General features: G+C 45.1%; 3 protein-coding genes across 3 annotated transcripts; all 3 read left to right on the top strand.

The window, feature by feature from the left end:
* The first annotated feature begins 16,285 nt into the window (after positions 1 to 16,285).
* On the top strand, positions 16,286 to 25,379 carry LOC136654336 (vomeronasal type-2 receptor 26-like). Its single transcript, XM_066631299.1, has 6 exons — positions 16,286 to 16,503; positions 18,048 to 18,225; positions 19,830 to 20,690; positions 21,683 to 21,910; positions 22,594 to 22,720; positions 24,478 to 25,379. The coding sequence occupies exons 1-6, from the start codon at positions 16,286 to 16,288 to the stop codon at positions 25,377 to 25,379; spliced, it is 2,514 nt and encodes an 837-aa protein (XP_066487396.1).
* A 7,226-nt stretch (positions 25,380 to 32,605) lies between these two features.
* On the top strand, positions 32,606 to 43,588 carry LOC136653786 (vomeronasal type-2 receptor 26-like). Its single transcript, XM_066630666.1, has 4 exons — positions 32,606 to 32,760; positions 34,004 to 34,295; positions 41,845 to 41,971; positions 42,687 to 43,588. The coding sequence occupies exons 1-4, from the start codon at positions 32,606 to 32,608 to the stop codon at positions 43,586 to 43,588; spliced, it is 1,476 nt and encodes a 491-aa protein (XP_066486763.1).
* Positions 43,589 to 48,025: 4,437 nt separating this feature from the next.
* LOC136653785 (vomeronasal type-2 receptor 26-like) lies at positions 48,026 to 55,351 on the top strand. Its single transcript, XM_066630665.1, has 6 exons — positions 48,026 to 48,243; positions 48,733 to 48,910; positions 49,810 to 50,661; positions 52,290 to 52,517; positions 53,589 to 53,715; positions 54,441 to 55,351. The coding sequence occupies exons 1-6, from the start codon at positions 48,026 to 48,028 to the stop codon at positions 55,349 to 55,351; spliced, it is 2,514 nt and encodes an 837-aa protein (XP_066486762.1).
* Positions 55,352 to 68,514: the final 13,163 nt, after the last annotated feature.

Here is a 68,514-nt window from a genome sequence, read left to right as displayed (position 1 = left end):
AGCTTTTTCTTATTTTTATTTATTTTTAATTAACACACACAAACATACAAACATATAACATACATTTGGGAGTGCTAAATACCATATGCCATTACGCATTAATCATACTATATCTCCTAATCTCCTACTCGTCTACTTCTGCCTCTTATTAGTTTATCCATTTATTTATATAATATATGCTAAATTTTCCCTAATGCCCTGTACTATATAAATTTTCACTTTCTATCAAACATAAACTTACTTCAATTACTCATTAATATTAAAACAAAATAATCTAATTACCAAAATATAACAACATATAAAACAATTCTTCCATCTACGTCTAACTCTTCTACTCATTTATATATTTCTTATATCAAATATAATAGATTTTTCCTAATTCCCTATAATATCTTTTCTAAATATTCACTTTTTATCATTTAACATAATAACCACCTATATAACAATTCATCCACATGCTAACATTTCCAGCTATTTTTTCTAATTCATTCTAATTCATATATATCAATTTCATATGTATTTGTATTTTAAGTAAATTTAAACCAGTTATTAACTAAATAAAATCCTCCAATTCTCTTTAACCCTCAGGTTTCTTTTTCATTCTTTCTTTCCATTTTTTCTCCTGTAATATCTTTAATAATTTATTTCCATAACAGAATCCAATAAGCCCACACTTTCTTATATAAGGTATGTTCATTCTTCCAATTAACTGCGATATGTTTTCTTTTTCTTGTTCCAACAAATTTTGTATTTTGTGCACCCATGTTACTCTGTCCATCTTCTCTATTTCAATCTCCATCAGCGTCCCCTCTAGACCCTGTTGATATTCCACTATTCTAATTTCTGTATCCACTCTTCTAATGATGATTTCATCCCTCACCATCATCTTTTCTGCTTCCTCTTTCTGTGTATCTTCTACTTGTTTCTTCATATCTTCCAGTTTCTCCTTGAACACATCTATCTGTTGAGAGAGAGTTTTTAAACTTGCCTGAATCTTCAATGACCAACTCAATTGCTATCTTCTCATTGTGAGCAATTTTTCCAAATTTTTAAGGATCATTTGAGTCCAAATATCTGGAACAGGTTCCATTTTGCAATTTCTCTCTAATCCACAAATTGTCCACAGTGTATTATTCTCCTTACTTCCATAACATGTTTCTTCAGTCAGGCATTCTTTGAATTTTTCTGACAGATAACAGTGTGGTTAATGGAGAAAAACAAAACAAAAAAAAAATCTCAAGAAGACAAAACTCTTTCAAGTCTAATGAAAATTATGTCCACAAGCAACTCTGGATTTTAGTCCACACATCAAATTATATTTATAGTTATAAACCACAACCGATTTATTCCACGACAAAGATAAAGAGCACTTTCAACATCCTTAAAAATTTTCTCATTAAGGCCTTCAGTGTATCCAGGGCATTTAGCCAAATCAGTCAATCAAAGCCGGGGACAATACTAACACATACTTATCTTAAATTTCCAACTTAAACTTTACGCTTCATGCTTTTTATTCCATATGGTATCTTAGTCACCAGCTTGATTGCAGACACTGCACCTCCCCCAGAACTATCCCTGACAATTAGGTTTCTGAGAAGAAAGCCCCCCCCCCAAGTCGGGCTTTCAAAATCTCAGATACCTGCACCTTGGAAAGATCTTATCTCTCCTGATAAAGATCTTCAGACTGTCTTTAGACCTGCAGTTTTTTGGGGGAAAACAGATGTCTCTCAGGAGCCCCTGGAGACATGTTTGTTCATCCACTGTTGGCTCCTCCTCCTCATTCAGTGCTGGACAGCTTTGAATAAAATCTAGATCATATGGGGAAAAGACCCCCAAAACAGGTTGCTACAGTCCTTGTTGTGTCCATATAGATCCATTTCTTGCTAGTGTGGCTAATGAGACATAATATTCAAAACTCTGAATTTTCTGAATTTTAAAACTTCTTCTGCTTTCTTTCCTGGACAGTCACAGCCCCTCTCAAGGTGTAACCCACCCTGCCATCCTGGGTATCAAAAGAATAACTTGGAAGGGGGCAGCCGTTTTGCTGCTATGAGTGCCTTCTGTGCCCACAAGGGAAGATTTCAGAACGGAATGGTGAGAGACATGCTGAACAGAATTATACCAGTTGTATTGGCTGTCATCCAGGATGCGAACTTCAGGTTGGACCAACACTGGTGGTACTGGTTGCTGAGAAGTTAATACTGTCTGATGTAACCATTGATGTGCATGTATGTGCTTTTTTGAAGCACTTCCTTCACAGGTACATACTGTTTGGTCATCCTTATTTGTGAGTCTGGGATCTGTGGATTTGGCTTACCACAGGTCCCGACTTGCCATTGGAGGGCCTCACTGAACCGTCCGGGCACAACCGGACGTAATTTCCAGTAACACTTAGAAGGTGTTCTGAGGCATGGGGAGACCACAAGCATCCTCCCTACTCCTCAGAAAGGCTCCCAGAAGTTTCTAAGGGGCACTTCTGTTTTGACAAAACTAGAAGTGCATCTCAGAAGCCTCCGGAAGGCCTTCTGAGGTAAGCATAAGTTGCTTGTACCCTTCCCACATCTCAGAAGGGTTCCCAGAGGCTTCTGAGAGGATCTTCCAGTTTGTTAAAAAACAGAGGTGCTTGTCAGAAACCTCTGGGAGGACCCTGAGGTGTGGAGAGGCTGCATGCGGCCTCCCCACATTTCAGAACGACTCTGGACGCAACCGGAAGTCACTTTCAGCCATGTCCAGAGGTTGTCTGAGGACTCCCTCGTAGATATTAATATTCTCAGGTTTGGTATTCGTTGGGTGTCGAGGAACAGATCCCCTGAGGATACTGAGGGCCAACCTCCAAAAAAGGAAATATGAGCATATCCACACTGGAAGAAATAAGAGATAACCCTTTAGGGCGCAATTCTAACCCCTTATATCATTGCTTTCCAGCACTGGCATAGCGGTGCCAATGGGACATATTCTGCATCCTGCAGTTGGGTGTCACTCATGGAGGCCTCCTCAAAGTAAGGGAATGTTTGTTCCCTTACCTCAGAGCTACATTGCCCTTATGTCAGTGCTGAAAAGCACTGACATAAGGGGTTAGGATTGCGCCCTTAGGTGTTTTCCGTTTATTACTACACCTAATACCTTAATACCCTCTTAAATACCCCTTAATACTGGTTAAGGACCCTTTAGTACTGCCTAAATACCACTTTGTAAACTCATTGTATCCCTTAATAGGTCCTAAGGGACTCTCAATAACTCCTTAAAGACCCATTTAGAGGCTATTAAATGGTTCTTACATAATATTTTTTATAGAAACTTTGGGGATTTTTAAGGTGCCTTTGGGGTGCACCTTAATATTAATACCCCTTTATTAATACCCCTAAATGTGGGAATATTAATACCCCAAAAGAACCTTTTAGAGGTGTCAGTGGTGCTAGGGATATTTTTATCCAAACTATTTTCCTTTATGTTTTTCTAGGCTAATAGTTTTTCACTTTACTGCACTGGTTCAGAAGAATAATTAGAATGAAAATAGTCAGAAACAATCTTTTCTTCCAAGATGACATGGGTGGACAGTCAAAACAACTCTGGCTCTGAAAAGGCCTGTCCTTATACCATTCACAGTGTAACTATCAGGTCTTTTGGTGGAGCCAATTTTAATAAACCCAATTTAAAAAACTGATGCCTGAACAAGTCATTCGTAGAAAGTGGGTTTTTAATGAAGTGCATTCTACACAACTAACTGCTTTCTCATTTTCAGATATGGCTAACTGTTTTCCATGCGCAGAAGATCATTATCCCAACCATAATAAGGATGTCTGCGTTCCAAAAGTTTACAGCTTCTTGTCTTATGACGAACCTTTAGGGCTCACTTTGACTACAATCACCCTTTCTTTTTCCAACATCACCACTTTGATCCTCAAAATATTCATTAAGCACCAGGACACTCCCATTGTCAAAGCCAACAACTGGAGCCTCACTTACGCTCTTCTCATCTCCCTCCTGCTCTGCTTCCTTTGTGCTCTGCTGTTCCTTGGACAACCCAATGCAATCTCATGTCTGCTTCAACAAACTGCTTTTGGCATCATCTTCTCAGTGGCTGTTTCCTGTGTATTGGCCAAAACCATCATTGTGGTCCTTGCTTTCATGGCCACCAAACCAGGGTCCAGGGTGAGGAAATGGGTGGGAAATAAATTGGCAACCGTGATCGTCCTTTCCTGCTCCTTCCTTCAAGTCATCATTTGTACTGAGTGGCTGGCAACCTCCCCTCCATTCCCAGATCTTGACATGCACTCAGTAACTGGATTAATTGTACTGGAATGTAATGAGGGCTCCACTCTCATGTTTTACTGTGTCTTGGGCTTTCTGGGTCTCCTTTCCATTATCCATTATGTGGCTTTCCTAGCCAGGAAGTTGCCAGACACCTTCAATGAAGCCAAGTTAGTAGTAGGAAGTACATACCTTATGTCAAACTAACTTTGACAGCTGGTCCCGCCCCTTTTTACTGTAAATCCCGCCCCCTAAGGGGGTTCAAGTGACCCCTCAAACAATACTCCCCGACACTTGGTTTGGCGGGAAAAGGAGCCCGCCAATGAAGTGTGGGAAAGGGGGTTCATGTGACCCCTCAAACAACTTGCCCCGTTCCCCTCGACTGCTAGGGAGGGGTTTTGTAGCACCCTGACATTTGGTTTGGCAGGAAAAGGAGCCCGCCAATAAAGTGTGGGAAAGGGCTTCATGTGACCCCTCAAACAACTGCCCCCATTGTCCTCGACCACTAGGGAAGGGTTTTGTAGCACCCCGACATTTGGTTTGGCGGGAAAAGGAGCCCGTCAATAAAGTGTGGGAACGGGGTTCATGTGACCACTCAAACAACTCGCCCCATCGCCGCCGACCAATAGGCGCAGGTTTCATAGCTCTCGGACCACCGTGTGGAGCCAATGGGAAAAAAGGGGGGAGTGGGAACAGGTCCAGACATGTCCTTGTATTTAAGGCCCAGGGCCTTCGGGGGGAGGGAGAAAGTCGTTAAGCCTTTGCGGTTGCTGTTGTTTCTGCCATGGCGTCCCCTCTGAAAAGCTCACCCACTTTGCCTTCTGAGACCGAGTCTCCCCAGTTGGAGTGCGAATCCCCTGCCGGGGAAGAGAGTGAAAATCACACTATGGTGGTGGTCAAGATGGAGAGCCCCGAAGAAGAGAAGGAGAACATGCCGCCTTCTGAGGGGTGGGAGACCCCGGTCAGACCCATGGATTCTCAAAACTACGTTCGCAAACTGCTCAAGATGGAGAGCTGCGATGAGCCGGAGACCCCAGACAGACCCACTGATTCTCAAAGCCCACCGCAGGCACCTATGAAGAAGAAGCAAAAATGTAGGCGCTATGAGGATGACGGGGAGGATGAGGAGGATGACGTGTTACCATTTCCATCTTTGAACCTGGTTTACCAATTTGCAATGGAAGAACCACCTGTACCTAGAGAAACTGAAGCAGAGGTAAATCATTGTGCTTGAGTGCATACGTGAGTGTGTTGCCTGAAATGTAAAATCAAAAAATACTTATTTGTGTTTTTTTTGTAGGCTATTCCAAAGAAGGATGTGAAGCAAGACGCTTTCAAAACGTTACGGAACATTTTAGGTGTTCTCCCGCTGGACAGACAGAACAAAAATCTGACATCACAGACAAGGCAGAGAATCACAAAGAGTGTGCTGAGAGCAAGTTTGTTCACCATTGTGAAGTATTGTGTATCAAAATTTCTCAAAGTGTCCTGTGAGGGATGTCGAACGAAGGCCCCAAACCAGGACGCCCACGTTTGCTTGGACTGGACTCAGGAGTTTATTCGAGACATGCTGCGCAGGGTTATGAAGAAATTGGATATTAGAAGTCTGCTGCACACGTGTATCTGTATTGCATTTTCATTAGGTTGTCTCGAGATGAAGCAGGAATTTCCTGAATATGTTATGTCATTACTGGATCATGTATATAAATTTGAATCTGAACCCCATAAAATAGCCGCTAAATTGCTTCAACCGCAAGATCGTGTTTTTCTTTTTTCTGTTGAAAGAGTGATCAAAGCCAAATCTTTTTGGTTTTATCTGAGATGAGCGGGTGGGGCTGATTTATTAATATCTGATTGTATGAAATAAAATACAGGTCTTGCATGCTAGGGAAAATGAACATAATGTAGAAGACGTGGATGAGGGAGGGGGTGCTTATTATTGTTCTATGTGTATGTATGTATGGAAATAAAAAATAATTACAGGGCTCAAATCTTTTTGGTTTTATCTGAGATGAGCGGGTGGGGCTGATTTATTAATATCTGATTGTATGAAATAAAATACAGGTCATGCATGCTAGGGAAAATGAACATAATGTAGAAGACATGTGGATGAGGGAGGGATTGCTTATTAAAATGTGCATGTTTAGGAATAAAAAATATATTCTTTATATGAACTTTTGACTGTTCTGTTGCTTACAGGGGGATTAATTCAAATGTATTTAGAAGACATGGGCCTGGGGGGCATGGGAGAATAGAACCTGCTCACATAGGGCCTACACCAAAAAAAAGGACTGAAAAATCAGAAGCTGATCAGACACATTTCTTTTGCTATATGGGAAAACAATTTCAGCTATTTTATATTCCATGAGACAGGGAATCAGATTCTGTGTCTGGATTTTTACACGTGCAAAAACCAGACACAGGTCAAAAACAGGGGTTAATCCAGGACTAATGCATTCCAATAACTTGGAAATTTTTCAAACTTTGACATGAGAACATAATCTGTATCTGGATTTTGCATGTGCAAAAACCAGACACAGGTCAAAAACAGGGGTTAATCCAGGACTAATGCATTCCAATAACTTGGAAATTTTTCAAACTTTGACATGGGAATCAGAATTTGGGGTCTGTTTTTCACGTGTATAACATCCGACACCCGTGACTTCTTTTAAGATTTATGGTGTGAAAATAAAAACATACTAACTTACCAACATTTTTGTTCATTGTATGGGCCTGGGAAGAAAAAACTAATTGGAATGTCCAGATGTGAGGCGTACAGAGATTTTTCCTATAAAAGGGGACACCTTATTGTGTGTGTCAGAACATCTTCCAAAAGAACTGCAACCTTCTTTCTTTTGGTAAGCATATTGCTCTCTCTCTCTCTCCTTTGCCTTGGAATTTGTATGTGTGGGGCGTGTATGTGAATCTGATAGAATTAAATATTGCTTCTCTCTATCTATCTGTATGTCAGAATCTGTATGTCAGACTGCTTTTATTCAAGGTTTGTATTTTTCACTCTGCAAGTGCTCGGGGGCATTCTTGGTCTGAGAAAATCTTACACCTATATCGACAATATTACACCAATTTTGTATGATTGTACTATGCCAGCCAGCATGTCTGTGTGAAACTTGTCCCTCTGTGTGTGTGTGTGTGTGTGTGTGTGTGTGTGTGTGTGTGTGTGTGTGTGTGGTGTGTGTGTGTATGATCCTATTAGGAAGCATGTCTTGAAATTTTGTCCATTAGGACAAAATGTCTGGATATTTGTGGGGTCTGATGTCTTTTTTTTTTCTGTGCATGCTCAGGGGTTATGTATTGACAGGAGTTTTTAAAAAATCCTAGCTCTCTCTCTCTCCTTTGCCTTGGAATTTGTATGTGTTGGGGCGTGTATGCTCCAGATACATCAGCCATTGTATAGCCGCAGAGGAAAATCGCTTTTTTATCAAGTCGTAGTTGTCCCATGGTAGAATAGCAATGGCATTGCTTTCTAAAAACATGTATCTAAAGATGGCCATTGCGACGCTAGCTATGGTTAAGTATTGAAACGGATCTAGCCCGTCCCTCCCTTCCGATTTAGTCATCCGTAGGATCTCATCCCTGGACAACATACGGGCCTTCCTCAATATTTTTACATCCTGTTGGCAGTAATGCGCTAGCTCTTTCTGGAGATTAAAAATGCTGTTCTTATTTTCCTCATACCACGTGAGAAAATCTTTTTTTCTCATCAGGCATCATGGTGTCATACCTGTAAAATTTCGGGTGGGGGAGAGGGCCTTGGTAATCCCAGTTTTCAGCAGTGTTAAAAAAGTGGGGAAAATATCCTTTACAGCCCTCAAACCCCAAAGCCTTGGGAAGTTTCCCAAGCTTCATGGGGAGGAAGTTTAAGCTGTTGATAAATTTTAATTTCAATTTTTTCACCGTCACGCACATAAGTTTACCTCCCTGTACAGTAAGTTTCACATCCATCCTTCCCTTCACCAGCTGGTTTGAGATAAAGTAGCTATAATACCCCTTTGCATTGTGTGCCAAAAAGGTGAATCCTTTGAACTTTGGGGAGATAAAAGTTGAAATGAAGTCTGAAAGACAGCCTTCGCCCTTAAACTCCCAAGTTTTCCCTTCCTTTGTCCCCATCGCATATATATAATTGGGAAAGTGAATTCCTGTCTCCTGAGTACACTCAAAGTCAAAAAAGATATACTTGTCTGAAAGTTCAGGTTCCCTAAGAGGGGGAATGTAACAGAGATGGTCAGGTAAAGGAATTCTGAGACACTCCAAGCACTTTCGTGGCTTGCATTTGTGTCTTTTAGCGACATAACCTCCACATTCTTCACACAGCCGTTTAGAGAAACAGTCAATCTCCTCTTTGGCCGCTAATTTTTTATGGATCTTTAAACAGGCCCGAGAAGGGCATATCAGTCTGCAGCTTTCACACCGCACCTCCACCTCCCTGGTACACTGTCTCCGTAAACAAAAATGACAGCGAAACCTACAAGTGTATGTATGAGCATAAGGAGTTCCACAGATGGAGCAATAATTTCTAGAACCAAAGAATCCTTTCATGTTTAGAATACCATAATAATGCTCATCATGTAGCAGCAGAAAGTAGGACTTATCATGTATAAGTAGGCCCGATCTGAAGATTTCCCAGCCTTTATCACCATGTAGGACAACCCCTATATTCACTTGTAAATACCTTTCAAATCTCCTCAGGTCTGATAGTAGTATTTTTTTATCAGGGGCAATCCCAACTGCTGCATACAGCTGTCTTGCCATCTGTAATAAATGAAAATCAGTATACCCTTGGCCATTTATGATTGCTAAGAGACTCCCCCCAAAGCAAAGGTTGCTGCCCTCATTATTCAGGTCAACAAGGTGTTGTCTTTTCTTTTCTATGATCTTGCTATAAAGGACAGTGCTTAGCAGTCTTCGGCCCCTCCCACCTCTGTTTCTGATAACAGAAACAATGAGACGCAACAGACCATGAAGATGAACTGCATTGCTCTGAATGAGATTCCCTATGTTAGCAAAAAATGATGCAGCGTCCAGAGCATTGATGTGTCTCCTCAAGGAGAAGAGGGGGTTATTTAACCCCCCTCCTTCAAGACGCAGTTGTACTAAATCCCCCAGATGTATTTCGCTACGTAATTCATCCATTAATTCCTGAATGTTATTTATTATGGTGTGTTCAACCAACAAAGGGTTACTTAAGTGCTCCAAGTTTACAAAACGGAAGGAAAAAGTGTATCGGGAGACAGGTAGTCTCTGAGCATGCCATTCCCAGCGCCCCTCCCTTTCCAGGTAGACTCTTGGTTCAGGCTCCTCCTCCCCCCCTGTAGTGTTCATGGTGGAATAACCGCTATCGGACAGAGGGTTTGGATTAGAGGAATAGCCACTATCAGAATGGTCTTCAACCATATCAGCACCTGCATCTGGTGTATGAACAGGTGGCCCCTGGGGGATGGGAGAAAGCCCTATATCATCATCCTCTGAATCAGAGGAGTCCTGTGGGGAGTGTGGGAAGCCTGCCCCAACCTGATTCACCCCTGCATCAGGTGGAGACTTGTGTGGTGTCTGGCTCAGGTCACCCTGCAGACTATCAGGATAGATGTGGAAGTTTTTAATATTTTCTTGAAAAGAAACAAGCATCTCTTTATCAAGCCCCTTCCCCTGAAACAACGAGCACCAGTGTTTTTTTAACTCTGAATTCCAGTAGATAAGCTGAGCTGAGAATTTTCTCTCCTTCTCAATAACAGAATTCATACACTGGTTCAATAATCCACCCAATTCAAAACATTCATCTGGGTCAAGGTTTCTGGTTTTCTTCTGTTTTTTCTTTGGAGCAAAATCTTCAGATTCACTTTCAGACAAGGCACCAGCATGACGCTTCCGGTCAGGGAGCGGTCTGCCCTTGGGAGTGACAGTTCCTAGAAGGAAAAGGCATAATTTTCTTTTACTGAATGGGGAGACTACATAACTGAAATAGGCAATTTATTATCATAAGAACAGACCATAGGCCCCCACCTAGTCCTGCGACCTGTATCTCACACTAGGTAAAAAAGAGACTCCCTTGCATAGTCCACTTCTAAAATCCTGGCTTGTAACCCACAATGGATTTTTTTTCCTTCAATCCCCTCTTAAAGGCATCCTGTCCCAAGAAGTAAAGAAATATTTTTTTGTCAAATTGAATGGAAAAATTTATACAAGTGGTTACCTTTCTGGTTGGGAGTAGTTGCTGAATTTGAAGTGGAAGGCCCCCCAACAGCTTTTCTTTGAAGAATATTTTGTACAGGCCCAGTATTTCCTGAATGTGGAAAAACCAAAATTTAAAATCGCAAGAAAATAGTGGCATAGGCTTTCCCATTAAAAAATATTCCTATTATGTAATTTATACAGGTAGTTACCTTTTTTGTGACTGTCCAGAGCAGGTGGTTTGGACGTGCTAGGCTTTGGACTCAATGGAGATTTTCCTCGGGATCCATTAACACCTGCGTGATTTTGCACAGGCCCAGTATTTCCTGAATGTGGAAAAACCAAAATTTTAAAATCAGTTTTCTTTTTTTTTCTTTTTTTTAAAAAAAACTGACCTCCATAAAAAAAAAAAAAGGCCTAGGATTACCTCCCCCTGTGCAGGATTTTGGTGACCCTCTAGCAACTAAAAGAAAAAAGGAAAATCTTTTTAATTTTTTATTGTTATTAATCAGGTTCATTACCTCTCTTTAAATGGTTTGTGCAACCATTGCAATTGGCTGAAACTAAATTTAGCTGCAACAGCATGGTTTCCTACAACTGAAATAACCAATTTTATTTTTTTATAATGTCTGATTATAGATGTGTAATATTAGGGACAAAACCATTTTTCCTTACCTCTCTTGAAGATGTCAGGTGAATCTCCTTCAAAAGAAATAAAACAGAAAAATTAATTATAATTTTTGTAGGGGAGTCAGAGTCAGTTTTGTTTTTTAAAAATAAAAGGTATAGTATAACATACCAGAACTTGGGGGAGTTAATCTGATACTTGAAGATACTCCACCAGTTACTTTAAAAAAGAAAAGGAAGGCCACATTACTGGATTTTTAAAGAAACTCTAGAAACTTATTTTTTTAAAAATATAGGCACATACCTTTACGAAAAGTGCATGCCCTTTCCTTACACCCTGTAAAAATGTGGAAAATCAAATTTTAAAAATAGGCTTGATTATTCAGTAACTTTCCAGTTAAAATGTTATAGGCCCCTCTTACCAATTTTGCCATCTGACGTAGCAGGGCCTGCTTGAGTAAGTGGATCTGCAAAAACATAAAAGAACCATAGTTTTTTTTGCTTGCTCAGTTTTTATCTTAGAAAGGAAAATAAAAATAAAAAAAACCACTAAGAATTACCTTGGTTAGGAGTAGATTCGTTTAGGGCACCCATAAAGAGAACTGGATTTGAAACAGAAGACAAAAAAAAAATTGTATTTTGTACTTTTAAAAATTAATAGGATACTATTATTTAAGATGATTCTCGCCATCAGATTCTTGTGAATTTCCATCGTCGTCCTCAGACATTTTCAATCTAGAAATTATAACACAACAGGAAAAAGCTCATTCATGATTTTCCCCATATCAACACACAGTCACACAGCACCTGCAGTGCTGAAAATGGTACAATCATACAAAATTGTGCAGCCAGTGATATAGGTGTAAGATTTTCTCAGACCAAGAATGCCCCCGAGCACTTGCAGAGTGAAAAATACAAACCTTGAATAAAAGCAGTCTGACATACAGATTCTGACATACAGATAGATAGAGAGAAGCAATATTTAATTCTATCAGATTCACATACACGCCCCACACATACAAATTCCAAGGCAAAGGAGAGAGAGAGAGAGCAATATGCTTACCAAAAGAAAGAAGGTTGCAGTTCTTTTGGAAGATGTTCTGACACACACAATAAGGTGTCCCCTTTTATAGGAAAAATCTCTGTACCCCTCACATCTGGACATTCCAATTAGTTTTTTCTTCCCAGGCCCATACAATAAACAAAAATGTTGGTAAGTTAGTATGTTTTTATTTTCACATCATAAATCTTAAAAGAAGTCATGGGTGTCGGATGTTATACACGTGAAAAACAGACCCCAAATTCTGATTCCCATGTCAAAGTTTGAAAAATTTCCAAGTTATTGGAATGCATTAGTCCTGGATTAACCCCTGTTTTTGACCTGTGTCTGGTTTTTGCACATGCAAAATCCAGATACAGATTATGTTCTCATGTCAAAGTTTGAAAAATTTCCAAGTTATTGGAATGCATTAGTCCTGGATTAACCCCTGTTTTTGACCTGTGTCTGGTTTTTGCACGTGTAAAAATCCAGACACAGAATCTGATTCCCTGTCTCATGGAATATAAAATAGCTGAAATTGTTTTCCCATATAGCAAAAGATGGGTGGATAGCAAACCACCGGGTAGATGGGACTCGTCAGCCTGGGAAGGCAGCTCATCTGAGAGAAGGAAAACTCTGATCCCAAACCTCCACTGCCTTGTGGCTACATCCAGTTATGGAAAAGGCTTCAGGAGTCAACCTCGAGGCAAAATCCGGAGCCGGAGTCCCTGAGGCAGTTCATGGCTGAACACAGTCACGTTCTGGCAACTCCTGCGACGCCGCTGGAACCAGTCGTATTGGCTTCTGCCTTTCCATTGGACCATTTCAGCGACGTGGAGAGGGGGGATTTGCTGCATGGGTAACAGCCTATCCTCCATACCTACTTTACCCAGGCTTCGCGCACTGGAGAGGACACTCTGTTCCAGAACCACCATTCAGAGCGTGACACCATAGTCTTCCGAGACTGAAGGATGCCAACATAGCAAAAGAAATGTGTCTGATCAGCTTCTGATTTTTCAGTCCTTTTTTTTGGTGTAACCCCTATGTGAGCAGGTTCTATTCTCCCATGCCCCCCAGGCCCATGTCTTCTAAATTCATTTGAATTAATCCCCCTGTAAGCAACAGAACAGTCAAAAGTTCATATAAAGAATATATTTTTTAATTCCTAAACATGCACATTTTAATAAGCAATCCCTCCCTCATCCACATGTCTTCTACATTATGTTCATTTTCCCTAGCATGCAAGACCTGTATTTTATTTCATACAATCAGATATTAATAAATCAGCCCCACCCGCTCATCTCAGATAAAACCAAAAAGATTTGGCTTTGATCACTCTTTCAACAGAAAAAAGAAAAACATGATCTTGCGGTTGAAGCAATTTAGCGGCTATTTTATGGGGTTCAGATTCAAATTTATATACATGATCCAGTAATGACATAACATATTCAGGAAATTCCTGCTTCATCTCGAGACAACCTAATGAAAATGCAATACAGATACACGTGTGCAGCAGACTTCTAATATCCAATTTCTTCATAACCCTGCGCAGCATGTCTCGAATAAACTCCTGAGTCCAGTCCAAGCAAACGTGGGTGTCCTGGTTTGGGGCCTTCGTTCGACATCCCTCACAGGACACTTTGAGAAATTTTGATACACAATACTTCACAATGGTGAACAAACTTGCTCTCAGCACACTCTTTGTGATTCTCTGCCTTGTCTGTGATGTCAAATTTTTGTTCTGTCTGTCCAGCGGGAGAACACCTAAAATGTTCCGTAACGTTTTGAAAGCGTCTTGCTTCACATCCTTCTTTGGAATAGCCTACAAAAAAAACACAAATAAGTATTTTTTTGATTTTACATTTCAGGCAACACACTCACGTATGCACTCAAGCACAATGATTTACCTCTGCTTCAGTTTCTCTAGGTACAGGTGGTTCTTCCATTGCAAATTGGTAAACCAGGTTCAAAGATGGAAGCGGTAACACGTCATCCTCCTCATCCTCCCCGTCATCCTCATAGCGCCTACATTTTTGCTTCTTCTTCATAGGTGCCTGCGGTAGGCTTTGAGAATCAGTGGGTCTGTCTGGGGTCTCCGGCTCATCGCAGCTCTCCATCTTGAGCAGTTTGCGAACGTAGTTTTGAGAATCCATGGGTCTGACCGGGGTCTCCCACCCCTCAGAAGGCGGCACGTTCTCCTTCTCTTCTTCGGGGCTCTCCATCTTGACCACCACCATAGTGTGATTTTCACTCTCCTCCCCGGCAGGGGATTCACACTCCAACTGGGGAGACTCCATCTCAGAAGGAGAAGCGGGTGAGCTTTTCAGAGGGGAGGCCATGGCAGAAACAACAGCAACTGCAAAGGCTGAACGGCTTTCTCCCTCCCCCCGAAGGCCCTGGGCCTTAAATACAAGGACATGTCCGGACCTGTTCCCACTCCCCCCTTTTTTCCCATTGGCTCCACACGGTGGTCCGAGAGCTATGAAACCTGCGCCTATTGGTCGGCGGCGATGGGGCGAGTTGTTTGAGTGGTCACATGAACCCCGTTCCCACACTTTATTGACGGGCTCCTTTTCCCGCCAAACCAAACGTCGGGGTGCTACAAAACCCTTCCCTGGCGTTCGAGGGGAATGGGGGCAGTTGTTTGAGGGGTCACATGAAGCCCTTTCCCACACTTTATTGGCGGGCTCCTTTTCCCGCCAAACCAAATGTCGGGGTGCTACAAAACCCTTCCCTAGCGGTCGAGGGGAATGGGGGCAGTTGTTTGAGTGGTCACATGAAGCCCTTTCCCACACTTTATTGGCGGGCTCCTTTTCCCGCCAAACCAAATGTCGGGGTGCTACAAAACCCCTCCCTAGCGGTCGAGGAGAACGGGGCCAGTTGTATGAGGGGTCACATGAACCCCCTTTCCCACACTTCATTGGCGGGCTCCTTTTCCCGCCAAACCAAATGTCGGGATGTCCCCAAAACCCTCCCTAGTGGTGGGGGGCAGTGGGGAAAGTTGTTTGAGGGGTCACTTGAACCCCCTTAGGGGGCGGGATTTACAGTAAGAAGGGGCGGGACCAGCTGTCAAAGTTAGTTTGACTTAAGGTATGTACTTCCTACTACTCAAGTTCATCAGCATGTTGGTCTTTTGCAGTTTGGTTGTCCTTTGTTTCCTCCTACTTGAGCACCAAGGGGAAGTACATGGTGGCTGTGGAGATCTTCTCCATCTTAGCTTCTGGGGCTGGTTTACTGTTTTGTATCTTTGCCCCCAAATGCTTCATGTGTTGAAATGCAAATGTGTTGAGGCCTGAATTGAATGAACGGGGGCAACTGATAAGAAGAAAGGAATATAATATCTAAAATTTGTGGACCCAATCTAGTTCCAGTTAACTGTTTCTTACCAAAAGTTAGTCCAATGTACTTAGAGGTGCAGTGTTGTAAACTTGATTGTACAAATAAATGCCCAACAGGGGATGTAGACCTCATTTCTGGAGTCCCTCCCATGCAGTGGGTTAGAACAGCATTTCACAAACTGTGGGTCCATGTGCGGTGGGTCACAACTCCATGTGTGCCAGACCCAACACAATGCTCCTGGTAGTGCTGCAATGCCTAATTGGGAAGTTGTGGAGTCCTCTTCACCAGGCCTGTGACCCACTTTATTGGTCACCGCAGGCCTCAGAATGTCCCACAGAACCAACTAGAAGCAACTTTTGGTTTGTGGACACAACTTCTCATTTTACCAGAAATTGCTTCCAATGTTTCTGCAGGGCATTCTGAGGCCTGCAGCTGCCAATATAGTGAGTCATGGGCCAGGCACGACCCAGCCTAGGCCTCTGGGGCCTGCCAAATGGTTCTGCAACACTGCCAAGAGGGTGGGGAGGATGAAATGTGTTGTGGCACTGAAATGTTTGGCAACCATTGGGTTAGAACATTGTCTCTGGCTTAGCTTTCATTACATCTTTCAGCTCCTGCCAAGATTACCCGGTTCAAATCAACATGTTTTCTTCTGAAATGTCTCAGGGTGTCCATAACATTCAGGAGATGATTTTCTCCCCTTGTCATTATCAAATTAAGTATAATGACTTGACCAATTTCTCCAAGTCTCATGGGAATCATTGCTCCCTTCAGAAACATCTAAATATATGGCATAATCTGGATACAGCGAATGGGTTTACAAAAGGTAGATAGTCCTAGAGGATGTTGCAATTCATGGTGTTACTATTAACATGCCTGCCTCAAGGAGTGTACAGTACCCCTATTACGAAGTGTGCCGGAGGCGAGCATGTTCCTCTCCATTACAGTTATTATGAGTCTGGAGACTTCATCATTGGTGGCATTATTTCTCAAAGCTACCTGATTTCTGACCCACAAACTTTCAGAAGACATCCATCTCAGGGACTGCTTGATGATCGCCTGTAAGGAGTTGACTTTCCTGAACATTTCATGCATGTTTTCAGATATTATGCTCAGAAATACTGATTGGGCAGGTTGAGATGGGATTGAGATAGTCATGATTGCAATGGGAATGAATGGCAAGGCTGGCATTTTAAGAAATTCCTTATCATCAAGTGAATCTTTTTGTATGACGTGTAATGCAGCATTAAATTGTTCCAAATGTGTTTTTTAATTGGCTGACTAGCTGAGTGGGTGACGGGAATGCCGAGGATGCTCTTTGTATTGATTTTGAGAACACGTTTCACAAGTGATGTAATTCTGAATTGACTTTCATATGAATGCCAGCAAACAGCTGAATCCTAACTAGAAATGCAGCTGGGTCAATGGATTGACCGCTATTCAACAGAAAGTTCACAAAGCGGTTTACTGAGAAAATCAAACAAACAACTAATGGCTCCCTGTTCTCACAATCTAAAAAGATGCAAAAGAACACCAGCAGACAGCCACTAGAAAAGACACTGCTGGAGTGAGGAGGGCCAGTTACTCTCCCCCTGCTAAATAAAAGAAGGGCACCCCCTTAAAAAGTGCCACTTACTGAGTTAGCAGGGGTTAAGGGAGCATTTGTTCCCTTACCCGTGGGGCAAGTCTCTGTTGCCCCAATGTACCTCCTTGGAGTGTTCCAACCATTTTGCTGCAGCAGGAGAGTAAGGGAGAGGGAAGAGGAGAAGTAATGGGGATGGAGTCCTTCCATATGCCGGTGTCACTGGGATCCATCCCCTCTCTCCTGCATTCCCCCTCCCGTCCTCCCTTCTCCCACGCGCCCCATTCCATCCCTTTCCTGACCCGCTCCCCCCACCACCCACCCTCACAGCCAACATACATGCATTGCTTCTGGGGACACTTGTGTAAACCACCCTGAATTGGCTTCCTCCTCTCTGGGTGGTCCCTGAGAGAGTCACTCTGCCCAACACAACTTGAAGGAAATGGGCACAGATGCAGTCGCATGGATAAGTAGTGAGCCTTTGGGCAGCTGCCTAAGTACCCCAACCTCTGGTGCAAGTCCTGGCAGCTGCAGTAATTAAAAAAAATGTCTAGCTGGCAAGCATCTATGGATTTTCCTTCTGTGCTTCCTTTCCATGATTGCTTCCATATGCGGGAGGCTCCACTGCGTCTAGCAAAGCTTCCTTAAATTTAAGTGTAGTTAATGTCATATTGTGGAGTAAATGTGTTGCAATGTCATATCACTTTCTTCGTAGTCACTCAGAATTGCCAGCTATGATTCAGAGAAGTATACATTCCAGGTCTAGGCGCCAATGGCTCTTCGCACTTCATCGATTGTGGCTATTCTTTTTTTGTAGTGTCATTACCAAATATATGTTGGATTTCAAAGTGGAAAAAGTGTTATCCTTAAACATACCCACTGTGATAGAACATGCAACTCTCATTGTAGGGTATATATTCAGACCTACCAGCATATCCTGGCCTTGGAATTTGCCGTGAAGGAGATAAATGAAAATCCCCAGATCTTACCCAATGTCACTTTGGGCTTCAACATCTATAATAGTTATTTCTCAGCTAGCTGGACGTACTTTGCCTCGCTAGGACTTCTCTCCACAAACGGCAAATTCAAACCCAACTACAAGTGTGACCTACAAGACAATGTAGTAGCTGTCACTGGGGGACCCAACTCTCCCATGTGGAACTACATAGCAAATATTCTGTGCAACTACAAGATACCACAGGTAAGCTGCCATCAGATTTCATTAAACTGCAGACAAGTGTAAGCTGAGGGTCAGTTGTTTGATCATCTGGAATGAGAGTTAGATCAATATGCACAAATATCTATGGCTCTTAAAGCAGCACATTTTATAAGGACAGTGAACTTCCCATTCATAAATATTACCCTGATAGCCAGTGACAGCCTGTGTTCCCCCAATTTTGCCACCCCCAGGCTCATTTGTACATGCACCTGCGTAGATGAAGGGACAGGGTAGCTGGGGGGTGAGTAAGCAAGCAGACTGGGGAGACAACATGTCCCTTCCCTCTACTTAGAAGTAGAGCTGACTTTAGAAGCTGTGGGGAAACATTTGTTGTGGGGCCCCAGGTTCACAGCCACAGTCTGTAGTATCATCATAGAGCTATAAATATCACTTATAGATGTTACCTATGAAAGGATGGAAAGCAATCAAAACATTTGCTTAAAAAATGCATGTGAGTTAATGCACCAAATGTATCCAAGCTCATTTTAATATAAATCATATACTAAGCTAGAGTCAAATTTCCTAGCACAGGGCCCAGTTTGCAACAATCAGTCCAATTAGCCTAAAGCTGGACCTACTTACAAGAGGTCTGCCTGCAGCCTCTCTCTCTCTCCTCAGTGTGGCTTCTATTTGAAGTGAGCATGAGTGGTGTGGGCTGGGAAGGAGAGGCTGAATGTAGAAGTCTGATATGTAAATGGGCAATTCCCAGTCTAGGAAGAGAGGAGGGGTGCCCCACCTCCCTTTCTCTTCACTTTTCCTTTGCCGCTCCTGTTCTTTTCAAACAGAGGAGGAGGAGAGGCTGTGTGTGGATCTCCAGTCAGTCAAGCTGAAAGGGTGGGGGAACCTCAGTCCTCCTCCCTAGCCAAGGGAGGGGAACCCTCTAAGCCATCTATGAACAGCGCTGCTCCTCATTGAAAGTCACACAGAGGAAGGAGGGAGGCCAAATGCCTTGTTCTGGAAAGAATCTGGACAAGTGTGCATCTGTAAGGGTCTGAGAAGAACATAAGTTGTTCTTCTCCCTCTAATTTATTGGCATGTTTTTACAACTTTAGTGCACCTCATTCCCCACATCGGGAAGCCTTGTGCATTCTCATGCCCTTTTCCCCCAGCTACCATCTCTCTTTAGGGCTGTAATGAGTCCTGCTTTCTCTGAAGTCACTACATTCCTCCTCCCTTCTTTTGATAGCATCCATCTTTTCACCATGCCTTTCATCTCTCCAGATCTGTGAAACCTTGTTTACTCACATGGTAAGAAAAGCCCTGCTGGATCAGGCCAAAGGCCCACCTAGTCCAGCTTCCTGTGTCTCACAGTGGCCCAAAAGATGCCTCAGGGAGCACAAAAGACAAGAGTATCTCAGAACACCTCCAGACTCTGGTGGTCATATCCAGAGATCATAGTGGTCGTAGTGAACTGGACTTGCATATTCACTTATTCATGGGTTTCAGTATCCATGGGAGGCCCAGGAATGGATCCCCTGTGGATACCAAGATCCCACCTGTACTCTCATAACTCTGTCACAGAAAGAGAGACACAAGCATTTGTTTCTGTGTAGACATGTATCATTCCATTTTTTAATGTTCTCCAGCTTGTATATGGCTCTGTCCCAGTTCTGAATCATGAAACCAAGGCTGTTTTCTTTCACCGGGTGTTTCCAAAAAGTGACCATCAATATAAGGGATTTCTCAAGTTGCTGCTGCATTTCAGGTGGATGTGGGTTGGGGTGATTTATATACCTAGTGACAGTGGAGAGTGGTTTGTTCAGAACGTGCTCCCCACATTCACCCAAGAAGGCATCTGCTCTGCTTTCGTAGAAGCCTTGCCCAAAGAATCTTTCTCCAATGAAATCTATGAAACGGTGGAGTTGTGGCACGGGGCATACAAAATGGTATTAGGAAGCACTGCCACTGTTATGCTCTTATATGGTGAAATTCAGATCACTGCAATTTTTAGAATGTTCCCCCTCATGAAAGAATATGAGGATGCACCAATGAAGACAAAAGGCAAAGTTTGGATTATGCCGGCCCAGTCGGATTTCACATCACTTCCCTTTGAAAGAACCTTCAGTGTGGAGTTCATGCATGGCGCCATCTCCTTTGCAGTGCCCTCAAAGGAGGTTTTGGGATTTCAGACATTCCTTCAGAGCAGAAATCCTGCCTCAGATAGAGAAGACGGCTTTATCAAGTTCTTCTGGGAACAGGCCTTTGATTGTTTTTTCCCCGACTCTAACAAAGACAATGACAATGGAAATCCCTGCAGTGGGGAGGAGAAGTTGGAGACTCTCCCCACATCTGTCTTTGAAGTGAGCATGACTTCCCACAGCTACAGTGTCTACAATGCAGTCTATGCTGTGGCACATGCTTTGCATGCCCTTCATTCATCCCAGTTGAACCACAGAACAAAAGTGAACAATGAGAGATTGAGGTTTCTGAATCAGCAGCCATGGCAGGTAATGTCCAGAGCACATCATCTCTATCTGTGCAACCACTGTTGGTTGTCCCATAAATCTGTAAAATATTCTCCATTGATGTCAGCACTAAACTTTTGGAATTTAAGAGTAAATTCACCTGCCATTTTCAATGAGTAGTTTGGCCCTGAAATTTTGATTTGTTGTTTGTTTAAAAATACAAAACAACAACAACAAAACCTTGATTTGTGGCTGTGGGAGCTCAAGCAGAGTTGTGAGAGAGATGCAATAGTGGCGTCATTTGCACCAATGACTCCGGAATGTTAACGGGGGGGGGGGGGAGGGATTTTATTTTATATTAAAATACAGTTTTGGTGGGATTACGCACACTTTAGTACATATATTAACATATATGTACACTTTCACATTGCTGTACATATATACTAACATTTATGAACACTTATACATCATGTAAGTATGTAGAGAGAAATTTATTTTTATTTAAAATATTTTTGAAATATTTTTGAAAGAATCTTGATTTACACTATCTTGAATTGTTTCACTTTAACCTTTCAAATGAAATACAGGTGTGCACCGCTTAACAACTCTTCGTTTAACGACAGACCCCATATATGACGGTGGTCAAAGCACAATAAAGATGCTCTTAATGAGGTAATCACATTTCCCATAGCCTGCAGCAAAGGGTCTGTTTACACAACAGAGAGGCTCTTAATGCAAAGAAGAAAGCGTCTGTCTCCAGTAGCCTGTGCAGCCAACTAGTGACTGGCAGGGAGTGTCTGCACAACAAGGCAATAGCTTGGACTGAATGTTCACTTAATGGTCTAATTGCGTATCTAAGTATGTATCTAAGAATGTTTCTAAGAGAATATATCTAAGTGGCGCATACCTGTAGTATTAAGATCCACATTCTCTTACATAAAGATGCTGCTCATACTTTCTGACCAATCATTAGCTCTGGGTATTTCCACATTCTTGAATATAATGATTAATTGCCTTCTTCTGCATCAATTTAGCTCCACCGCTACCTGAGAAGTTCCATGTTCAACAACAGTGTTGGAGACACACTTTCCTTTGATGAAAATGGGGAATTAATAGCTGGGTTTGATATTATCAACTGGATCACATTCGCAAACCAGAGCTTTCGTAGAGTTAAAGTCGGAAGGATAGACCCCATGGAACCTAAGGTCCAAATGTTCACCATTGCTGAAGATGCCATTGTGTGGCCCAGCGTCTATGACCAGGTAGAGACTTCACCTTTCAAGGTGAAAGAATCCCTTTCACCATTTTGCAAGCTGAGCTTCACCACATAGCCTGTACCCAATTGCACTGAAATCGTTCTATCTCTGTGTCTTGTCAATCAGATGAGGTTGACCCAGATACTGATTCTATACCCCAAATCTTCATTTTGCAAAATGTTGTCCCTGCCAGGTTTATATGATTCATGTGAATGAGAATGTTGTCAGGGCAATACTGCTGTTCGTATGATTCATGAAATCATGTGAAACAATGGAATTAACAGCTGAGCACTAATCAAGGGGTAACCTGCCACTCATATGTTCCAATGGAGAAGACTTTGGATAAAGTCTGGAGACAGTAAAAATAATTGTCCGATGAATGTTGTCATATCCCCCAACCTCTACCGCACTATGTCCAATGAGTTGGACATTGTAGGGCACTTAGTACTAACTAGAAGTAATGTGACCAAATGCTGGACATCTGTGAATAAAGCCTACATTATTTAGGCAGAAGTCAGGAATATCAGGTTGCAACTTTCTGTTTGTACCAGTTCCGTTTAGTCATGCCAGCATTACTCAGTTCTTAAAAGTAAAGTGATCAGTGAAATATAAAGTCCAAACTATGTCTTCTGAACATATAGTATGTTTAAATGCTTTCATAATGTTTTTCTGCTTTTGTTTACGGACAGGCAAAACCCCTTTCTCTATGTAATGGCCATTGCCATTCTGGCTATAGCAGGAGAAAGGTGGAAGGACAACCCTTTTGCTGCTATGATTGCCTCCAATGTCCAGAAGGGAAGATTTCAGATCAGAATGGTAGGACGTGCCCTGCTTAGAGTTCATCAAATACATTGATGATAATCCAGAAATTTTTCTATGGTGGGTAGCCCAGTCCTGAGCAGCCTGGCGCACTGGACTGCAGCAGTGACAAAAAGGGCTGCAGCCACATTCAGCGCACTCCAGGCAGAAGCCGGTGGCTCCTCGGAAGAAGGGAACATTCATCCCTTTCCCTGCGAGTAAAGCAAGTAGCCCTGCGGTGGAACTACAGGTTGAGACTAATTATTTGCATGGGTTCTGTTGCAAGCAGTCATGTGGATAAAAAAAAACATGCACTATAGCAAATCAATTTTAAAAAAAAGTTTCTTTGCTCCAGTGATTGAAAAACAGCCTTGCTGACCTTTTGACTCTAAGATAACAGTCATTAAGAAGACAATCCATCAGCACTTCACTCAGCCCCTCCCTTCACCAATATAAAATGATCATGTTTCTTTCAAATGCTGGAGAAGGGGAGGGGTCTGAAGGAGAGAGAAGGATTGATGGATTGTTAGCCTGCTGTCCTCTCTCTCTCTCTCTCTCTCTCTCTCTCTCTCTCTCTCTCTCTCTCTCTCTCTCATTAAGGAGGCTGTTGTTAAAGGACTGTTCAGTTTTTAAACTGATTTTAAAGGGGTGCATTTTTCCCCTTCTCCAGGGATCAGTACATTCTTTCTCATTTGCAGGGGCCATTCGTGTTGAGTCAAATCCATGTATAAAAAATCTGCGTATAATTAGGTTGGACCTGTTCTCAATTCTATGGCAACCCAAAGGTCAGCGTAGACTCAAGAGCCTCTGTGTTGGACACTGAGCCCAACACAGAGGCTCTCTGGATCTGGTGGAGTGAAGCCTCACTGGTCCTGCCTCCCTCCCACCCTACTCCCTCCCCTCGGAACGGCTTCTCCCCACTCTCTCCCCACCCTCCCTCCATCTCCCCCCTTCCCGGAATGCCACTTCTCCACCTCCCCCATGCCTCCATCTACCTCGCCGCTGCTTGACGGTTCACACCCCCCAAAAGCCTCATTTCCCTTGTATTTAAACAATTGTTCAGAATTCATCATGATGAATACTGATCAGAGAGCCTGGGCTGATGGAATCAGTGATATGTGCATTTCTGGGTACAGCAGCACCCATTTCACAGAAACAGAAAAGGGAACTTTTGACTTATGCAGACATGTTGAAAGTATTGAAAAGTTCTCCTTTGTGTTGCCTAAGGTGAGAATAATGCATCTTGGTAATGAACCACAGGAGCCAACAACCTGTATTGGTCGTGGTTAACTGGGATTGCCAAATATACTTGGTTGAGAAAGGTAGAAACATATTTGCATTGGAACCTTTCAGCACTCATTTAAGATAGCTGTCACCAAAGTCACATCTGCTGTTTGACGAAAATGCAGTCCCCATCCAGAACAGAACTTACCATTCAGCCTCTGTGTCTCAAGTATTTCCAGTAGATCTGGGCACCGGGATGCTCTGGGCAGTTGCCTCTGTTTCCCGGTGGCCCAGAAGGCTGTGCAACAGGACATCCAGGCAGATGTGACTGCCCAGAGTGTCCCAGAGCCCAGTTCTACTGGAAATGCTTGCAACGTGGAAACTGCTAAGCTCTACTCATGGAGAAAAGGACTTTCCCCAAACCCTGGATCTGGCCCTTGGTTCAGGGTTTGGAAAGCCCTGATTCAGGACTTTCTAGTAATGCTTAAGTACATCACTGAACTCTATCCTGAGGGCCCAGTTATAGAAAATCCCCCTGTTCTTTTTTTCAGACATGGACGACTGTTTTCACTGCCCAGAAGATCAATATCCCAGTAAGGACCAGGTTTTGTGCGTTCCAAAAGAAATGACCTTCTTGTCTTATGAAGAAACTTTGGGGATCATTTTAGCAGCTCTGGCTTTTTCCTTTTCTTTCATCACTGCTTTGGTGCTTGGGATCTTCATGAAGAACAAGGACACTCCCATAGTCAAAGCCAACAACCGGAACCTCACCTACGTTCTTCTCGCCTCCCTCTTGCTCGCCTTCCTTTCTGCTTTCCTGTTCATTGGTCGACCTGAGAAACTGACATGCCTCCTTCGACAAACTGCTTTTGGCCTCATCTTCTCAGTGGCTGTTTCTTGTGTGTTGGCCAAAACCATCATTGTGGTTCTGGCTTTCCTGGCCACCAAACCAGGGTCCAGCATGAGGAAATGGGTGGGGACAAGACTGGCTTTCTCCATAGTTCTTTCTTGCTTCCTAATGCAAGCCACGATTTGTACTGTATGGTTAGCAAAGTTTCCCCCATTCCCCGATTTTGATATGCACTCAATGGCAAGGGAAATTGTGCTGGAATGCAATGAAGGTTCAGCTGTCATGTTTTACTGCATTTTAAGCTTTATGGGTTTCCTGGCCATAATCAGCTTTGTTGTGGCTTTCCTAGCCAGGAAGTTGCCAGACAGCTTTAACGAAGCCAAGTTCATCACCTTCAGCATGCTGGTCTTTTGCAGTGTTTGGTTGTCTTTTGTGCCAACCTACCTGAGTACCAAAGGAAAACACTTGGTGGCTGTGGAGATCTTCTCCATCTTGACCTCCAGTTTGGGGCTCCTGTTTTGTATCTTCTCCCCCAAGTGCTACATCATCATCGTGAGGCCTGAACTGAATGAAAGGGGGCAGCTAATTAGAAGAAGGAATTAAGAAATCTTAAATGATGTGGACCCAAAATAGCAAAATTTAATTGTGGCTAAGGCTGCAATCTGATACACACTAACCTGGGAGTAGGTCTCATTGAACCCAGTGGGATTTACTTCTGAGTTGACCTTAACTGGGGTGGGCAGGCCAGTTCTATGGAAATGCCACTGCACTGAAGCATTGTGGCATATACTGCATCCTGCAGGGGAATCGAGGTCTCCTTAAGGTAAAGGGACATTTGTTCCCTTGCCCTGAGGAAATCCCTAGCCACTGTAACAGGTCTACTCAAACCTCTGTCTGCTAAATTGCTGGCACAAGTTTAAGGAGACCTATGTTGGAAGATCTTGCCTGAGAAGGGGAGCAGATATGGTTTGCTAGAGCTGCTGATCCTGCCCCCTTCCAGAACCAGTTTGCCTCCACACCCTTCCTATTAATCCTTTCCTGCCCCTCCCCTTACCTGCTTCTGCGTACCGTGTTCCTTATACTTGCAGGCCTTCCTGCAATAGCCCCAAATGTACACTGTCACGAAGTGCTTTATGGCACTTTTGTGACAGCCTGAGCCGGGAAGCATGCACCTTAGGCTGTTAATACTTTTATAAGCAATGCAGATTAAATCAAACACAACTGAATATGTCGATTGTGAAGGATCAGATTTGTTTGTTTGTTTGTTTTGTACATCTGCGAATACTGGAATGGAGAAGTTGTGAAAAGAGCAGAGTTAACCTAGCAGTGAATGAAAATTTAGGTTGTATGTATAGAATTATTTCTTGTTCCATCCCTTGGGCCGCAGTCCTAACCCACTTTCCATAAGAACATAAGAACATAAGAACATAAGAACATAAGAACAGCCCCACTGGATCAGGCCATAGGCCCATCTAGTCCAGCTTCCTGTATCTCACAGCGGCCCACCAAATGCCCCAGGGAGCACACCAGATAACAAGAGACCTCGTCCTGGTGCTCTCCCCTACATCTGGCATTCTGACTTAACCCATTCCTAAAATCAGGAGGTTGCGCATACACATCATGGCTTGTACCCCATAATGGATTTTTCCTCCAGAAACTCGTCCAATCCCCTTTTAAAGGCGTCTAGGCTAGACACCAGCACCACATCCTGTGGCAAGGAGTTCCACAGACCGACCACGCGCTGAGTAAAGAAATATTTTCTTTTGTCTGTCCTAACCCGCCCAACACTCAATTTTAGTGGATGTCCCCTGGTTCTGGTATTATGTGAGAGTGTAAAGAGCATCTCCCTATCCACTCTGTCCATCCCCTGCATAATTTTGTATGTCTCAATCATGTCCCCCCTCAAGCGTCTCTTTTCTAGGCTGAAGAGGCCCAAACGCCGTAGCCTTTCCTCATAAGGAAGGTGCCCCAGCCCCGTAATCATCTTAGTCGCTCTCTTTTGCACCTTTTCCATTTCCACTATGTCTTTTTTGAGATGCGGCGACCAGAACTGGACACAATACTCCAGGTGTGGCCTTACCATAGATTTGTACAACGGCATTATAATACTAACCGTTTTGTTCTCAATACCCTTCCTAATGATCCCAAGCATAGAATTGGCCTTCTTCACTGCCGCCGCACATTGGGTCGACACTTTCATCGACCTGTCCACCACCACCCCAAGATCTCTCTCCTGATCTGTCACAGACAGCTCAGAACCCATCAGCCTATATCTAAAGTTTTGATTTCCCCCCCCCCCAATGTGCATGATCTTACACTTACTGACATTGAAGCACATCTGCCATTTTGCTGCCCATTCTGCCAGTCTGGAGAGATCCTTCTGAAGCTCCTCATAATCACTTCTGGTCTTCACCACTCGGAAAAGTTTGGTGTCGTCCGCAAACTTTGCAACCTCATTGCTCAACCCTGTCTCCAGGTCATTTATGAAGAGGTTGGAAAGCACCGGTCCCAGGACAGATCCTTGGGGCACACCGCTTTTCACCTCTCTCCATTGTGAAAATTGCCCATTGACACCCACTCTCTGCTTCCTGGCCTCCAACCAGTTCTCAATCCAGGAGAGGACCCGTCCTCTAATTCCCTGACTGTGGAGTTTTTTCAGTAGCCTTTGGTGAGGGACCGTGTCAAACGCCTTCTGAAAGTCCAGATATATAATGTCCACGGGTTCTCCCGCATCCACATGCCTGTTGACCTTTTCAAAGAATTCTATAAGGTTTGTGAGGCAAGACTTACCCTTACAGAAGCCATGCTGACTCTCCCTCAGCAAGGCCTGTTCGTCTATGTGTTTTGAGATCCTATCTTTGATGAGGCATTCCACCATCTTACCCGGTATAGATGTTAGGCTGACCGGCCTATAGTTTCCCGGGTCCCCCCTCTTTCCCTTTTTAAAAATAGGCGTGACATTTGCTATCCGCCAATCTTCTGGTACCGTGGCCGTTTTGAGGGACAAGTTGCATATCTTAGTCAAGAGATCTGCAACTTCATTCTTCAATTCCTTAATAACCCTTGGGTGGATGCCATCAGGGCCCGGTGACTTATTGATCTTTAATTTATCAATGAGGTCTGAAACATCTTCTCTTTTAACCTCTATCTGACTTAACTCCTTGGTTAGGAGGGGCCGTTCGGGCAGCGGTATCTGCCCGAGGTCTTCTGCCGTGAAGACAGATGCAAAGAACTCATTTAATTTCTCTGCCATCTCTAAGTCTCCTTTTATCTCCCCTTTCCCTCCCTCACCATCCAGAGGGCCAACCGCTTCTCTGGCGGGTTTCCTGCTTCTAACATATTTGAAGAAGCTTTTATTATTCCCCTTAATGTTGCTGGCCATGCGTTCCTCATAGTCTCGCTTGGCCTCCCCTATCACCTTCTTACATTTCTTTTGCCACAGTTTATGTTCCTTTTTATTCTCTTCATTAGGGCAAGACTTCCATTTACGGAAGGAAGCTTCCTTGCCCTTCACAGCCTCTCTAACTTGGCTGGTTAGCCATGTGGGCACTCTCCTGGATTTAGTGGAACCCTTCTTTCTTTGCGGTATACACCTCTGCTGGGCCTCTATTACTGTTGTTTTAAGCAGCCTCCATGCACTTTGGAGAGACTGGACTCTTTTTACCCTCCCTTTCAACCTCCTCCTAACCAGCCTCCTCATTTGAGGGAAGTCCGCCCGTCGGAAGTCAAGGGTTTTTGTTAGAGATTTGCCTGGTATTCTTCCCCCAACGTGCACGTCAAAACGGATCGCAGCATGATCACTGTTCCCCAATGGCTCAGTAACGTTTACATCTCTAACCAGGTCCTGCGTACCGCACAAAATTAAATCCAGAGTCACCTGTCCTCTGGTGGGAGGACTTAAGCGTTGTCTTAAGGGCAATGCAACTCCGAGGTAATGGAACCAACATTGCCTTACCTTGAGGGGGCCTCTATGACTGCCCCCCAACTGCAGGATGCAGCACATGCCCCACTGCACAGCTATGCCAGCGCTGGAAAGTGGGTTAGGACTGCGCCCTTAGTCAAATAAAAGTTGCTTCACTGGCGTAGCTAGAGGGGGTGCAAAACACTAAGTTTTGCAGGTACCTGAACATGCCTGCAAGTGGCACCTCCCCCTCGCTTTGGAGCCATTCCGGGTGGGGGGAGCAGAGCGGAGGCGTTTGCCTCCATTTTACTCCCCCTGCCCGGAATGACTCCGAATGGAAGGGGAGGGGCCGCTTGCACAGCACATTCAGGTACCTGCAAAACTTAGTGCTTTGCACCCCCTCTAACTATGCCACTGGGTTAGCTTATGATACTTCATGGTGTGATCCTTCCAGTTGCAGAACTGTCTTCATAACTGAGCAATATCAGGGCTTCACACAATAAAAAGAGGGATTTCAAGATGAAACTGGTTGTGCTTTTTTTTCTATTCCTCTCCATTCCTTGTCATTGCTGTACTAATCAAATATAGAAAATGACAAAACAAAATGAAAATAAAATTACTTTCCAGCATCACTTTAAACATTGTATAATCTGTGTCATGGTATTCTGCCATGCACCTTAAAGCAGTGCTTCTCAAACTATGGGTTGGGACCCACTAGGTGGGTCGCGAGCCAATTTCAGGCGTGTCCCCATTATTTCAATATTTTATATTTACTATATTAGACTTGATGCTCCCATGGTATGTGACTGCATTTAAGGAAATGTGACAGACCTATACTTTTAACAAGCTACTATGTATATTCTTTTAACAGATGGTCAATGGGACTTACTTCTGGGTAAGTGTGGGTAGGACTGCAGCCTAGGATAGTTAAAAAATTTCCTGCTTGATGATGTCACTTCTGGTCATGACATCACTTCCCGTGGATCCTGACAGATTCTCCTTATAAAAAGTGGGTCCCGGTGCAACATGTGTGAGAACTACGGCCTTAAAGGATTTGTCAAATATTCTCCCCTGATAAAGGTTTCCAAAATATTGTTTTGTTTTATATGCAAAAACTATTATGCATATATTTCACCAGAAGAGGCAGGCTGCCTGAGGGCTGTATAATCTAATTGTTAGAGCTCACCTACACCTTCCTGTTCTGCACTTTCCCTTTTTATTGAGTCAGTAGCTAAAGGGGGTGCAGAGAACCTGGTAGCTGCACCTGCTGCAAATATCCCAGGCAAAGGGGGACCATCTGAGGAAACCCCCATCCCAGAGACATGAGGTTTTGAATGTACAGAAACTAACATGACTAACATGACTGTCCAATATCTGTGAGTTTTGAGTCCTCAGAGGTGGCGAGAGGGTGCCCTCCATTGTCTCCTGGGGGAGTCCTTCATCAAAGCTGGGCCTCCCCTTGCTTTCTGATTTAAGGGCAGCAAAATCCCCCCCCCCCACTTGTATTAAGTAGGAGAGAAAGACAGAAAAAGTGGCTTTAGCTTGTTCTTATGCTCTGGTTAGAATCTTGGGGGAGGGGAGGAAAAGTGAGGGAGGGGAAGCCCCCATTCCTTCTCTGAAGGACAGCTAAGGGTGAGCGAGAGGAGGATCAAGGCAGTGGCAGCCCCCTTCATGCTGATCAGAACCCTGGAGGGGACCCACTGCTGATGGAGAGTTTGTTGTCAGTACCTTGAAGCGACCTTCAATGGCAAAACCCCAGGCATTTCATACTCCTAAGTATGGTAGGTCCCACTCACTGTGTTCAGTGGGGCTAACTCCCCAAATAGTGTGTATAAGACACATGTTTTCTGAGTGTGGGTGTGAAGGAGTGTGGGGAGCTGCTTCATTGACAGTCCTCATGTCTTTGGGTCATGATTGTATACGTGCTTGCTCAGAAGCAAGCCCCAAGGAACAGCCAAGCGCCTGCCCCTGGCATATGTTCTGTGCAGCTTGAGGGGTGGGGGAAGACACCAGAAATCATGCTGCAGTCCTTAGCACACTTCTGGAAATGGAAGTGTAGGGATTCTCAAAGGATTGGCATGGCTGCGAGCATCACTGGCCTCACCCACCACATCATTTGCATGACCAGTAAATGTACTGCCCTCAAACAGGCAAAGCATTGGAGGAAAATCCCACCACTTCTGGCAGGCAAGTGCTGCTGGGATACATGCAGACGTCAGACTGTTGGCACCAGTTGTGCTGCTTATCCCCTCTTTCTGCAGACTGGTGTATGCCCCAGCTGTGGGTCTGAAGGTTTGTTGGAGTGCCAAGTAAAAGGCATGACAGACTCACGGTTTACATACAAGAAGTTTTTATTTTTTAAGGACACCAAACAAGAGAATGAACAGCTGCAAAGTCACACATGCTGTCGCAGAGCCCAGTTCAAAGGGCTAACCCATTGGCTCCCCATCAGTTGCAATGCCCAGGGACATTGTGAGGCACTCCCCAGGGGCATCAAGGGAGCCCACTGCTTGGCAGTAAGACCATAGCACAAGTCTAAAAAAAGCGGTGGGTCGTCATGCTCCTGATGGTGCTGGAGGCCTCTCCTGGCCCAGTAACCCACTCTACAGATGTCGGAAGGCCTCACAATGGTCTTGAGAAGTCTCCATGAGCCACTTCTGGTTTTTGGAATTGGTTTTGAAAACAAGAAGTGGCTTACGGAGTCTTTTGAACGCCATTCTAAGATTCTCAGAGGCCTCTAGAGTGGGTTGCCAGGCCAGGAGAGGCTTCCGGAGGTTCCAGTAATGTACAGTTTGTTTCTGATGAGTAAGATGGTATTATAGCCTAAGGGCACAATCCCAACCAACTTTCCAGCCCTGACATAGCTGTGCCAACGTGGCATGTACTGCATCCTGCAGTGGGGAGGCAGTCAAGGGGGCCTCCTCAAGGTAAGGGCATGCTTGTTACCTGACCTTGGGGGCTGCACTGTGGCTAAGTCAGTGCGGGAAAGTTGGTTAGGATTGCGCCGTACGTCTTATTGAACAAATGGGCTTAATTCTGAATAAAACAAATTACACAACTTTCATATACCTCGACTACCTCAAATCCATTATGGGCTACAAGACATGATGTGTATGTGCAACCTCCTGGTTTTAGAAATGGGCTATGTCAGATGCAAGGGAGGGCACCAGGATGCAGGTCTCTTGTTATCAGGTGTGCTGCCTTTTGGTGGGCCACTGTGGTGGGCCACTGTGAGATACAGGAAGCTGGACTAGATGGGCCTATGGCCTGATCCAGCGGGGTGTTCTTATGGGTCTTCTGGAATGGCTCCTGTTTTGAGCCAAACCTGCACAAGGGTGCGAGGGAGGGTCCACATCATGACTCACTGTGCTTGGGCTTGTGACCCACCAGTGGGTCACAACCCAGCTTTTGGGAAACTCTGCCCAGTCCCCAAGATGTATAGACACAAAGTGTCTTTCTTTTTTGTGCTCTTCTTTGCCATCTCTTCTGTGTCTTGCTATCCCAAAGGAGTCTTCTGATGATTTCTATGGAAGAGCAATAAACATGTTTTCTTTGGAATCTACAGCTCTGAGGAGGCAATTGTCTTCCTCGTAATTATCAAATTAAGTCTGATCACATCTTTTTCTTCCCCAAGTCCATGAAGAGATGCAGGTGCCATGAGTTAAAAGGGAACCTGAGGCTTTATTAATTAAGATATTAATATCTAATAAGATGCTGAGGTACGAGACAGTCAGGGTGATGAGACAGGCCGTGTGAATCACGAGAGCTCTATGCTGTGAGCACAACTGGGACTGTTCAATTGAGGGACACGCACATGCCAATGTGGAAGCAGGTCAATTGATGCCTCGGAAGAAGATCTTTATGCAAGACTCTGCTATTCATGATCTCTGTTTCAGCACTGCTTCCTTGGGTGGCCTGCAATGCTCCCATGAAATGTGCCACCAGCGACCCTCCCCACAACGAGCACCTGTATTATCAGTCTGGAGACCTCATCCTTGCTGGCATTTTCCCCCAGATCTTCATGTTTTCCACTCTGATAACCTTCAGAAGACACCCATCCCAGGCACCTGCTGATGACCTTGTGTAAGAAGATGGTCCTGCATTTTTTTTTTTTTTTGCAATATTATACAACTGTCCAAATAATATTGGTCACACTTGTTGTATAGAATGGTGCACTTCCTTTTTAGAAAGGCAGTATTCCCATCTCTTTGTCTATTATTATTATTATTATTATTATTATTATTATTATTATTAGTAGTAGTAGTAGTAGTAGTAGTAGTAGTAGTAGTAGTAGTAGTAGTAAATCACAGTCCACCTGATGGTGGCTAGTATTTCCTAAATATCAAGTCCTTCCCAAGGACTCGGATATTCAGAGGCATAATTAATTAGGGGTATACTACTACTAATAGTAGTACTAGTAGTGGTAGTGGTAATGGTAGTGGTGGTGGAAATAATTATAATAACATCCTTCTCATTAGTTCCAATGCCTCTTCAGGATCGGGGTCTAAGGAGCTCAAGGGGTGGGCTTAATCCTGCAAGTGTCGACAATAACGTAGAAATAATGGACCAAAACAAGTTAAAGGCGACACCAGTCCACTGAGTATGGCTCCGAAACAAGAGAGGTTTCATGTAGATCACATCATACTGCAGTAGTAAGGTCAGAATAACGCACCCTCAATCATACTGTGGTAACAGCAGTCTGAATCTGCTACAGTTTCTGCTCCAAAATGAGCCCAGTATACACTGTACTGCAATCGTAGTTGGGTTAATATACCCAGAGAGTGAAACATGCGGGTGTGATCCAATATTTCTTCAAACAGCTCTTGCCAGGGACATACTGTTTCTGGGAGTGCTCTTAAAACATGCGCACACAGGGAAAATCTAGTGGATGCATGTGGACTGAGTATGGTGGACAATGGATTAGCTGCCCAATCCTAAGCATGTCTACTCAGACGAAAGTCTCATTAGAGTCAATGGGGCTTACTCCCAGGAAAGTGTGGATAGGATTGGGCTGTCAATCAGTTGACTGGCATTCAAGAAGGAAGGGGCCAAAGTTGAATGTTCCAGCTGCAGCAGAAGTCCATGTTGGAGTTGCAGGAAAGGAAGAAAGCAGTCTGATGGTGTAACTGGTGCAGTGGTTCTAGGGTGGTGGAGAGAATACTTAACACAGCACCAGCTTAAATGCAAATAAAAAGTGTGGCAGGCAACAGTAACTTGTGTGTTATATGCTGTGCATTATACAGACTAAACAAATACTGAACATGAATGAATTTAATTTCATAGGATGGAGCAGATTCAGTCGTGCACTATGTCACTGTTCTTGCAGGGGACTGTCTCATATCTACCAGCACATCCTGGCCTTGGCCTTTGCTGTCAAGGAGATCAACAAAAGTCCTCAGATCTTACCAAACGTCACTCTGGGCTTCCACATCTATAACAGCTATTATACAGCAAAGTGGACCTATCATGCCTCCACGGATCTCCTCTCCACTAGGGGCAGATTCATCCCAAACTTCAAGTGTGACATCCAGGACGATGTAGTAGCAGTCATTGGGGGACCAAATTCAGAAGTTTGTATCTTTATGGCAAGCATTCTATCCATTTACAAGATGCCTCAGGTGAGATATGCAAATGGAGGATCAAAACTGCCTGTGCTATTGGTGTTTCCTGAGACTTCACCTGCACCCTTAATTATTGTGGTTAAAGATGATAAGAAGCAAGTGATGGGCTATGGCAGTCATTCCTGAAATGTGGGCTGTGGTGCCTTCGGGTACCACAGCACACTCACAGGGGAACTGTGGAATGTCCTCAGGTGCTCCTCCTACCGGCTCTCCCAAGTACTGCCATCTTGGATCTCATGAAATCTCACAAGATCCAAGACAAGGGCTCCCAAATCCCTTGAGATTTGGACGCAGCCATCTTTGAGATTTGGGCACTGCCATCTCGGGCCTCACAAGATCACACAAGATTTTGTTGCCACCATCTTGGATCTTCTGAGATTCAAGATGGCAGTGCCTAGCTGAGCCAGGAAGAAGAGGCTGCAGGGGCACTGTGACTGTAAAGTTTAGAAACCACTGAGCTATAGAATTCTAGTAAACTGCTCGTAATTTTTTTTTTTTAATGTACCCTTACTCAAGTTTAGAATAAATGTCTGCCATTGCAGGATTCAAGGCAGCATATAGTCATCCTGCAATGATTTGATGTTGGTATCCACTGTAGTTTGCTGGGCCCTTGGAGAAGGAAGCAAGATAGTGCTGGAGAACAGAGAAGAGCAAAAAGTCTGAACCCCACACTGGATGCAATCCATGTTCTTAAAAAATAGGGATAGATGCTGATGCTGAGGGCTTGTGAGGTGGGAATGGGCTTCTTCACATTTATCACATCATTGTTGGCATTTGGAGTTTGTGAGCCCCAAAAAGGTTTTTCCAAAACCAAGCCTAAAGTACTTCTACTGCATCTACTGGGAAATGTGTCCTGTCTATGCACAAGCAAGACTGTTGGTCCAGTTTTATGTCATAGATAGGCTGGATAGTATGAAAATATGTGCTTCAGACTCCTGATGAATCCTCTGGGATCACAAATCTACACTGAGCTCCTAACAAAGATACAAATTGAAATCTGGGTAGGAACTCTTAAGATTTTGGGGGATACTCTGCTATGAATCTACTCCATCAAAGAAAGAGAAAGTGAAATGTACTTTATTTTCAAAATATCTTACTTCCTTAATGTTTTCTTTATTTTCCAAAGATCACATACGGAACTTCTCCTGAAATGAATCAAAGAACCGAAGGAGCTTTCTTTCACCAAATGTTTCCACATCAGGACCTCCAGTATACTGGGATTCTTGAGCTGTTGCTATATTTCAGGTGGACATGGATTGGGGTGGGTTTAATAGATGACGAGAAAGGAGAGCGATTGTTACGGAACGTGCTTCCCAAGTTTTCTCAGAGAGGTATTTGTTTTGATTTCATAGTAAAACTGGGAAGAATGACATTTTCTGATCACATCATTGACATGGAGAAGGAGACCTTTGAAACATTAATGGCCTTCACAAACAGTACTGCCACTGTTGTGGTCTTAGATGGTGAAATTATGACCATTATGTTTTTGAGAATGCTTCCTGTGATTGCCAGGGTGGAGGATGTTCCACTGAGTATAGAAAGCAAAGTTTGGATTATGACAGCCAAGATGGATTTTGTGTCAATTTCTTTTCAAAGAAATTTGGACATCCACATACTCAATGGTGCCATATCCTTGGCACTGCCCTCTAATGAAGTATTCGGTTTCCAAGACTTCCTTCGGAGCAGAAACCCTGTCCTGGAGGAAGAAGACGGCTTTGTCAGGCAGTTCTGGGAAGAGGCATTTGCCTGTTCATTCCCAAACACTGACTTAGAAAATACAGACGGGAAGATCTGCACTGGGGAGGAGAAGCTGGAGACTCTTCCTGGGTCTGTTTTTGAAATGCGCATGACTGGCCACAGTTACAGTGTCTACAATGCCGTCTACGCTGTGGCACGTGCTTTGCGGTCCATGCATTCATCTAAATGCAAACTCAGAAGAGGAGTGCGTGGAGGAAGCCATAAGCTTCTGAAACTACAGCCATGGCAGGTAACATCTCAAGCCAACAAAGGCAGATCAGTTCATCATACCTGCAGCTGAACATTGAATGGGGTCTCTCTGTCCAGACTGGCATTTCGGTCTTTAAGTGCTCAGTCTGCCATTTTCAGCTAGTTTGGATGATACCAGTGGACAAGACTGTTAGTTCTAGGTGTATGCACAAGGCTTTTTAAAAAAAAATAATTTCTGTTTAACTTCTTTTTTGCAGATTGCAACTAAATGAATAGATAATGGGTGTATATGGTTTGGTGGGAACAGAGGCGTGGCTAGGTCATTTGACACCCAGGGCCCATAAAATTTTGTCACCCCATATGATGTAATTAATTAAATAATATGTCGTATACATATTGGCAACCTTCAGTCTCGAAAGACTATGGTATCGCGCTCTGAAAGGAGGTTCTGGCACAGCATCTAGTGTGGCTGAAAAGGCCAATCCGGGAGTGACAATCCCTTCCACACCGGGAGCAAGTGCAGTCTGTCGTATGCGGTGACAAAATTAATTATATTATATTATTAATGAATTAATTCACATTTTTATACCACCCTTCCTCTAAGCAGTTCAGGGTGGTCTGCATGGTTCCTCCCCTTATTTTGTCCTCACAACAACCCTGTGAGGTAGGTGAGACAGAGATAATAATAGTCTTGACATGAAATGAATAATAATAATGGCCAGAAAATAAATGCAGTGAATATTTCTCCATACGCAATGGATGAAATTCTGCATCAAATGGGATATAACATGATGGTATTATTTCTAAAAGCCACAATTTCCAGAATTTTGGTCACTAGGAAGATTGTGGGGGATCCAGGCTTGGAGGGGGGAAAGATTGGGGGGATCCAGGATTGGAGAGCGGGAAAAAGGGAGATTTTGGGGGATCCAGGCTTGGAGGGGGGGTAAAAGGGAGATGGGGGGATCCAGGCTTGGAGGGGGGGAGAAAGGGAGATTGCGGGGCATCCAGGCTTGGAGGCAGGGGGAGAAAGGGAGATTGTGGGGGATCCAGGCTTGGAGGGGGGTAAAAGGGAGATGGGGGGATCCAGGCTTGGAGGGGGGGAAGAAAGGGAGATTGGGGGGATCTAGGACTGGAGGGGTGTAAAAGGGAGATTGGGTGATCCAGGCTTGGAGGGGGGGGAGAAAGGGAGATTGGGGGGAATCTAGGACTGGAGGGGTGTAAAAGGGAGATTGGGTGATCCAAGCTTGGAGGGGGGGAAGAAAGGGAGATTGGGGGGGATCTAGGACTGGAGGGGTGTAAAAGGGAGATTGGGTGATCCAGGCTTGGAGGGGGGGGAGAAAGGGAGATTGGGGGGAATCTAGGACTGGAGGGGTGTAAAAGGGAGATTGGGTGATCCAAGCTTGGAGGGGGGGAAGAAAGGGAGATTGGGGGGGATCTAGGACTGGAGGGGTGTAAAAGGGAGATTGGGTGATCCAGGCTTGGAGGGGGGGAAGAAAGGGAGATTGGGGGGAACCAGGCTTGGAGGCAGGGGGAGAAAGGGAGATTGTGGGGGATCCAGGCTTGGAGGGGGGTAAAAGGGAGATGGGGGGATCCAGGCTTGGAGGGGGGGAAGAAAGGGAGATTGGGGGGAACCAGGCTTGGAGGCAGGGGGAGAAAGGGAGATTGTGGGGGATCCAGGCTTGGAGGGGGGTAAAAGGGAGATGGGGGGATCCAGGCTTGGAGGGGGGGAAGAAAGGGAGATTGGGGGGCATCCAGGCTTGGAGGCAGGGGGAGAAAGGGAGATTGTGGGGGATCTAGGACTGGAGGGGTGTAAAAGGGAGATTGGGGGGAACCAGGCTTGGAGGAGGAGATAGTAAGCATATCACTATCAGGACTCACCCAGCTTTGTAAGACTAAAAACAAGTAAAAATTCCCCTTACAGGTGAAGCCTCTGTTTTTTTCTTGGAGGGGGGGTGCTGCCTTCGGGAGCATTTGTTGAGCTCCAGTTTCATCAGATCGGGACCATGCAGCTAGCCTTGCACTCCCCTGTGCCCCACTTGACCAGGAACCAAGGCACACTTGCCTACTCGCAAGTAAACGTGACCATGTGGCTTCCTTTCGCTTTCCATAGGGCTCAATACATTCCTCAGCTTGGAGGGAGGGACTTCTTTCTTGGGTGTTTTTTGGTGGCTGCTCTCATTGGACAGGAACCATTCTGGTGTCCTTGGATTCCTCTCAGCCTGCCCTTTTCGACGGACTAAGGCAAGTCCGCCTACTCGCGAGTAAACATGTGATATGGCTCGGTTTCACATTCAATAGGGCTGCATGCATTTTTTGGGTTTCCGGTTTTTTGGCCATAACTTTTGATAGAAAGGAGATATTTCAATCCGGTTTTTTGCATTGCATTCCACTGGAAATTCCACATCTAATGGTATATGGTGGATGTGGTGAGGCTCCCTGCAAAATTTAGTGCTTTGTGCCCCCTCTAGCTACGCCACTAGTGGTGGGGAAGATCAAGTACTTAACAAATATATTTTCTTATTACTAATATTGCTATTTCAAAAAGTCTCTTTCCTGCAATTTTACCATTTCTCTTTGCTTTTAAAAGAAAGGGGTGAGCAAAAACTGAAAGATGCTTCACTCTGTTCCTTTCATTTCTCCATCCATGTGCTGCTTAGATGGTGCAAAATGCAATTGCAGTTCTGCTTTGTATTCCCCCATTGATGTTGGTGCCCATTCAATGAAAACAGCAAGCATTTCCAAAGACACTGAAACCTATTTAGATGGGGGTGGGGGGGAGAGGATGGGCAATGATGGCCTGTACACTACTAATACTAGCATACGCCAAGCTCTCAAGAGGTGGCTAAACATCTAATTTGAATGATGAAAGTCCTCTCAAATATTCACAGGTTCTTGAATATTCCTGTTGATTGCCTTATTCTGCTTTCCTCCAGCTCCACCACTATCTGAGAAGGGTCTCGTTTAACAACAGTGCTGGGGAGGTAATTTCCTTTGACAACAATGGACAATTAATAGTTCCACTCAATTTTATGAACTGGATCACATTTCCAAATAAATCTTTTCTGAGAGCTAAAGTTGGAAAGATAGATCCCTTGAGTCCTCAGGATGAAATGTTCTCTCTGTCTCCGGATGCCATCGTGTGGCCCACCATATTTAACCAGGTATGCTCAGTCTATATTCCTGGCAGTGCAATCCTAACTATCACTAGCACCAGCACAGCAGTACTCCATGGGGGATTTTGGCTGCTGGAGGTCTCCTGGGGGTCCCCTTGCCCCGGGTGAGCTCCAGCAGCAGCTGTGGGTCAACGTGTACCTGTGACAGCTCCATTGCTGGTGCAAGCCTGCCTTGGCCTGGGAAAGCAGATCAGGCCTGGGAAGGAGGTTAAGATTTAGTCAATCCCAACCCCCTGAGTCTGACCTACCCTCCTCCCCGTCCCATCATTGCCCCATTCTGTCTACCCTGCTTCATGCAACTCTCTTCCTGCCCCCATAACCCTCTGCATGGTAAACCTGCTCTGCCTCTGTTTTACTGTAGTGGCCTGGAATAGCTCTGAACCCGTGGACATTATATATCTGGACTTTCAGAAGGCATTTGACATGGTCCCTCACCAAAGGCTACTGAAAAAACTCCACAGTCAGGGAATTAGAGGACAGGTCCTCTCATGGATTGAGAACTGGTTGGAGGCCAGGAAGCAGAGAGTGGGTGTCAATGGGCAATTTTCACAATGGAGAGAGGTGAAAAGCGGTGTGCCCCAAGGATCTGTCCTGGGACCGGTGCTTTCCAACCTCTTCATAAATGACCTGGAGACAGGGTTGAGCAATGAGGTTGCAAAGTTTGCGGACGACACCAAACTTTTCCGAGTGGTGAAGACCAGAAGTGATTATGAGGAGCTTCAGAAGGATCTCTCCAGACTGGCAGAATGGGCAGCAAAATGGCAGATGTGCTTCAATGTCAGTAAGTGTAAGATCATGCACATTGGGGGGGGGGGGAAATCAAAACTTTAGATATAGGCTGATGGGTTCTGAGCTGTCTGTGACAGATCAGGAGAGAGATCTTGGGGTGGTGGTGGACAGGTCGATGAAAGTGTTGACCCAATGTGCGGCGGCAGTGAAGAAGGCCAATTCTATGCTTGGGATCTTTAGGAAAGGTATTGAGAACAAAACGGCTAATATTATAATGCCATTGTAGAAATCGATGGTAAGGCCACACCTGGAGTATTGTGTCCAGTTCTGGTCGCCACATCTCAAAAAAGACATAATGGAAATGGAAAAGGTGCAAAAGAGAGCAATTAAGATGATTACGGGGCTGGGGCACCTTCCTTATGAGGAAAGGCTACGGCGTTTGGGCCTCTTCAGCCTAGAAAAGAGACACCTGAGGGGGAACATGATTGAGACATGCAAAATTATGCAGGGGATGGACAGAGTGGATAGGGAGATGCTCTTTACACTCTCACATAACACCAAAACCAGGGGACATCCACTAAAATTGAGTGTTGGGAGAGTTAGGACAGACAAAAGAAAATATTTCTTTACTCAGCGTGTGGTCGGTCTGTGGAACTCCTTGCCACAGGATGTGGTGATGGCGTGTAGCCTGGATGCCTTTAAAAGGGGATTGGACAAGTTTCTGGATGAAAAATCCATTACGGGGTACAAGCCATGATGTGTATGCGCAACCTCCTGATTTTAGAAATGGGTTATGTCAGAATGCCAGTTACAAGGGAGGGCACCAGGATGAGGTCTCTTGTTATCTGGTGTGCTCCCTGGGGCATTTGGTGGGCCGCTGTGAGATACAGGAAGCTGGACTAGATGGGCCTGTGGCCTGATCCAGTGGGGCTGTTCTTATGTTCTAAGAGGAGAGGGAGGGGCCACTTGCACGGCACGATGGGGCTTCCTGCAAAACTTAGTGCTTTGCACCTCCTCTAGCTACACTACTTCTGTCAGCAACAACAGAGGAGGAAGATTGCAGAGTTACCAGGTGCACTACATGGGCATTTGGGGAGATGAGAGTTTGGGGTGTGAGGAACACACGTGGGGGATCCACTGAGTTCTGCCACACTTGCTGACATCTTTTGGATCAGACATTGGAGGGAAAGGAAGGGCAAAAGGCTGTGCTTTATTATAAAGGGGGAAGGGAGAAATAAAGAAAGAGAAGGAACAGGGGTCCGGTAACCCAAGCAGAGCACAGCTATGAATTGGGGGTGGTTATGAATGGGCAATTCCCTGAAAGACACATCAGGAGACATTGTCCATTTCTGGTGGGGTGAGTCTCTTGAGACTAACTGCATAGATACTTATGCACATTATTAAGAACATATTCCTGACCACTTTCTATTTAATGACATCACTTCCTGATTAATGACATCACTTTCGGCCCTCAGTAAAGTAATGGGGAGCAGCGGCCAAAAGCCATATGGGTCAAGGGAGCCGCGTGCTGGAGAAGTCTGAGAACCGCTGCTTTAGCCCATTTCATTCAAGTGTTCAGGCAGATCGTTGCTGTTTTAGCTGACCAGCACCGAGCTATTTATTAAAGGAAGAATGACTAGCAATCTACAGTATATGGTCTGAATATCATAACATTCTTTGTGTTCGTGTGTGGGCAGTCACTGCCTCTTTCTGTGTGCAATGACAACTGCCCTGCAGGTTACAGCAGGACCAAGAAGGAAGGGAAGCCCTTTTGTTGCTATGACTGCCTTCCATGTCCAGAAGGAAAGATTTCAAACTGGACAGGTAAGAAGTTATCTGAATAGAGTTGTGTTCATCATCATCATCAGCATCATCATCATGTTGACTATGAGGAAATAGGTCCACGTCACAGAGTCATTTATTTGATTGTGAAAAAAAAGTTTGCATGTATACAGTCCTGGGGGAAGAGAGCTGCCGATAAGGGCATCTCCACTGATACAGCTACTGAAACATTTCAGTTATGGTAACTAACTTCCCAAGGGAAAAAAGAAATTGGATTTTAGAAAAACACAGATATGATGGACAAGAATGATCCTGGCTGCTGCTTTCGGAAGTCTAGGGAGAAAATATTCGTCCACTTGAGTCAATGGGGAGACTTATGAGACAGATTCCTTCTGGACGATAGCAGGGCATGGCTTCTTTCAAAGCTTGGCAAGGATATAACTGCAGATTTCAGAAATTGATCCTGCAGACCTTAGGCACATGTTGGTTACAGAAGCACAGCTCGAGGGGATGCAAAGCACTAAGTTTTGGAGGGAGCCTCACCGTGCCGTGCAAGTAACCTCTCCCCCCTCCCCTTCGGAGCCATTCTGGGCCACTAGAGCAAAATGGAGATGTACGCCTGGCTCCAAAGTGGAGGGGCCACTTGTATGGCGCAGTGAGGCTCCCTGCAAAACTTAGCGCTTTGCACCCCCTGCACGTTTACTGCAGCGCACCAGAATGTCCATGTGCCAAAAACTATTCTTATTTTCTTTCCCAGATGTGGATGAATGTTTTCAGTGTGCTGAAGATCATTATGCAAACGAGGAGCAGAATTCTTGCAATCAAAAATCTATAAGCTTTTTGTCTTACGAAGAACCTTTGGGGATTGTCCTGGCTGCTCTTGCACTTGCCTTTCTTTCCATCACCAAGTTGGTGCTTGGGGTCTTCATCAAGTACCAGGATACTCCTATAGTCAAAGCCAACAATCGAAACCTCACCTATGCCCTGCTCGTGTCCCTCCACCTCTGCTTCCTTTGTACTTTGCTATTCATTGGCCAACCTGACAAGCTCTCATGTTTGCTCCGACAAATAACTTTTGGCATCATCTTCTCAGTGGCCGTTTCTTGTGTGTTGGCCAAAACCATCACTGTGGTCCTCGCTTTCCTGGCCACCAAGCCAGGGTCCAGCATGAGGAAATGGCTGGGAAATAAATTGGCAGTCTTCCTGGTCCTTTCCTGTTCCTCTGTTCAAGTCATCATTTGTACGGTGTGGCTGGCAACCTCCCCTCCATATCCAGACGCTGACATGCACTCAGTGGCTAAAGAAATTGTCCTGCAATGCAATGATGGCTCAGCCATCATGTTCTACTGTGTCCTGGGCTATATGGCTCTCCTGGCTCTGGTCAGTTTCACGGTAGCCTTCCTAGCCAGGAAGTTACCTGACACTTTTAATGAAGCCACATTTATCACCTTCAGCATACTGGTGTTTTACAGTGTCTGGATGTCCTTTGTGCCAACCTACCTGAGCACCAGGGGGAAATACACAGTGGTGGTGGAGATCTTTTCTCTCTTAGCCACCAGTGTTGGCTTACTGGGCTGCCTCTTTTTCCCCAAATGCTTCATTATTATCGTGAGACCTCAGTTGAACAACAGGGTACAGCTAACGCTAAGAAAGTGTTAAGGCATCAAATTTATACAAGAATTTGTCATTATGCTACAATATATGTATCATTTATAACTGTACAATTTTAATTAGTCCACATTGTATAGATGTTACTTGGCATTCAACCAATAGATGGGGTGAATAATGAAACCTAATGGAATGAGATTATTATTATTTAACAGCACAAAGGTGGAAAACTGGATTTTGGTGCTTTTTTCTCTTGTTACAAGGCATTTAAAGGTGGACCTGAGTATTGGTGGTGAGTCAAATCAGTGGATAACAATTCAGCAGATATTTCATTTGCACCGGTATGTGCTAGATGTAAATTGCTTTTCAATGCTCTTCTTTTTTGAATTTTACATTGTATTTTATTTATCCATTTGGTTCTTTAAGCCGCCATGGGCTTTCAGAAAGGCAGAAAACAAACAAACAAACAAACAAACAAACAAACAAACAAACAAACAAATGCAATTTTGCCTTTACACACTGACAGAATGTAACCTTCACATAAGATGTGGGCTGACTGTATGTTAGGTAAAGAATCCATTAATGTGAAATTTTGAGTACATTGCATTCTAAGCTGGGTGTGGGCAAATCCTGGCCCGCATGCCATTTGCGGCCCTTGGGGACCCCCAATTCAACCTGCAGGGAGCCCCCAGTCTCCAGTGGGCCTCTGGTCCATTGGAGACTGTGTGAGCCTGTGCTGGCCAGTGACTGTGCATTCTCTTGGAGGCGTATGCTCAGGTGTCGTGTGCTCAGGCTGGAGGTGTGGGCTCAGGAGTTATTTATACCCCGGTATTATAGTTCTCATGTGTATTATAAATAAACTCAGTAAAATTCACTCATTCATATCAGTTCTGTCTATAATGTATTCATTTATGCAAATTTATTTAGATTTGAAAGGTAAATTAAGTCTTTTTTTCCTTGCCCCTGACCCAGTGTCCGAGAGATAATGTGGCCCTCCTACCAAAATGCTTGCCCATCCCTGTTCTAAGCAATGGGATTTACAGACCAATCTTCTGGGACCTCAGCTGTAGCCCCAGGGCACATTTGTGCCACCTGGAAGTAAACTGCACCATTGGGGTGGCCTGCAGCATCCCGTTGACGCTGCAGTCAGGGTGACAAGATCCAGTGGAGGACAGAGAGCCCATACCTTTAACCATTGTATAGCAAATTTGGCAGGAGCAGCTTTTTAAGCTCTTTCATGTTGAGCTGCACCTGTCAAACTTCTCTCTCCCATACAATGGTTAAAGGTATAGGCACTCTGTCCTCCATTGGATCTGGTTACCCTGACTGCAGTGGGAGCCTGCATGTGGAGGCTGGGGGAGGCAAAGGCATTTCTGGGTGGAGGAGGGTGGGGGCAGAACAGGGTGCGACCAGTAGAGGCCTCCTCTACCGAATTCTAACCCCTGTGTCAGCTTGGAAGGTCAACACAGGGCTTTTCAAGTCTGCACCAGCAAAATAGCAATGCTTACTTCTCAGTCTGGGGTGTCAAACAGAAGGCCTGTGGGTCAAATGTGGCCCTTTGAAGCAATTTATCTGGCTCCCGTTATAATTGGGCTCTCCCAGTGTGACAACAGACAACAGTGCCCTTCATGTCCTTGTGGAAGGATCTGATGATGCTGAGGAGCCTGGGTGGACATCCAATCTTGGGGAGAAACTTGAAGAGGCCGTCCCTGCTGACCAGGTCAAAAGCCTTCGTGAGATCTATGAAGGCTATAAAGAGTGGCTGTCGTTGTTCCCTGCATTTCTCCTGCAGTTGTATAAGGGAGAATACCATATCAGTGGTGGACCTGTTGTCTTCGATGGCTCCACATCAGACCCCTTTGACATCCGAAGCAGCGTGAAGCAGGACTGTGTTCTTGCACCAACCTTGTTTGGGATTTTCTTCGCTGTCCTGCTGAAGCAGGCCTTTGGAACTGCAACAGAAGGCATCTATCTCTGGGCCAGATCAGATGGAAAGCTCTTCAACCTCTCCGGACTGAGAGCAAAGTCCAAAGTCCAGCTGAAATGTCTTCGTGACTTCCTCTTTGCCGACGATGCAGCTGTCACTACCCACTCTGCCAAAGATCTCCAGCAGATCATGGATCATTTTAGCAAGGCCTGCCAAGATTTTGGACTGACGATCAGCCTAAAGAAAACACAGGTTATGGTTCAGGATGTGGACTCACCTCCCTGCATTACAATCTCTGCGCATGAACTGGAGGTTGTCCATGACTTTGTGTACCTTGGCTCAACGATCTCCGACACTCTTTCTCTCGATACTGAGCTGAACAAACACATCGGTAAAGCAGCTACCACGTTTCCCAGACTCACAAAGAGAGTCTGGTCCAACAAGAAGCTGACAGAACATACCAAGATCCAGGTCTACAGAGCTTGCGTCCTGAGTACACTTCTGTACTGCAGCGAGTCATGGACTCTCCGCTCACAGCAGGAGAGGAAACTGAACGCTTTCCACATGCGCTGCCTCCGGCGCATTCTCGGAATCACCTGGCAGGACAAAGTTCCTAACAACACAGTCCTGGAACGTGCTGGAATCCCTAGCATGTATGCACTGCTGAAACAGAGATGCCTGCGTTGGCTCGGTCATGTTGTGAGAATGGATGATGGCTGGATCCCAAAGGATCTCCTCTATGGAGAACTCGTGCAAGGAAAGCTCCCTACAGGTAGACCACAGCTGCGATACAAGGACATCTGCTAGAGGGATCTGAAGGCCTTAGGGATGGACCTCAACAAGTGGGAAACCCTGGCCTCTGAGCGATCTGCTTGGAGGCAGGCTGTGCAGCTTGGCCTTTCCCAGTTTGAAGAGACACTTTGCCAGCAGTCTGAGGCAAAGAGGCAAAGAAGGAAGGCCCATAGCCAGGGAGACAGACCAGGGACAGACTGCACTTGCTCCCGGTGTGGAAGGGATTGTCACTCCCGGATTGGCCTTTTCAGCCACACTAGATGCTGTGCCAGAACCTCCTTTCAGAGCGCAATACCATAGTCTTTCGAGACTGAAGGTTGCCAATACAAAAGTGTGACAATTGGGCTCTCTCTTATCTTGAAAATAGGAACATGATTTGCAAATTTTCCCTTTGATCATTTGCAGCTAATGAGTTTCTGTGTGAGAACACAGTGCTTATTTTTGGCCATCATCTGCTTAATGATGTCACTTCCTGCTTAATGATGACATTTCGGCCCTCAGCAGGCACCATGTATGCCAACTTCAGCCCTCTGTATGAAACAAGTTTGACACCCTCTTCGAATTGGACATTCTTGGTCTCTTAACCGTATGCTATATTCACTTGAGTGACAGGACCATTGTGTCCTCGACCAGATAACTGTGTCCCGGTTCAATGTGTTCCAGTATTGGACGTTTGTGTCCTAACATACGTGTATTTATATTAGACATACTTTTTAAATTAAAAATGCAAAGGTAGGAGTTAGGGTTAGGGCTGGAATAAGAGACTTAGGATATATGGGGTTTGTTATCCAGTTATCATTTATTTGTTGCCCATTTATGCAAATGTAAAAAATCAGGACACAAAAAATAGACTTGAATGTCCAGGAATCAGTGGCGTCGCTAGGGGGCACATGGGGTGCAGGTCACACCTGGTGACAACACACAGGGTGGTGACACCACACAGGGGGGTGACACCACTACTAGCCAAAATTTTTTAAAATCTTGGTATTTTTGAATAATACCATCATCTTATATATCGTTTGATGCATAATTTCATTCGGGATGCAATGAAATAACCGGTGAAGAAATATTTCTATTCTATCAAAAGTTTTAGCCTAAAAAACAGAGGGGTGGGGCAATGGTACATCACCACGCCCACTGCCTAAGGCATTGCCCCTCCCTTTGCATGGGAGAGGTCCATCGTAGGTGTGATGTGCTGCTCTCTCGCACCAGGTGATACAAACCCTTGTGACGCCACTGCCAGGGATGCCAAGAGCTGGGATGCATTTGGCCAGGACATCATCATCCAGGACGCAGCTGTCCTACTACCACCCACTTTTCTTCACAAGTAGAAAAACATGCTTTTCAAAGTCTTGCAGAAATGTCTTGCTACGGTCTCATAAACGTATTTTCTTCCACAATATCAAGAGAACCTATAATTCTGAGGAGGCGATAATGTCCCTTGTGGTTATCAAATTACCTGTGATTAAGTCTTGTGTTTTTGCACCCTCCTCAAATTTCCAAGGGGCATCTAGTGGTGACTTATAAAACTACAGTCTTCAACTACAGGATGCTATTAATATCCACGATGCAGTTCAGATGATAGACACACTGGATTCTGTTGGTCTGTTCCCTAATTGTTTACATTGTGCCATCTGCACTTCTATTCTGGGGAGCGAGTGGCTATTTATGTCCGCTGTGCTATTCAAGGATACACAAATGAAAAGGGGGGGAGCAGAGGAATTATTCACATGTCTTAGATGCTGCAGGGCTGATTTTTCCCCTGCAAGATGATTGTATTCTTGGTGTCAGTGTTTGTGATGCTGCCACAGATTGTGTGTGAGGTTCCTATTGCGAAGTGTGCCATCGGTAACCCTCTTGCTATTCTCCACAAGTATTTCCAGGCAGGAGATCTCGTCTTTGCTGGCATTCTTTCCCAGATCTACATATTTTCAGATGAGATCACTTTCGTGAAACATCCATCACAGGAACTCTCTGATCAACATATGTAAGGGGTGTGTGTATGCATTAATTGTATCCTACAAATGTGATGGTAATATCTTCAGGCAAACTGGTTGTAGTTTGGATCTAGTTTCAGAAGGTAGAGGATATTTGGAGATGAACCTTTATCACTTGACTTCCATTGATTGTCACTCTGTCACTGTTGCTGCAGCATGACAGAATGTATATGTATCTTTTTCTTTTCTGAAAGACTGCCTGTCCCTAGTTTTGGAGTAACAATAATGATGATTATCCTCCCTTTTTTCTTAGACAGCTGGCATCATAGCTGTGAAAGGCTTTAACTCTGAATCAAGAAACCCCTGTATGCTGAAAAAACAAATGCTGTGATCTTATTTACGTATGCTTGTCATGCTCATTGCAGGTTCCTGACTCAGAATTATCAGCACATTCTGGCCCTGGAATTTGCAGTCAAGGAGATCAACGCAAATCCCTTGATTTTACCCAATGCCACTCTGGGCTTCCACCTCTATAACAGCCACTTCACTGAAAGCTGGATTTATCGTGCCTCAGTAGAACTTCTCTTTGGGTGGGGCAGAATTGTGCCTAACTACAAGTGTGGCAGAAAAAGCATTCCAGCGGCTGTCATTGGGGGACCTACCTCTGTGGTTCCCCTACATATGGCCACCATCCTGTGCATCTACAAGATTCCACAGGTAAGATGCGAAAGTCAGTAAAGGATAAGAAAGCGAATTGAATAAAATGTTTTTTATAACTATGTTACTGGGAAACCTTTGGGTCAGGTGCACTATAAGTAAAGTTCCAAGAGAGACGGCCTGTCTAATGCACCCTTCAGCAAATATGCTGCCCTCCATTCCTTGGTGTGAATTTGATTCTTGTCTGTTTAGATACAAAGGAACAGCAGAACTGGAAGCGCAGCCTAAGAAAGGAATTGGAGAGTGTAGATATGCACCATGTCCTTCCAACAACCATCTAGGTGTCCAACAAACTTTGGCAGACTATCAGTCTTCTAGTAATCTATTGCATGTTGCTAATCCACAGTGTACAGTCTTTGCATCAAAATACCTTCTGAAATTCTGCCTTTATATTTCCATCATATTGATCCAAATAAGTATTATTTTGAATCCTTCTATATTGGCAATTGTCAATCTTTTTCATCTCCTGGCACACTGGCAAGGTGTTAAAATGGTTTAGCATCGGTTTTTTGACCATTGACAAGGCACAGCATTCTGTTGGTGATGGGCTCATATTTCCCAATGACCCTACTAATAAATGACCATCTCCCAAAGTCCCGTGGCACGCCTGTGGACCACTTAGGGTGCACCAATGTGCTATGGCACAGTGGTTGAAAATCACTGTTTTATATATATATATATATATATATATATATATATATATATATATATATATATATATATATATATATATATATATAAAAGACTGTCTGAATTGCAAATTGTAACTTGATTGGATCTCAGTGGCCAAAAGTTTGCCCTGAAACCATTTGGCAAGTGTATCAATATAAACCAAAACCTATGCGCAGAGTTTATATTGATACTATATCTTCCCATCCCCTGTTTAAAATTATCTTCAGTTTCTGTATGGCTGTCCTCCGGTGATGAACGACAACACTCAAGTTTTCTTCCATCAGATGGTCCCTGCTGAAGCCCATCAACATAGAGGGATTCTCCAGTTACTGTTACATTTTGCGTGGACGTGGATTGGAGTGGTTTCTCATAATGAAGATAATATGGAGGTATTTATAGACAATGTGCTTGCCGTGTTTACCCGGAGAGGCATCTGTTTTGACTTCATAACACGATTTCCAGCCACATCATCATCCATTCCCAAAATGGTGAGCGAGGGTTTCCAAACAATCAACACCATTCAGAGAAGCACTGCCAATGTTGCACTTGTGTATGGAGAAATTCAGACGATAATGATCTTGAGGATGCTGAACCACGTTGCAGAGTTTGAGGGTATAGCAGCAAAGACCAAGGGTAAAGTCTGGATTATGACAGCCCAGATGGAGTTCACATCATTTTCCCTCCAAAGACATTGGGACATTGATTTCCTCCACGGCGCTCTGTCTTTTGCCATTCACTCTGAAGAGCTGCTTGGATTCCAGAAATTTATTCAGCTCAGAAATCCTGCCTCCCAAAAAGAAGATGGCTTTTTCAGGGAATTCTGGGAAAAGGCATTTGATTGTTCATTCCCCAGCTCTGTCACAAATCAGGTGGACAGAGAGATCTGCACTGGAGAGGAGAAGCTGGAGACTCTTCCTGGGTCTGTGTTTGAAACCAGCTTGACTAGCCACAGCTACAGTGTCTACAATGCTATCTATGCTGTGGCACATGCTTTGCATTCCATGTATTCATCAAAATTCAAAAACAGAGCAATGGCATATGGATGGAGAGAGAAGATCCGAGATAATCCACCATGGCAGGTAATGGTGAACAAAAGATTAGTGGACGGGGATATCTTCCATAAGAAGAAAGTCCACTGTGTCTGGGGCTATTCAGTCTAGAAAGAAGGTGCCTGCGGGATGGGGCATAATTGAGACAAGTGATATTATGCATGGGTTGCAGAGAGTGAATAGAGGGAAGTTCTTGACCATCTCACGCAACTCCAAAACTGGATGGCTGATTGCGAGAGTGGGTTAAAACCTAGAGTCCCCTCCTTTTCAACAGCCACATAGCCATAATGACAACTAATTCACCACGTTTTCTCTCCTACTCATGTCTGCATCTTGTTATCCCCCCTCACCTTCCGCCAGCTCAGGAGCAGGAGGCAGGGGAGATGGAAGAAAAAGGACTAATGCAGTAGTTCTCAAACTGTGGGTCCTGGACCCACCAGTGGGTCATGACCTACTTTTTGGTGGTTCATGAAACCCACAGGGCAGATTACGTTCTGTTTATCAAGGGTTGGACAAGCTGCTGCTGGTGGGGGAGCTCTGCTGTCCCATCAGCATCAGGCAGCAGCCTCTAGGCCTCTAAAAAGTTTGAGAACCACTGGACTAAGGGATGGAATCAGATGGGAGGGATGAATGAATCCATCATTCCTCAGTTCAGCATGTGTTTTACAGAGACAGAAACCGATTCCAAGTGGATACCCAGAATTTCTTGGAAAAGGAGATAGTTCTGGCAAAATCTGCACACTCCTTCATTTATTAACCCATGCTCAAGTCAGCATTTGCTTTGCTTTTAGTTTCATGTTAGTTCTCTTGTAAACCTGCTAGTAGAGTGTTGTCCTGATTGTCTCTGCTATGTCTCTTTCTGGAATTGGATTTTGTTCCTCTGAAAAGTGTCATGTACATTGAAGCACCATCAACAGCAACAACACTACTAGCTTGCATTCATTGGTATTTTACTGCTACTACCACTACCACCACCACCATTACTAAAAGTAGCCTGGATAAAACTTTTAAAGATCTGCACCAGTGGAAAGTGTGTACAACCGGTGCAGGCTACCGGAAAAGTGTGTTCAAGCATTTCACGAGAGTGCAGGAAACCAGCATGGCAGTAGGAAGGTCAGAGCCTTCCTGCATGTGCTGGTAGAGTGATGGAGGCCTGTTGGAGCAGGTAAGCCTGGAGCAGGGGACAGAATAGACTGGGGGTTCTGTGAGTAGGGGGTTGAACCTGTTGGGGGAGAGCGGAAAAGGGAGGGGATGGGAGTGGGGGGTGGGCATATTGGGTCCCGGAGTGGGTGGGATTGGCAACAGTGTGCACCAAATTCAGAGCCGCTTTCTGGGCCTGTTCCACCCACACAGATCAGTGTGGACTTGCGCTAGCAAATATCACAGGAGCACATCTGAATTGGCCCATTGTGGCTGCTGAGACATTCCCTGGAGCACAGGGATAAATATCCTCTTACCCCAAAGAGACCACCAGTGTCAAAAATTCCCCACAGGATGGTAGTGTAGCCCGTGCCAATGCTGCTACATCACCATGTGGGGATTTAGTTAAGTTCGGGCTCTTCATCCTATCCCTCGATTGTCAAAGATGAGCACAATGTTATGTATTAGTATGTCTTGTGCCTCCTTTGAAATTCTTCTTCTGTTGTGGTTCCTTGTAGCTCCACCACTATTTGAGAAACATCGCCTTTAACACCACTACTGGGAAAAGGATTTCCTTTGATGAAAATGGGGAATTAATAGCTGGATACGATCTTATCAACTGGGTCACATTCCCAAACATGTCTTTTCTGAGAGTCAAAGTTGGAAAAGTAGACCCAGTGACTTCCACAGACAAGGGGATCACTGTTCATGAGGATGCCATTGTTTGGCCCAGCAGGTTTAACCAGGTGGGGTATTTGAACTTTTCAAGTGTATCTTATAGATTCCTCAGTGTTGACTGCTGCCCAGTCACCATTGGTGCCCAGTCACCATTATAGCCACAGAGGGTTGAGCAGCTGGTAAAGTGAAAATTTTTCAACGTAGGTTCTGATGCTAAAAAGTTTGGGAACCACTGCCTTAGAACAATGCTTTATGGTTAGTTGGGTCAATACCACAGGACTTCTTGGAGATAAAAGGGTAGATGCCAAAAGCAACCTCTGAGAAGAGCTCCAGTTACCAATTTTGCCATGTCATCAATATGAATCAATCAATGTATTTTCAATGTTGAAACCTGCAAATGAGACGATGGGTGCAATTCTAAATGTGCCCTGGGCCGGCACACGTCCCTTGTGTTGGCCCATCAGTGTCACGGAAGTGTGGTAAAGCAGTTTCGCACCACTGGGAGAGGAATCCGATCCTCGTTCCTGGGCAGTCTGTACCAGTTCCAGGCTGCTAGAATCAGTGGCAGAGATTTGAGTAGCCCCATTAGGGCTGCTGCCGCCGCATTACCTGGGGTAAGGGAAAGCAATTCCCCTTACCCCAGGCTGAGCCACTTTCAGTCCTAACCTTACCTTGGATGTGGGGCAGGCCCGCCGGCCTACCTGGTCCAGGGCAGGTTAGGATTGGACTGTATGAAACTTACGGGGCGTTTTGGGTTAGCTTTACTTTAGGATGCCAAGTCTATTATAACAGGAGCAGGAGCTGTAAAGTTATCAATTTAGCAACTGACCAAAAAAAGCGCCAGGGGGGGAAATCAAAGCAAATTGTAATGCATTTGTAAGAAGCATGAAGGAGCAGAAGCAAACTGGAACCACATGATTGCTGGTTTTGAAGGTGGAGCTGATACTCATGCCCTGCCCTTTCTTGAGACAGCGAAGTCCTCCTGGCTCCCCACCACACAGTAAGGCAGGACTGGTGGGGTGCACCGGTAGTGATTGTGGGGAAGCAGAGCCAGTAGCAGACCGTCTTCTTTGAGAGATGTTTATTCCCAAAACACATCTCATGATGCTGAAATATTCCCCACTCCCATTTCCCAGCAGGTACTGCCCCTTTCAGTGTGCAATGACAATTGTCATTCAGGTTTCTTCAGGAGAAAGAAGGAAGGGGAGCCTTTTTGCTGCTACGACTGCCTCCCGTGTCCAGAAGGGAAGATTTCAACACAAGACAGTAAGATATGTCACATAAACATCAACATATGTATAGGCAGCATCTCTGTATCAGATTGTCCAAGTCAGTAGAGTAGCTAGAGGGGGTGCAAAGCACTAAGTTTTGCAGGCAGCCTCACCGCGCCGTACAAGAGACCAGTCTTCCTCCTTTTTGGAGCTGTTCTGGGCTGCTAGAGCAAAACTGAGGCGTATAGAAAGGCTCCAAAGGGGAGGGGGCAGCTTGCACGTCGTGGTGAGGCTCCCTGCAATAACTTAGTGCTTTGCACCCCCTCTAGCTACACGGCTTGAACAGAAAAAAATTGCTCGATTTAGAAAGTGTTGTTAACTGGTTGTCACGTCTGCTTTCCGATAAGACCATAAAGCACACTGTACCTGCTGAATTTACTCTTTTACTCCACTTGATAAATCAACCGTCCATCCGTCAATATTTTCTGTATTGCTCAATCAATAATAATTTACAATGGACATTGGTGCTGTTACATAAATAATAATCAATAATGTGGAGGTAGTGTTAACTTCAAATATTGCCATCCATGTTTAACTGGATCGACCAGATCACATCCCACTAAATTTGGGGGAGGAATCGACCACCATCCCAACTGCAAAAAAATCCTTTCAGTTTCCAATTAGCAGCTTTGATTCCAGATTCTGTAATATGAATGCTTAGTTACAGCAGTGAATTGTATATGGGGCAGTCATATACTGAAACCAGCTCTTGTTTTCCAGACACTGATAATTGCTTTGAATGTCCAGAAGATCAGTATTCAAACCCTGGCCAGGATTCCTGTGCTCCAAAAATCATCAGCTTCTTGTCTTATGGGGATCCTTTGGGAATTGGTTTGGCCACTTCAGCCCTTTCCTTTTCTTTCATCACAGCTTCTGTGATGGGCATCTTTATGAAGAACAAAGACACTCCCATTGTCAAAGCCAACAACCGGAACCTCACCTACGCTCTCCTCATCTCTCTCTTGCTCTCCTTCCTTTGTGTTTTGATCTTCATTGGACAGCCTGGGAAGATAGCGTGTCCACTTCGACAAACTGGTTTCAGCATCATCTTCACAGTGGCTGTTTCCTGTATATTGGCCAAGACCACCATTGTCATTTTAGCTTTCATGGCTACCAAACCAGGCTCGAGGGTGAGGAAATGGGTGGGGAATCAACTGGCCAGCTCCATGGTTCTTTCCTGCTCCCTTTTTCAAGCCACACTTTGTATGGTGTGGCTCTCAACATCCCCTCCATTCCCAGATGCTGACATGCACTCAATCACCAAAGAAATTGTACTGCAATGTAATGAAGGTTCAGCTCTCATGTTTTACTGTGTCTTGGGCTTTATGGGCTTCCTGGCCATTGTCAGCTTCACTGTGGCTTTCCTAGCCAGGAAGTTACCAGATACTTTCAATGAAGCCAAGTTCATCACCTTCAGCATGTTGGTCTTTTGCAGTGTTTGGTTGTCCTTTGTGCCAACGTACCTGAGCACCAAGGGGAAGTACATGGTGGCTGTGGAGATCTTCTCCATCTTAGCTTCTGGGGCTGGTTTACTATTTTGTATCTTTTTCCCCAAATGCTTCATTATAGTGCTGAGGCCTGAATTGAATGAAAGGGGGCAACTGATAAGAAGAAAGGAAGATAATATCTAAAATATGTGGACCCAATCTAGTTCCAGTTAACTGTTTCTTACCAAAAGTTAGTCCAATGTACTTAGTGGTGCAGTTTTGTAACCTTGATGGTACCAATAAATGCCCAACAGGGGATGTAGACCTCATTTCTGCAGTTCCTCCCATGCAGTGAGTTAGAGCAGCATTTCACAAACTGTGAGTCCATGTGTCACATGTGGGTCACAACTCCGTGCTGGGTTACAGGGTTGTGTTTTTGCTCCCAAATGCTACATTATCCTAATGAGGCCTGAGCTGAACATGAGAAAGCAGTTCATGAGAAGAAAGAAGTAATTTATTCCGAACACCATTAACTCTGTCCCTGTGCGATTTTACAGTCGTACTATGGGAGGTAAAAGGCCTGTTATTCACCACCGAATCCTCATTAAATATTTCTGCATCAGTGTTCTTGATGTTTTGATGCATTAGTTTCCTAAATCTCATGAAAGGGAAAACACAGCACTAAGTAACTCAAGTCAAGTCAAGTCACAAGTCTCCATCCCCCTGTTACTTGACTCAAAAATGGGCACCTTCCGAGTCGCTGAGTCACCCTTTTGCAATTTTAAAGTCAAGCCACCCCCTTTAAAAACCCAGCTGTGGGGAAAAGCGGGGCTGCTGCTGTGATGTGTGTGTTGGAGCTCACTTTAAACATTTCCCTGCTGCTCCATCTCATCTGTAAACAGGGCAGGAGGGGGTGGGACGGACTGCGAGAGATCCAGGACAGAAGAGGCAAGACAGAAGAGGGTCATGTGCAGCAGTTGGGTGGTTTGCCTTGACGACCTGATCCTTTGCAGCTCTACTCCAAAGCAGTCCCACTGAAGCTGGTCATTCAATGAGGGTTCCTCTCCCCCACCAGCCATGCAGTGGAAAACATGATCACTATGAACTGCCTCTCCTTCCCTCCCTCCCCCCGCTTCCCTGCCTCCCCCCTCTCCCTAGGCTTTGCCAGACAATCATAAGGCAAGAACCCCTTAGGGCTCTTCCTCCTGCCATTCCTCAGCCATAGAAAATATCAAACCTCCCATCCTTTGTCCAATGAGCATCGATTTCTTCCTTCCTTCGTAATCAGAGATGGTCAAAAGAGCTCGCTCCCGCCTCCCCCCTCCTGCTCAGATGCTAAAGCAAACATTAATCTTTCTCTGCCTCCCGGCTGAAACTCCCTGCTGCTCATGGTCAGAATGCTGGCCCCACAAGGTTCTTCATGGCATGACAACAGAAAGCAAGCACACCCAGGCACAGGCAGACTGCAGTCAGCATGCTTGGGGGTGAGTGCCAAGTCAAGGAGTCTATTTTTCTGAGTCTTCCATGTGGAACTTGAGAGTCAATGACTTTGAAACCAATATTTTCAAATACAGAGACACCACCTTATCATTCCATCACGATCCCTCAATCCTTTGCCAACTAAATTTAATAGTGCAATCACTGTATTCAAAAGAGTCTAGTTAGTCACCAATTAATCTTTGCTAACATCCTTTTTGCTGGTAATTTATTTATTTCCAGCCTCATTCTCTATCTGTTCCTAAGTTGATTTGACTTAAAAGAAACAACATATAGGATGATTCAAACCAGTGCATTTGACAGATGACACAGGCCAACACATATTTTGCTTACTTAACCATTACACCAATTCCTGCGTATATTTAGGGTGCTGATTCCAAACATGGCATCTGTTTTCCCCTATCACGTCTAGTTTCGGAGACATGGCACAGCCTCTTTAGTGAATGGTTCAAGCAGCTTCTTCATGAAGAAGCCTACATCATGGCTTCCTCATGAGGAAGCTGCTTGAACCATTCACTAATGAGGCTATACTATATCTCCAAAACTAGAGGTGATAGGGCAAAACGGGTGCCATTTTTGGAATCAGCACCCCAAATTCATATCAAAGCACCATAAAATTTGGGAAAATCTTTCTGACCCTCAATTTTGTAGGCCTGTGTAATTTTTTGATACCTCTTCTCTGTTTTTAGCAGCCCTCCTCTATTTGGGGTTTTGGAGAAAGGAGGAATCCACTAACCCTCGTAGCTAATCTCCATGGTGTGCTAGGGATCTTTGGGGCAAGTTGGCAAGCAGAGGACAGGGCAAGAGGAGGGGGGTCTGGCTGGGCTGCAGAAAGGTTGGGGGCAAGTGGGGATGCGGAGTGGCAAGCAAGAGCCTTGCCCAAATGGTTCTTTCTCAGGGGCCCAGTGGGATGTGGCAACCATGTTCACCCTATGCTTCCTCTTACCTTTGGCATGCTGCCCGTGCTAACCCCTTCCTGCTCCTCCTGGCTCCCTTTGCAGTGCACCAGAGGGCAGATCGGCAAAGCAGTGCTCCCAGCATGTTCCTCACTCCCAGTTGCTTCCCTGTGGAATATAATACACAGGACTTCCCATGTCCTTTAGTGAATTTCTTCAATGAAAACGGACCAACAGGCAGCAACGTGGACACCTCTATGTATTTCACTGTGTGCTGCATGGATAAAATGGATCATAGCAGCCAGCATGTCTGACACGGGTGTGGCTGGAGCAGAAGCAATGCTGGTGTCCCTTTATCATGCTCCTGTATCTGGTACCTGGAGCGGACTGCATGTCCCACCCCTTATTGCTATGCCACTGAGTCAAGCCTTCTTGCTTGCTCACAATTATTTTTGACTATTTTTTACTTACCTCCTGTTAGGCTGCCCAATTTTCCCGCTCACTTATGTTTCTCCATGGACCAAGCAAGACATTTTGCTGACACAGGTCGGAGGAGAGGCAGGAGCTGTTCTGGGATGGGAAAAATGGGATAGGATCCTGGAGCAAGTCACTGCCACCAGGATCCACCTCCCCACCTAAATTCCTAATAGAGGCAGGCTGCCTGTGCTTGCCAGATGCAGGGGAGGGCACCAGGCTGCAGGTTGTGTCTGTTGTCTTGTGTGCTCCCTGGGACATTTGGTGGGCCATGGTGAGATACAGGAAGCTGGACTAGATGGGCCTTTGGCCTGATCTAGTGAGCGCTCTTCTTACGTACTTATGTTCTAACCCTTTCCACAGCTGTAACAACATGTAGTAGGAATCTGCTCTGAATGACTAAGTGTGCTAACATTCCCCTGTCCGAGGAACAAAATCCAATTTGAGAAAGAGACACAGCAGAGACAATCAGGACAACACCCTACTAGCAGGTTTACAAGAGAACTAACATGAACCTGAAAAGCAAAGCAAATGCTGCCTTGTGCATGCGTTAATAAATGAAGGAGTGTGCAGTTTTTGCCAGAACTATCTCCTTTTCCAAGAAATTCTGGGTATCCACTTGGAATCAGCTTCTGTCTCTGTGAAACACATGCTGAACTGAGGAAAGATGGATTCATTCATCCCTCCCATCTGATTCCATCCCTTAGTCCAGGGGTTCTCAAACTTTTTAGAGGTCTAGAGGCTGCTGCCTGATGCTGATGCAGCATCAGAACTCCCCGTCCAGCAGAAGCTTGTACAGCCCTTGATAAACAGAACGTAATCTGCCCTGTGGGTTTCATGAACCACCAAAAAGTAGGTCATGACCCACTGGTGGGTCCAGGACCCACAGTTTGAGAACTACTGCCTTAGTCCCTTTTCTTCCATCTCCCCTGCCTCCTGCCCCTGAGCTGACGGAAGGTGAGGGGGTATAACAAGATGCAGACATGAGTAGGAGAGAAAACTGGGTGAATTAGTCCTCATTATGGCAATGTGGCTGTTGAAAAGGAGGGGACTCTAGATTTCAACCCACTCTTGCAATCAACCCTTGCAATGGGGAGAATTATGAGACAGATTCCTTCTGGACGATTGTAGGGCACGGCTTCTTTCAAATTAGCTGCATGACAAGGATATAACTGCCAATTTTAGAAATGGATCCTGCAGACATCAGGCACATGTTGGTTACAGAAGCACAGCTAGAGGGGATGCAAAGCACTAAGTTTTGGAGGGAGCCTCACCGCACCATGCAAGCAACCTCTCCCCCCTCCCATTCAGAGCCATTCTGGGCCACTAGAGCAAAATGGAGATGTATGCCTGGCTTGAAAGTGGAGGGGCCACTTGTATGGTGCAGTGAGGCTCCCTGCAAAACTTAAGAACATAAGAACAGCCCCACTGGATCAGGCCATAGGCCCATCTAGTCCAGCTTCCTGTATCTCACAGCAGCCCACCAAATGCACCAGGGAGCACACCAGGTAACAAGAGACCTCATCCAGGTGCCCACCCTTGCATCTGCCATTCTGACATAACCAATTTCTAAAATCAGTAGGTTGCGCATACAAATCATGGCTTGTACCCCATAATGGATTTTTCCTCCAGAAACTTGTCCAATCCCCTTTTAAAGGCGTCTATGCTAGACGCCAGCACCACATCCTGCGGCAAGGAGTTCCACAGACCGACCACACACTGAGTAAAGAAATATTTTCTTTTGTCTGTCCTAACCCGCCCAACACTCAATTTTAGTGGATGTCCCCTGGTTCTGATATTATGTGAGAGTGTAAAGAGCATCTCCCTTTCCACTCTGTCCATCCCCTGCATAATTTTGTATGTCTCAATCATGTCCCCCCTCAGGCGTCTCTTTTCTAGGCTGAAGAGGCCCAAACGCCGTGGCCTTTCCTCATAAGGAAGGTGCCCCAGCCCCGTAATCATCTTAGTCGCTCTCTTTTGCACCTTTTCCATTTCCACTATGTCTTTTTTGAGATGCAGCGACCAGAACTGGACACAATACTCCAGGTGTGGCCTTACCATAGATTTGTACAACGGCATTATAATACTAGCCGTTTTGTTCTCAATACCCTTCCTAATGATCCCAAGCATAGAATTTTGAGATGCGGCGACCAGAACTGGACACAATACTCCAGGTGTGGCCTTACCATAGATTTGTACAACGGCATTATAATACTAGCCGTTTTGTTCTCAATACCCTTCCTAATGATTCCAAGCATAGAATTTTGAGATGCGGCGACCAGAACTGGACACAATACTCCAGGTGTGGCCTTACCATAGATTTGTACAACGGCATTATAATACTAGCCGTTTTGTTCTCAATACCCTTCCTAATGATTCCAAGCATAGAATTTTGAGATGCGGCGACCAGAACTGGACACAATACTCCAGGTGTGGCCTTACCATAGATTTGTACAACGGCATTATAATATTAGCCGTTTTGTTCTCAATACCCTTCCTAATGATCCCAAGCATAGAATTGGCCTTCTTCACTGCCGCCGCACATTGGGTCGACACTTTCATCAACCTGTCCACCACCACCCCAAGATCTCTCTCCTGATCTGTCACAGACAGCACAGAACCCATCAGCCTATATCTAAAGTTTTGATTTTTTGCCCCAATGTGCATGACTTTACACTTACTGACATTGAAGTGCATCTGCCATTTTGCTGCCCATTCTGCCAGTCTGGAGAGATCCTTCTGGAGCTCCTCACGATCACTTCTGGTCTTCACCACTCGGAAAAGTTTGGTGTCATCTGCAAACTTAGCCACTTCACTGCTCAACCCTGTCTCCAGGTCATTTATGAAGAGGTTGAAAAGCACCGGTCCCAGGACAGATCCTTGGTGCACACCGCTTTTCACCTCTCTCCATTGTGAAAATTGTCCATTGACACCCACTCTCAGCTTCCTGGCCTCCAACCAGTTCTCAATCCACGAGAGGACCTGTCCTCTAATTCCCTGACTGTGGAGTTTTTTCAGTAGCCTTTGGTGAGGGACCGTGTCAAACGCCTTCTGAAAGTCCAGATATATAATGTCCACGGGTTCTCCCACATCCACATGCCTGTTGACCTTTTCAAACTTGATCTGTTGACCTTTTCAACTTAGCGCTTTGCACCCCCTGCATGTTTACTGCAGCGTACCAGAATGTCCATGTGCCAAAAACGATTCTTATTTTCTTTCCCAGATGTGGATGAATGTTTTCAGTGTTCTGAAGATCATTATGCAAACGAGGACCAGAATTCTTGCAATCAAAAACCTATAAACTTTGTGTCTTACGCAAAACCTTTGGGGATTGTCCTGGCTGCTCTTGCACTTGCCTTTCTTTCCATCACCATGTTGGTGCTCGGGGTCTTCATCAAGTACCAGGATACTCCTGTAGTCAAAGCCAACAATCGAAACCTCACCTATGCCCTCCTCATGTCCCTCCACCTCTGCTTCCTTTGTAATTTGCTATTCATTGGCCAACTTGACAAGCTCTCATGTTTACTCCGAAAAATAACTTTTGGCATCATCTTCTCAGTGGCCGTTTCTTGTGTGTTGGCCAAAACCATCACTGTGGTCCTCGCTTTCCTGGCCACCAAGCCAGGGTCCAGCATGAGGAAATGGCTGGGAAATAAATTGGCAGTCTTCCTGGTCCTTTCCTGTTCCTCTGTTCAAGTCATCATTTGTACGGTGTGGCTGGCAACCTCCCCTCCATATCCAGATGCTGACATGCACTCCATGGCTAAAGAAATTGTCCTGCAATGTAATGATGGCTCAGCCATCATGTTCTACTGTGTCCTGGGCTATATGGCTCTCCTGGCTCTGGTCAGTTTCACGGTAGCTTTCCTAGCCAGGAAGTTACCTGACGCTTTTAATGAAGCCAAATTTATCACCTTAAGCATGCTGGGGTTTTACAGTGTCTGGATGTCCTTTGTGCCAACCTACCTGAGCACCAGGGGGAAATACACAGTGGTGGTGGAGATCTTTTCTCTCTTAACCTCCAGTGTTGGCTTACTGGGCTGCCTCTTTTTCCCCAAATGCTTCATAATTATTATCGTGAGACCTCAGCTGAACAACAGGGTGCAACTAACACTAAGAAAGTGTTAGGGCATCAAATTTATACAAGAATTTGTCATTATGCTACAATATATGTATCATTTATAAATGTATAATTGTATTTAGTCCACATTGTAAAGATGTTGCACAGCATTCAACCAATAGATGGGGTGAATAATGAAACCTAATGGAATGAGATTCTTATTATTTAATAGCACAAAGGTGGGAAACCGGATTTTGGTGCTTTTTTCCCTTGTTACAAGGCATTTAAAGGTGGACCTGAGTATTGGTGGTGAGTCAAATCAGTGGATAACAATTCAGCAGATATTTCATTTGCACCGGTATGTGCTAGATGTAAATTGCTTTTCAATGCTCTTCTTTTTTGAATTTTACATTGTATTTTATTTATCCATTTGGGTCTTTAAGCCACCTTGGGCTTTCAGAAAGGCAGAAAACAAACAAACAAACAAACAAATGCAATTTTGCCTTTACACACTGACAGAATGTAACCTTCACATAAAATGTGGGCTGACTGTATGTTAGGTAAAGAATCCATGCATGTGAAATTTTGAGGACATTGCACTCAAAGCTGGGGGTGGGCAAATCCTGGCCCGCATGCCATTTGTGGCCCTGGGGGACCCCCAATTCAACCTGCAGGGAGCCCCCAGTCTCCAATGAGCCTCTGGTCCATTGGAGACTGTGCAAGCCTGTGCTGACTGGTGACTGTGCATTCTCTTGGAGGTGTATACTCAGGTGTCGTGTGCTCAGGCTGGAGGTGTGGGCTCAGGAGTTATTTGTACCCCTTGTATTATAGTTCTCATGTGTATTATAAATAAACTCAGTAAAATCAATTCATTCATATCCGTTCTGTCTATAATGTATTCAGTTATGTAAATTTATTCAGATTTGAAAGGGAGATTAAGTCTTTTTTTCCTGGCCCCTGAACCAGTGTCTGAGAGATGATGTGGCCCTCCTACCAAAATGCTTGCCCACCCCTGTTCTAAGCAATGGGATTTACAGACCAATCTTCTGGGAACTCAGCTGTAGCCCCAGGGCATATTTGTGCCACCTGGAAGTAAACTGCACCAGTGGGGTGGCCTGTCGCATCCCGTTGACGCTGCAGTCAGGGTGACAAGATCCAGTGGAGGACAGAGACCCTATACCTTTAACCATTGTAGAGCAAATTTTGGCAGGAGCAGCTTTTTAAGCTCTTTCATGTTGAGCTGCACCTGTCAAACTTCTCTATCCTATACAATGGTTAAAAGTATAGGTATCGGTTCTGCGAACAGTTTACCAGTGAGCGCTGCCAGCCAATCGCAGCAGTGCCACTCGCAGGACTGGGAGGGGGCGCTGGGTGGGAAGGAGAGTGGCGGGGCACCCGCAGAGTGGCCGGAGCAAGTTGAGTGCAAGCAGGCGGAGGAGAATGTGAGCTGAGGTCTCCAGCGTGCCTCGCCCGGGGCTGCCCCCCTTCTTCTCTGTGTCTTTCCTTGGCCATTTCATAGCAGGGACATGCAATGAGTGGGGAGGCAAGTGAGGCAGTGCCTCCCTACTGGAGTCCTTCCAAAAGCTTCTCACACAGGAGAGGGGAGGCAGGTGAGGCAGAGCCTGCCCACCGGAGTCCTTCAAAAAGCACCACGAACACTGTGTAAGGTGCTTAAGCACATGCAACCCATGGCAGCAGCACTCTTTAAAGGACTCTGGTGGGGAGGCTCTGCCCACCCACAGCAGGTCCCTGTTTCAGAGCCCCCCCTCCGTAGAGCCCTCAGGCCCCCTCAGAACCTGGCTAGAGTTTCCTGCATGAAGCGCTTGCTCTGCCCCAGCGCTCCCCGCCCTCAGGCTTATGAAACCAGAGGGAGGCGCCTCCCCTTTCCGTGCCTTTTCTCAGCCTGGCAGGGGAGGGGAGCGAGCTGTGAGGCGTGGACTCAGGTGAGGGGCACCCCCTCACTGTCACCTTGGGTAGCGCACTCATCTTGCCTTAGGCTGCAATGATATCCACTCTTTCCTGGGAGTAAGCCCCATTGGCTATAATGGGACTTACTCCTGAGTAGACATGCATAGGATTGTGCTCAAAGGCTGCATTCCTAGCCACACTTTCCTGGGAGTAAGACCCTTTGGCTATAATGAGACTCTATAATGAGTAGACATGCATAGGCTTGGGCTCTCATGCTGCAGTAAGCTCCATTGACTATAATGGGACTTACTTCTGAGGAGACGGGCATAGGGATTGTGCCCTTACCACAGGACTGCACCATGGTGTTGGTTTTCATCCTTGGGGTTTGGGAATGCAGTTTTGTGCCTGGGATCTTTTCATTGCAATACAACGTGTTGTTACACAATGATTGTATAATACACTATCAGACACATAGAGGTGATGCTCCCACAGCTGAAATTCCTCAGGTTAAAAAAAGGCAGGAATGTGGCACAAAACATTTAGATATAGGCTGATGGGTTCTGAGCTGTCTGTGACAGATCAGGAGAGAGATCTTGGGGTGGTGGTGGACAGGTCGATGAAAGTGTCGACCCAATGTGCGGCGGCAGTGAAGAAGGCCAATTCTATGCTTGGGATCATTAGGAAGGGTATTGAGAACAAAACGGCTAGCATTATAATGCCGTTGTACAAATCTATGGTAAGGCCACACCTGGAGTATTGTGTCCAGTTCTGGTCGCTGCATCTCAAAAAAGACATAGTGGAAATGGAAAAGGTGCAAAAGAGAGCGACTAAGATGATTACGGGGCTGGGGCACCTTCCTTATGAGGAAAGGCTACGGGGTTTGGGCCTCTTCAGCCTAGAAAAGAGACGCTTGAGGGGGGACATGATTGAGACATACAAAATTATGCAGGGAATGGACAGAGTGGATAGGGAGATGCTCTTTACACTCTCACATAATACCAGAACCAGGGGACATCCACTCAAATTGAGTGTTGGGCGGGTTAGGACAGACAGAAGAAAATATTTCTTTACTCAGCGTGTGGTCGGTCTGTGGAACTCCTTGCCACAGGATGTGGTGCTGGTGTCTAGCCTAGACACCTTTAAAAAGGGATTGGACAAGTTTCTGGAGGAAAAATCCATTATGGGGTACAAGCCATGATGTGTATGCGGAACCTCCTGATTTTAGAAATGGGTTATGTCAGAATGCCAGATGCAGGGGAGGGCACCAGGATGAGGTCGCTTGTTATCTGGTGTGCTTCCTGGGGCATTTGGTGGGCCGCTGTGAGATACAGGAAGCTGGACTAGATGGGCCTGTGGCCTGATCCAGTGGGGCTGTTCTTATGTTCTTATGTACTTAATTAAGGGCACAATCCTATGCAGGTCTTCTCAGAAGTAAGTCCTGTTGTGTTCAATGGTCTTACACCCAGGAAAGTGTTGGATTTTGCACAAAGATTGCAAAGATGGCAATCTTTGCAAAGATTCTCAAAGATTGCAGCCTTTGAGCAGAATCCTATGCATATCTACTCAGAAGTAAATCTCATTATAGCCAATGGGGCTTATTCCCAGGAAAGTGGAAGTAGGATTTCAGCCATAGGGTACAATCCTATGCATGTCTACTCAGAAGTAATTCCTATTGTGCTCAGGGAGGCTTTCTTCTAGCACCTGTGCAGTCACAATGCAGCCCTGAGGTAAGGGAACAAACGTTCCCTGCCCCCCACCACAGGATGCATTGTTGGCAACCTTCAGTCTCAAAAGACTATGGTATCGCGCTCTGAATGGTGGTTCTGGAACAGCGTCGAGTGTGGCTGAAAAGGCCAATCCGGGAGTGACAATCCCTTCCACACCAGGAGCAAGTGCAGTCTATCCCTGGTCTGTCTCCCTGGCTATGGGCCTTCCTTCTTTGCCTCTTTGCCTCAGACTGTTGGCCAAGTATCTCTTCAAACTGGGAAAGGCCATGCTGCACAGCCTGCCTCCAAGCGGGCCGCTCAGAGGCCAGGGTTTCCCACTTGTTGAAGGAGGTCCACTCCTAAGGCCTTCAGATCCCTTTTGCAGATGTCCTTGTATCGCAGCTGTGGTCTACCTGTAGCGTGCTTTCCTTGCACGAGTTTTCCTTAGAGGAGATCCTTTGGGATCCGGCCATCATCCATTCTCACGACATGACCGAGCCAACGCAGGCGTCTCTGTTTCAGCAGTGCATACATGCTAGGGATTCCAGCATGTTCCAGGACTATGTTGTTTGGAACTTTGTCCTGCCAGGTGATGCCGAGAATGTGTCAGAGGCAGCGCATGTGGAAAGCATTCAGTTTCCTCTCCTGTTGTGAGCGAAGAGTCCATGACTCGCTGCAGTACAGAAGTGTACTCAGGACGCAAGCTCTGTAGACCTGGATCTTGGTATGTTCCGTCAGCTTCTTGTTGGACCAGACTCTCTTTGTGAGTCTGGAAAACGTGGTAGCTGCTTTACCGATGTGTTTGTTTAGCTCAGTATCGAGAGAAAGAGTGTCGGAGATTGTTGAGCCAAGGTACACAAAGTCATGGACAACCTCCAGTTCATGTGCAGAGATTGTAATGCAGGGAGGTGAGTCCACATCCTGAACCATGACCTGTGTTTTCTTCAGGCTGATTGTCAGTCCAAAATCTTGGCAGGCCTTGCTAAAACGATCCATGAGCTGCTGGAGATCTTTGGCAGAGTGGGTAGTGACGGCTGCATCGTCGGCAAAGAGGAAGTCACGCAGACATTTCAGCTGGACTTTGGACTTTGCTCTCAGTCTGGAGAGGTTGAAGAGCAGGGCTGTGTTCTTGCACCAACCTTGTTTGGGATTTTATTCGCTGTTCTGCTGAAGCATGCCTTTGGAACTGCAACAGAATGCATCTATCTCTGGACCAGATCAGATGGAAAGCTCTTCAACCTCTCCAGACTGAGACCACTGGATGCAGTGCATGCCCTATTGGTACAGCTGCACTGGCACTGGAAAATTGGATAGGATTGAGTCCTAAGTCCTCTTAACTGTACCTTTCCAGCACCAAGTCCTGGAGGTCTCCTTGTGGCAAGGGAATGTTTGTTCCCTTACCTTGGGACTGCAGTGTGGCTGCATTGGCTCTGGAAAGTTGGATAGCCCTTAGGCTGCAATCCTACTCACACCTGGGAAGCAAGCCCAATTGACTATATAATGTGCTTTACTCCTGTGTAGGCTTGCATAGGATTGCATTGGGCTGCTGTTCCCAGGTCAGTGTGCTGAGGATGGTACAGTTAGCATTGCTCCTTCTCTAGCAGAAAAGTTCCTTTAGGTTATTCTTGTCAGCTTGAGTTCTGAGTGATGCAGAACCAAAGCTTACATGTTGGTTCAGGGAGCAGGTGCAGAGCTATGATTCAGCAGAATCAGCAAGCACCTGGTACAGGCACACCCTGGGTGTGACCAAGCCAGTACTGATTGGCTGAGCTGACTATATGAAGATAGTCAGGAGGAGCCTCAGGTGCAGCAGTAGGGGATTTGATGGAGTAACTGTGAGACTGCTGCCAGTGACTGAAGAGGCTGGATACTGTATGTATGTGATATTACTGACTTATGGACTGAACATTTGACTGTGTATTATTGGAACTGATTTGGATTTGTTATACTGGAACTGACTGCTCTCTGTGCTGATTCTTGGACTGTTAAATGACTACCCTATATGTGATATCCCTTGACCAATACAACTGCTGAAAGTACTCTGCTGTAGTTGAAGTGTTGTTCTTGCAACCTGCTCATATTGGGACAAGACTGGGAACCTACACCAATCCTCTTATAATTTTATGCAAGCCCCCCTTAAACCTTAACAATTCTCCCTCTCCCCATGCAAGTGACATACCAGGCTGACTAGAAATTGAAGATTTTTTGAACAAGTTTGCAAATTGGGTTTAGGTCTTATCACCTAATGAAGAAGAACTTGGAGAAGCACTGGGAAGAACTTGTGATCAGGGTGAACCTCAAAACCTGCAAGTCTTGTTACAAGTGCTGGTAATTTTCATTTTTAGGCTGCTACTTTATGTTGTGAGAAAAACCAGAAGGTCTACGACAATAAGAAGGAGCAGCCCTAGAGGAAGTGTAAGCCCCCAACAACTTCTCTTCCACTCAGCTGTTTATGGAAGCAGGGGGGCACTCTGAGATGCGGTGAACTACAGCAATCTAGAGGGCCCTCCCTAATCTTGAGCTCTCACTCTGCCACCTTCCTCTAAGCATCCTGTTTGCTTTAGTTCAATCATAGTTTGTTCATCCTGTTTATTTCAAAAATGTTGGAGTTCAAGGTAAGAGGCCAGGGGGTAGAATCCAGATTGCTGCCCTCCACTATAGCTTGCACCCCTTCTCTCCTTGCCCGCCAGCTTTTCTAAGCAGTAGGGTGGACAATGTGGTGTAATGGAAGATCAGAAGATCATCAGGTGGATGATGTGGTGTTGACAGCGATTCCCTGTTTTGACAACTGTTTGACAGCTCTGGGAAGGGCAGGGCTGGCTCCAC

The sequence above is a fragment of the Tiliqua scincoides genome, chromosome 5 (genome assembly GCF_035046505.1).
Source record: "Tiliqua scincoides isolate rTilSci1 chromosome 5, rTilSci1.hap2, whole genome shotgun sequence".
Classification (NCBI taxonomy): Eukaryota; Metazoa; Chordata; class Lepidosauria; order Squamata; family Scincidae; genus Tiliqua; species Tiliqua scincoides.
The sequence above is the reverse complement of the archived record's forward strand: the minus strand, read 5'-3'. Positions and strand labels throughout refer to the sequence as shown.

Coding starts and splice junctions, on each gene's coding strand:
- LOC136654336 (XM_066631299.1), top strand. CDS start 16,286: ATGTTGCAATTCATGGTGTTACTATTAACATGCCTGCCTCAAGGAGTG. Junction 18,226..19,829: donor GCAACTACAAGATACCACAG/GTAAGCTGCCAT, acceptor AATGTTCTCCAG/CTTGTATATGGCTCTGTCCC. Junction 20,691..21,682: donor TGAATCAGCAGCCATGGCAG/GTAATGTCCAGA, acceptor GCATCAATTTAG/CTCCACCGCTACCTGAGAAG.
- LOC136653786 (XM_066630666.1), top strand. CDS start 32,606: ATGAAATGTGCCACCAGCGACCCTCCCCACAACGAGCACCTGTATTAT. Junction 32,761..34,003: donor GCACCTGCTGATGACCTTGT/GTAAGAAGATGG, acceptor CTGTTCTTGCAG/GGGACTGTCTCATATCTACC. Junction 34,296..41,844: donor CCATTTACAAGATGCCTCAG/GTGAGATATGCA, acceptor GTGTGTGGGCAG/TCACTGCCTCTTTCTGTGTG.
- LOC136653785 (XM_066630665.1), top strand. CDS start 48,026: ATGATTGTATTCTTGGTGTCAGTGTTTGTGATGCTGCCACAGATTGTG. Junction 48,244..48,732: donor GAACTCTCTGATCAACATAT/GTAAGGGGTGTG, acceptor CCTCTATAACAG/CCACTTCACTGAAAGCTGGA. Junction 50,662..52,289: donor GAGATAATCCACCATGGCAG/GTAATGGTGAAC, acceptor GGTTCCTTGTAG/CTCCACCACTATTTGAGAAA.